The sequence below is a fragment of the Terrapene carolina genome, unplaced genomic scaffold, assembly GCF_002925995.2.
Source record: "Terrapene carolina triunguis isolate 2854851 unplaced genomic scaffold, T_m_triunguis-2.0 Scaffold17, whole genome shotgun sequence".
Taxonomy (NCBI): Eukaryota; Metazoa; Chordata; order Testudines; family Emydidae; genus Terrapene; species Terrapene triunguis.
Window position 1 is genome coordinate 1,325,404 of NW_020664368.1, and position 72,089 is coordinate 1,397,492.

The 72,089-nt window shown below is 42.4% G+C and overlaps 2 protein-coding genes across 3 annotated transcripts in view; both read left to right on the forward strand.

The window, feature by feature from the left end:
- Positions 1–2,566: 2,566 nt before the first annotated feature.
- Positions 2,567–39,880, forward strand: LOC112111201 (plastin-2). Of its 2 annotated transcripts, XM_029911343.1 has the most exons (17): positions 2,567–2,658; positions 18,165–18,255; positions 20,048–20,211; positions 20,756–20,885; positions 21,233–21,365; positions 23,886–23,967; positions 26,130–26,295; positions 28,060–28,202; positions 29,362–29,388; positions 29,719–29,814; positions 30,354–30,549; positions 32,680–32,758; positions 33,059–33,173; positions 34,577–34,710; positions 35,512–35,635; positions 36,500–36,624; positions 38,531–39,880. In XM_029911343.1, the coding sequence occupies exons 2-17, from the start codon at positions 18,189–18,191 to the stop codon at positions 38,661–38,663; spliced, it is 1,914 nt and encodes a 637-aa protein (XP_029767203.1). In that variant the 5' UTR covers positions 2,567–2,658; positions 18,165–18,188; the 3' UTR covers positions 38,664–39,880. The 2 variants fall into 2 exon arrangements, with proteins under 2 accessions (XP_029767203.1, XP_024062286.1); XM_024206518.3 differs by lacking the exon at positions 29,362–29,388.
- A 17,789-nt stretch (positions 39,881–57,669) lies between these two features.
- Positions 57,670–72,089, forward strand: part of LOC112111204 (carboxypeptidase B2) — a 31,578-nt gene continuing 17,158 nt past the window's right edge. Inside the window, exons 1-4 of the mRNA XM_026649191.1 lie at positions 57,670–57,801; positions 63,447–63,522; positions 70,074–70,198; positions 70,299–70,407. Of these exons, the coding sequence (XP_026504976.1) occupies positions 57,713–57,801; positions 63,447–63,522; positions 70,074–70,198; positions 70,299–70,407 (399 nt within the window). The 5' untranslated portion in view covers positions 57,670–57,712. The remainder of the gene's footprint in view (positions 57,802–63,446; positions 63,523–70,073; positions 70,199–70,298; positions 70,408–72,089) is intronic.

Consider the following 72,089-nt stretch of genomic DNA (forward strand, 5'->3'; position numbering starts at 1 on the left):
GGACATTGGACTCCCTGTTTGTGTACCAGTGCAAAGGCCCAGTACAATAAGGTTCAGTTTTGTCCCATAACTAGTACTAATAAGTAGCCTGCTGCATTCATAGCACATGAAACGAGATGGTGTTCTGAGCGTAGGGCTGGGAATTCTGCATTCTAATTCCAGCTCTAGCACTATGTGGCTTTGAATGAGTCCCTTAACTTCTCTGCTTCATGTTCCCTATTTGGAATATGGGGATAGTAATACTTATATACATCACAGGAAGACCGTGAGGATTAATTCATGTCTGTAAAACACTTTAAAAATGAAAAACACTATATAAATGCTAAGCAAAATTAGGTATTATATACAGTAAAACCTGCCTTCAGCAGCCACATCTTCTTCGGCATCTCCACTACTGCAGGTTTGCAACTAATTGTAGCCCATGGTGTATGATTCTCTGCTCATCTCTTTTTGGCTATAGCCAAGATACCACATTATCCATCCATGATCTTCTTTTTCTGTTTCGTTTTCTTCTGTCATTAACTTTCCCTTCCAGTGCTTGTAAATATGCATTGGCTGCTGAACATCGCAAAATGTGCCCTGCAAATTGAATCTTTCTTTTTCATAAGATCTCTGATGAGTGTTTGCTGAGTTCCAGTCATTTCTAATACTTTTTTTGATGATTACACAACCACATTAGGGACCAGCAGAAATCTGTTGCTTATAAGAGGTAATCTACTCATAACAGTTGAGCAGAATTCATAGAATCATAGGACTGGAAGGGACCTCGAGAGCTCATCTAGTCCAGTCCCCTGCACTCATGGCAGGACTAAGTATTATCTAGACCATTCCTGACAGGGGTTTGTCTAACCTGCTCTTAAAAATCTCCAATGATGGCGATTCCACAACCTCCCTAGGCAATTTATTTTCAGTGTTTAACCACCCTGACAGCTAGGAAGTTTTTCCTAATGTCCAACCTAAACCTCCCTTGCTGCAATTTAAACCCATTGCTTCTTGTCCTATCCTCAGAGGTTAAGAAGAACAATTTTTCTCCCTCCTCCTTGTAAAAACCTTTTATGTACTTGAAAACTGTTATCATGTCCCCTCTCTGTCTTCTTTTCCAGACTAAACAAACTCTGTTTTTTCAATCTTCCCTCATAGGTCATGTTTTCTAGACCTTTAATCATTTTTGTTGTTCTTCTCTGGACTTTCTCCAGTTTACAATATTCCAGTTGAGGCCTAATCAGCGTGGAGTAGAGCGGAAGAATTACTTGTCATGTCTTGCTTACAACACTCCTGCTAATACATCCCAGAATGATGTTCGCTTTTTTTTCAACAGTGTACACTGTTGATTCATATGTAGCATATGGTCCACTATGACCCCTAGATCCCTTTCTGCTGTACTCCAACCTAGGCAATCATTTCCCATTAATTGGGGTGGTCTCCTAAAACAGGAGGTTGCCTACTGTGGAGAGAACGCCTGTGCAAGTTTCACTGTAATACCATACCGTCATATGATAATATCCACCCCCAGATCGCTGTATTTGCATCAGTGATGGGATCTTAAGCAGGGGGTTATAATTCATATGTGGGGGGTTCCAAAGCACTCTACATCTTCAGGTGTAGAGTGGTCCAGTTAGTCAGTTTGTCCGATTAATGGTGCTCTATTTGTTTTTGATGAAGGGTCTTTTTTCCTCCCCAGCAGTAACCTTACTGAACTTAAAACAGCAAGAAAAACTGCTCAAAAGAGTCAAAAGAGAAAGGGTGAAATCCCACCCCCCATGGAAATTAATGGGAGTTTTGCCATTGACTTCCATGGGGTCAGGATTTCACCCCAAGTTCCCATAGTACTGAAGAGTCATTTTTACATACCAAGATCCTGATTTTCAGTTACTTTAAGCCCCCTATACAGTACTCTGGCAGTGTAGAGGTGGGTTAAAGTAGGTGTAAATTATATTCACAGCCACTTTAAAGCACCTTTTACTCTGAGCCTGAGGCCTTGGCTACACTGGCGCTGCACAGCGCTGCAACTTGCTGCCCTCAGGGGTGTGAAAAAACACCCTCCTGAGCACAGCGAGAACAGCGCTGTAAAGTGCCAGTGTAATCAGAGCCTGCAGCGCTGCAAGCTATTCCCCTCGGAGAGGTGGAGTACATACCGCGCTGCAAGAACTCTCTCGCAGCGCTGGCGGCGCAACTACACTCGCGCTTCACAGCGCTGCCGCGGCAGTGCTGGGAAGTCCCGAGTGTAGCCAAGGCCTCAGTGTGACTGTGAACTGTGACCTGAAACTGTAATTGTTCAATTTTGAAAGAGAAGAGGCATAAATAGTGTGTGTATGTGTGTGTGTATATATAGATAGATAGGAGAGAGAAAAAGAGAGAGAGAGAGAGAGATGCTTTTAAGAGATATAAAGAGGAAGCGGAAAGAACTCTACATTTCAATGTGACCTGCTCTGTGTGAGTAATCAGGTGATTGGGGGGGGGGGTTGCCCAAAGTAAGTAATATTTCCTTATAAAGACAAAATCTATCTCACTGCCAGATGACGTTTGATCACTCTAGTCACTTCCTTCGTTGGGGTCACATACTGAAGGTTGACAAGTTGCACTTCGGATCAGAAAGGAGGGTTTTCCTAGGCACACTCCAAGCTGCTTCTACTTATTTTTTTACAGCTTTCAAACAAGGTAATTTTACAAAAAATCTTTCCTTTCAGTTTGAGTTGGATCTCACACTGCCTGGTAATTTGGACCACAGCATTAGATTTCTGGTATGCTTACAGCACCTGTTATTTTTCTGTGCACCCACCCTCAATGTGCACTCTAGCAGTTTAACTGCACAGGAAACCTGTGGTCACCAGAAGCAAGAGCATAGGATCAGTAACAGCATGAATCATTTTCCAGTCTAGTGCAGATTATTTCTATAAACCTTTGGGAGTATATGTAGTGTGTTATTTTGATATATTGCCGTTCGTTCGATTTGTATCAGAGTTATCGGCTGTATTTGATCCATTTGAAAATGTTGTGAGAATGAGTGGATTGATGTGGTGGTGTAGTTTAATTTTAGTTCCAGTGGTCTGAAAAAGGCTGATATTTTCTAGATGATTTACTTTTTCTGATACGGCTTAAAATTGTTGCTTGTTAGGAAGACATACAAGCTAACCTATTATCTGTCTAATTTCACTGTGCTGTCCCTTCCCCGATAATGGGAGCCATATTGGGTTATCAATTTTAAGGCAGAACTTATCACTGATTTCAATAGGGACTACTGCTTAAAAACATGTGGGATGGCCCCAGAATAAAACTTCGTTTTTAAAAGCCTGAGCCAATGTGCGTTTAAGTCAGTCAAAGTATTGCCATTGACTTGAATGGGCTTTGATTTAGACTCTAAATTTATTACGTGTTACAAGTCTCTGGATTCTCCGGGTGGCTTTATCTCTTCTGAGCATTCAGAGGACGTTTGCACAAACAAGGATCTTCCTGCTGATCCTTCCGTTCCATAATTTCCATAGACTTTCCTGCCTCCCTCGGCCAGGCAGGTGTGGATTCACCATGAAGTTGATTCAAGCTTCATTAAACGTTGGCTGTATAAACTGTGGAACATTATGTCTCTGGATGACTTTGATTTCCAAATCATAAATGAAATGAGATGGCAGGTTCTAAATACATGACACTAAAATTTCAGGAAAGAATAACAAATATATATTAACCAAGATACAAAATCTTCGTTAACGTGACACAAAATGTAATGGCCAAATCCTGTAGTCCTTAGTCCACTAACATCGAAGGGAGTTTGTCTCAATGCAAGATTTGTCCACTAGCTCCTGCGAACATCAAGTGAAGATAATCTTAAAAACAAATTACAAATGAGGCTACTTCTTTAGGGATGCAGATGGATTGTTGACAAATGGAGTTTTGATCATTTTGGTGAAATCTCAGGGCCACGTGTGTAGAGGGGACCCTCCATACTCATATCTCCCCCTCCTTATGCTGAAGGGGTGGGTCCAGACCTCCATGGTGTCTGAAAGTAGAGAATGAGTGGAAGGGGAGGGCAGGGAAAGACCCAGGCAGTCTCCACCTGCATCGAGTAGAAACAGAAAACCCCCTTCTTATTGGAAAATCCCATTAAGAGCTGGCACAAGCTGCATGAGCCATTTGGGAAATTCCTGATAGCACAGCTAGGTATTTCTGCATAAGAGCGTGATTTGGCTGATAGAAAGTTCTGCTCTCTCTTGATATAGTGTCAAAATGTATTTACTGTAATCCCAGAAGTTGAAGTAAATGATAATACATTCTTCCCCACCCCAGAAAAAATCATATAGTCAGTTTTTAATCAGAAGCCTCCATTGAAATACATTAAGAGTTCTGCCTAAACATGGATGATGTAATATAGCTCTAGAATTTGCAAGATACTTTTCAAAAGTAACTGACTGTAAGCGTATGCAGAATGGCATTCACTGAGTATAGTCTCCTCTCTTCTGCCCACAAAATTAGCATGAAACAGATAGTGTTATACCATGCCATTGATTTTTAAGCCCCGGTACTCGTATTAGGGAGATGAGCTTAAAATTCAGTGGCACAATATGACTCCATGGAAATGATGACCTTAATACGAAGATTTTGATGGAGATCTTACAGCAATGGTTATCACAAAGATTTTATTAAAATATGTGCTTACTTTGGAAAGTGTGTGTATATAGGAAATGGGTGGCGAAACAGGGAGATAAATTAAAATTAAACGATGACTTGCCTTCAAAATACCAGTTAATTAATTCATCTACTTATCTGTTTCGTACACAGCTGCAGAATCTAGTCAAATTCTGATGATGTTTTGCAATATGTTTAGCAAATCAAACCACATTTAGCATACTAAATCCTATCTTGTTATCATACAGTGGTAGGCTCATCATTGGTCATTCTGTACTAAACCAGGCCTTTTACAATTAACAAAAAGGAAAATGGGTGCTGAGGATACAGAATAAATTGGTGCTGAGGGAAAGAGAACGGTTTTGATGATGATTTTCATCAGTTAAATTATTGTTATTAATTATTTTTATTACTAGTAATTACCCATTACTGTGATGATGACTAGATTGTGGTAGCAACCTAAATATGCTAGGCATTTTCTGAACACGGGAAGACACTGCCCCTGATGTGGAGAGTGTGAATGCAATCTTAAAGACGAACACAGATGATTGATGGGAGGGGAAAAGGATGAAACACACAAACAGAATGATCATCAGGGTGGTAATGGGCACATGACTTCTTAGACAGGTATTTATTTGTTGTCATTTTTGTTCTCTTTTTTCAAAGTTAGACACACTAAACTCCCCTTATCCCCCCTTCCCTCCACAATTTAACCTTCCCAGCTTTCTCTCATGCTGAATCCCAGATTCAGTTCCAATGTCCTTAGGCCTCTCCTCCCCAACATTTCACCTCCCTCCCACCATGCAGAGGAGCAGTTCATTTATGAATCAAAGAAACAGAAAAGTGGATGATTTAGTCAGATAGGATTCTTGAAGGAATCACAAAAGTGAGTTTTCTTGAGGGAAGGTGCAGAGGTAGTTGTGGGAGAAGCAGACAAACAGGGCACTGGCAGAGTAGAGAGGGTGAGGTGATAAGATACAAAGGCAGGTAGGTAAGGAGAGGCAGAATTATGTACGGTCTGAACAGGTTTAGAACAGCAGGCATAAGGAAACTTTAGTTTACCTAGAAAATAGTAACTAATTGGAAGGACCTCCTAAGCAAGGTTGTTGAAGCAAAGACACAGGGACAATTAAATAGAAGTCATTCAAGAGCATATAGGAAAGCAGTACACCACAGTCAAACAACAGTAGGATACACAGAGTTTTCTTCCATTTCTAGTATTCTTGGGATAGCTGAATGAGTTTGGGCCATATCATGACCTCAATTTTAAAGCAGAATTCCCCACTGAAAGCAATAAGGAGGTCTGCATAACTGATAACACAATATGGCCCTTAGTATGCCCCAGGAAGAAATCTACCAGCAGATTTTCATACTGGGGCAAAAAGCAAAAAAGGACTGGAGAATATGAGAAAAAATCCTTCATAAATCCTGTTGGAACACCAAACTCAAATAAATATTAATAGTTTATACATAAAAATATTTTGGCAGCTCTTTGTTTTACCTTCTGAATATATTTTGAAAGTTTAGCTGGTTATGATTATTTTACATGCACCATGTTATTGGTTACATACTAATACGCTTGAAATATGTACAGTAATTTTCTTCTATGAATTTATATCAAATACATTTATTATACTGTACATATTCAGCATACTTTAATTGAGTAAACACTTTGAGGTACGTCTAACAACCCACCACCATGCATAGTGCCACCACATTTTGCAGAGCCCCTGGGACTCTACTGCGTAGGAATGGGGGATCAATTTGAGAGAGACTGTCCTCTGTTTACGTAAGATTTCTTTATGCAGTCCCTCTCTGCACTCAGTAGGTGCTGAACATGTAGATTAAGTCTGCTTGCTAATATCCGAAGTGGACTTTGCTGGGAATTCTGCTCATTGCCCTTCTCAGGTTCTAAGAAGTGTTATGTCGGCTATTTCTACAGCAGGAAAAATTTGATGGATTTATTGCACAGAAGGGCAGGGCTAGTGATTCCACAACTCTGCATAACCACTGGCCAAAAATCCCTGCAGGATTAGCAGCCACTACTACAGCCTAATAGTGGCTGGGCTGGTGTGTGGGAAGGAGGACTCCATTCCCCTACAACCTCTCTGGAACTCTCTTGCATAAACTCTGTTTACTTAAGCTAGGTCTAGGATCCAAGATTTGGCCTTAAGCACTTAATAAATTATATTGAGAAACAATGTCCTTTCTTGAAAGCTTACGAAATTAAGACTTGTGTAGCACCACCATGTTGTCTTTCAAGCAGAGATAAATATGTCGTTTTACTACAGTCTCTTCAAATTCTCTGATGCAGCGTCTTTATCATTCAGCAGCTATATTAGGGATGGTTATAGTCTTTTTGGGGACGGTATTATCATTTACTGTGGACCAATTGTGAACCCCTTATATTCACACTGGGGAGCAGTTACTCACAGAAGTAATCCCATTGACTTCATGAGGGTTGCACAATCTTGTCCTGTAGTTCTATACAATGCCTTGCACAGTGCGGTCCCAACCTAGTTGAAACTTCTAGGCGCTACCGTAATAGGAATGTTACATATTGTTAATGGAGTCAGGTACATCTTGGGCTGTTTGGGATTCAGAATTTAATTCAACACCCTTGAGAAAATTAGAATGAAACATTTAACTTTATTGTGTATTTGTAGCTATTTAAGTAGGCCGATGGACACATTACAAAGAATATACACCTAGAAAAAGAGCATTTTCTTAAATGCAGCATATTCAAAATACATTAGTCAGTCTATACCCTTCAGTGATCTTGGAAGTCATTTTATTAAGAATTACATTTTAATTTGATATTTTGTTCAGAAATTGTTGATGTTTCCTAATGTAGTTAACCACAGTGGCCTAGGAAGGAGTACTGCGGAAAGGGATCTGGAGGTCATAGTGGACCACAAGCTAAATATGAGCCAACAGTGTAACACTGTTGCAAGAAAAGCAAGCATCATTCTGGGATGTATTGGCAAGAGTGTTGTAAGCAAGACTCGAGAAGTCATTCTTCCACTCTACTCCACTCTGATCAGGCCTTAGCTGCAGTACTGTGTCCAGTTCTGGGTGGCACATTTCAGGAAAGATGTGGACAAATTGGAGAAAGTCCAGAGAAGAGCAACAAAATCGATTAAAGGTCTAGAAAACGTTACCTATGAGGGAAGATTGATAAAACAGAGTTTGTTTAGTCTGGAAAAGAAGACAGAGAGGGGACATGATAACAGTTTACAAGTACATGAAAGGTTGTTACAAGGAGGAGGGAGAAAAATTGTTCTTCTTAATCCCTGAGGATAGGACAAGAAGCAAAGGGCTTAAATTACAGCAATGGAGGTGTAGGTTGGACATTAGGAAAAACTTCCTAACTGTCAGGGTGGTTAAGCACTGGGACAAATTGCCCAGGGAATTTGTGGAATCTCCATCATTAGAGGTTTTTAAGACCAGGTTAGACAAACACATCAGGTGTTTATTATTTAGTCCCGCCTTGAGTGCAGGGGACTGGACTAGATGATCTGTTGAGGTCCCTTCCAATCTTACATTTCTATGATTCTGTGATGATAAATAACCAGTGAAGGACAAGTTGTTGCAGTGGGTCCTTTCACCTTGGGAGATGTGGGTTCAAATTTTGTCTTAGACAGCTAGTGAAAAATCATTAGACCACATAACTAAACCGCCACACAAATAGGAAGGATTGCCAATCTGGTCAAGAACCTCCAGACTGAAAAAGTAAGAGTGTTGTAGATTAGCACTGGAGCATTGATGGATCTATCTAGCTGTCTAAGGCATTGCTGTCAGCTAGATTCTTGTAGACCCCTCACCTATAAATTAATCCTGCCCCCACTCTGAGGGAAGGTTGACATGCTAACACTGCCTGTCCTCCCGGGCTGTGAATACATCCTGGGTTTCCTTCTTGGCACAGAGAGGTGCAATTTACCTCTGACAACACTAGAGAATCTAGGATTTTATGTACATTACAGCTTAAAATAACAAAAATAGAATATAAAATGTGTCCTGAGGAGTGAGAGAGAGGAAATTTTAGACTATGCTGTAACTTCATTAAATATGTTTTGCTGAGCATCAGCAACATTATTTTGCTCTCTCCATTTAGTGCCTTTATGGATGTTGATTTTAAAGAAGTTAGGGCTTTTTTCTTTCTTTTTTTTTTTTTGCCAGTGAACGGAAGACTAAAGTTGAGCAACTTTTAAGCCACAATGTTGTGGTTTATAGCATTGATTCTTCTTTTCACATGAGATCAACTGAATAATTTCTCTTTTTCTCTCTCCTTGTGTGTGAGAGCAAAAACGGAAGAAAATATTATGTGCCCTCCCTGCAAGACTATCTGCAGTTGTCAAACATTTCTAAGGCCCAAAAACATAAATGCCACCTTCCTTCCTGTACAAAATATGCTAGTTGGACACATAGTCTGACCAGGACACCTTTGCATGGGGGCTGTAGCTGGGTCAGAGGACATATGGGCAAAACCATGGAGACTATGCGTGCTAGTCCCCATTGAGAGAGAGAGAGAGAAATATTCCAGGAGAAGAATGTCCTACCAGAGACATTCTGATCACCATCAGTTACATGCACATGGATGAGGAGGGGAATTTAAGAAACATTGGTTGGAGGAAGGATTTAGTGAGGAAAATCCCCCAAAGATACCACCTATTCCCATAGGTGCTGGAAATAGGGTAGGTGGGGGTGCTGCCGCACCCCCTGGCTTGAAGTGGTTTCCATTATAGACAGGGTTTACAGTTTGGCTCAGTGGCTCTCAGCACCCCCACTATACAAATTGTTCCAGCACCCCTGCCTACTCCCGTATATCTTTGTGATATTCAAGCACACTTGGGGTACATCAGAAGATGCAGAACTCCTTTTCACTTCCCAAAAGCTCCTTTTCAGTCGCTGTTGCTTATCTCATTGCCCAGATGCTGTAGGTAAGGAGAATTTTCCTGATGCATTTTGGGTCAAAAACTCTCCTTGAAATTGATCAGAAAGAAATGCTAATTCAGAAAAGTGGAAAACTATTCTATAATCCTGATGAAAAATCCTGCAGAAAGAAATCAGGTCTCAGATAACTGACAGCCTGGATAGGGCAAGGAAGAGTAAAGAAAACAGGAGTTAAAGGGGATCCAGCTCTGCCAGAGAAAACAGTACTGTGTTGTCGGGGAGAGCTCCGTCTTGTGTTTTTCTTCTGCTGCTCTAATTGCTCTATTTCGCAGGGATGACATGCTTCTTGTTCCAGCAGCCTAAGTGAGAATAAACCATTTAGAAGAGGGTGGCTGGGGCAGGGCCGGTGCAACCATTTAGGCAAACCTAGGGCGCCTAGTGGTTGGGGGCGCCTAAAAGCCCACTCAGGCGCGGAGGTGGAGTGGAGGTGAGCTGGGGGGGGGGGGGCACGGGGAGGGCCTCCCGCAGTAACAGGGTGGGGGCACGCAGGGGAACCACTCCCCGACCCAGATCACCTCCACTCTGCCTCCTCCGCTGAGCACACAGCCCCTGCTCTAAGTCTCCTCCAATCGGCGCTGCAAGCCTGCGAGGGGAGAATTAGAGCAGTGCCGGCGTGCTCAGCGGAGGAGGCGGAGCCGAGGTGAGCTGGGGTGGGCTCCCCAGGTGGGGTTAGCTGCCGCGGTGGGGGTCTCCCCAGGCAGGGTTAGCTGCCGCAGGTGGGGGGGCTCCCTGGGCGGGGTTAGCTGCTGCAGAGGGGGGGTAGCTGCTGCCAGGGGGGGGGGGTGCCCGGGGGGGGGGGGGGGGGGGGGGCCCGGGGGGGGGGGGGGGGTGGGGGCGGCGGAGGGGGGGGCGGGGTTATCTGGGTGGGGGGCTCAAGGTGGAAGTTTCGCCTAGGGCGCGAAACTTCCTTGCACCGGCCCTGGGCTGGGGAGTTGAAAATTTATGAGACAAGGGACACACCCAATTCTCCCCTCCCTGTTCCCCACAATACTCTAGAAAAAAACATACTATTAACAAAGTAATGCCCCAGTGGGTAAAGAGTGTGTGGAAAATCTTTATTTCTTCAGCTATTCCAGCACTTTAAGTCATTGCTGAGTTGATAATGACTATTCAAATATGTGTTTATGAAATGTAATGTTGCCACATAAAATTTGCCATTTTGCTCCGGGGAAAAAATGCAACTTTACTTACGGTGCATTGATATATCTTCACGGTTTTCATTCTAGTGCCTGTGAGAAACCACAAAATGGAGGAGCTTATGAAACAAGAGCTTCTAGTAACTAATTTAGTACAAATTGTGAAAGCATTCAGTATTTAATGACTTTTTACTATTTATTATTTACATTGCACCGTGAGTGCACACTTACTTTGCCGAGTAATATGTAATAATTCATGAGATTACAGTACTTTTCAGATTTTTTTTAACTATGGCCTCATAATCAGAAGAAATGAAAGTGCATTAACGCTGAAGTGCATCAGTTTAGTGGTGACATTTCATTCCTCAGGTTTGAGACTGTTGTGTTTGTTCTTCCACTGTGTCCTAGGCAGAAAATAGTTTGTCATTAGATCTCTTAAAACATCCATGATATAGCTGTTCCTTTTGAGGATGAGGTCAACTGAAAACCAGACAAATTACACTGTTGTATTATTTTAAATATACAACAATAAGGGTAATGGCTTTACAGAAGCTATTTCAGCGTAATTTTGTCAGCATTCTCAGCACACAGGATGAGAATATATTTTTAAATAAAGGATCACACAAAACAACATTCAGATACGGTTAAGAAGATGGAGCAAGAATGCATTTGCACACTTTGCTCCTATGTTGCAACATTGGTGTGAGCGGTGCTTTGCAGGTAAATAAAAAGACAAGGCCCCAGACCTAAGTAACACACAGTCTGGATGTCCCACTACTATCTTAAATTCAATCTATCCAAAACGCAGCTTTGTACCTCTCCTTTTAATCTGTTTCCATTTACTTCTGCCTCTTTCTCGCTGTTGTCAACTCCACTTCTTCACACAGTGCACAGTCAACTGGTGGAATTCCTTGTCTGAGGAGGTTGTGAAGGCTAGGACTATAACAGGGTTTAAAAGAGAACTAGATAAATTCATGGAAGTTAAGTCCATTAATGGCTATTAGCCAGGATGGGTAAGGAATGGTGTCCCTAGCCTCTGTTTGTCAGAGGGTGGAGATGGATGGCAGGAGAGAGATCACTTGATCATTGCCTGTTAGGTTCACTCCCTCTGGGGCACCTGGCATTGGCCACTGTCGGTAGACCCGATACTGGGCTGGATGGACCTTTGGTCTGACCCAGTATGGCCGTTCTTATATTCTTATGTTCACTATTTTCCCCATCTGTCTGGCATATTGATTCTCGTCAGCTCCTTCCTTTGCATTCAAGTTCTTGCTAAGTCCAGTCTTTTCATTCTCTGCAATGGCCCCCAGTTATGCCATTTATTCTGCTATAGCCCTTGACCATACCTTGCTCATTCTTCACTTTGATTAACCTTGCCCTTCTTGGCACCCCTGCTTTCCCCTCTCCCCTCTATTCAAATCAACTGCTGCTAATGCTATTTTCTTTCCCACTACTCCAGTCACTACAACTCTTTCTTAAATCTCCATGCATGATGCATCTGAAGAAGTGGGTTTTTACCCACGAAAACGTATGCCCAAATAAATCTGTTAGTCTTTAGGGTGCCACTGGACTCCTCGTTGTCTTTTCACCTTGTTCACCTCACCAGTAATCTCCTCACACCCTCCTTTGCCTGAACTACTGTCCTGCCTTTGTTTGTTCTGTCCTGTCTTGTCTGCCATACACAGCAAACTCTTTGGAGCAGGGAACGTGTCTTACAGTAAGTTTTATAAAGTGTAGCATACATTTTTTACAGTGCATTGTGAATGACAAGTTACAAGGTTGTTCAGATTCAGATGGAGTTGGTGGATTCTCAGTAATCCCAATATCTGTGAAATAAATGCAGGCGTCTTTGCTAGAGTCCAAGCCAGTGTCACTCAGTGTACCTTAACCAATAGGTAGGGTTGCCAAAGTGTCCTAGGCCCAGGGGTGGTCACAGGGGCTCTGCACGCTGCCCCCACCCCGAGCACCAGCTCTGCAGCTCCCATTGGCCAGGAACTGCGGACTCCCAACAATCCAATTGTCGCCACTTCCGGGAGCTGCTTGGAGCCGAGTAGGGAGACCGGCCTGGTCAGTGGTGCTGAGTGTTGGTTAAGGTACACTAGGCACCTGGCCCTTGACAGCTCTCTACTTTCTCAGTGCATTTGATTTAACCACCTCAGATAATTTCAGAAAAGTGACAATAATTTTTAAGTATAAATTAATGCACAGGAAAACTCCCTTGGCATCCCCAACAAATCAGACTCTCAAGCAGCATCTTTCCAAAATAAATCACATTGACATTAACACAAAATTTGTTTCTCTTACTCTGAAAACTTTCTGGACAAGATTCTGCTCTCAGTTCTTCCAGTCTACGTTTGGGGGACCTTAACTGACTTTACTGAGCAAATCTGGCCAAATATGAGACTATAAGTATTAAAAATAAAGACTTGGTTCTTTCACCCCCTTTACTGCAATCTCTTGCCAAATTGGGGTTAAAGGTAATCTTGAAACAGTGTAGGAGCGGTGTTCCACTAGGGACTTTGCTGTTGATATTATGTGGATATTATGTACCTGCGATGAGGTACTAAGGTGCCCAACTTTACAACTTAAACAATTATGTGACTTGCAAAGTCCTGTGATAGAGTTGTGCCGATGGCAGTTTAGGGTTAACTGACAAAAATAGAATCTGGGGATCCAATTTTGATCGCACCCCAGGGTAAATAGGGAGTAACTCCATTGAAGTAACTATAACAGGACCGCTTGGAAATAGTGACCATAATACAATAGCATTCAACATCCCTGTGGTGGGAAGAACATCTCAACAGCCCAACACTGTGGCATTTAATTTCAAAAGGGGGAACTATGCAAAAATGAGGGGGTTAGTTAAACAGAAGTTAAAAAGTACAGTGACTAAAGTGAAATCCCTGCAAGCTGCATGGGCGCTTTTTAAAGACACCATAATAGAGGCCCAACTTCAATGTATACCCCAAATTAAGAAACACAGTAAAAGAACTAAAAAAGAGCCACCATGGCTTAACAACCATGTAAAAGAAGCAGTGAGAGATAAAAAGACTTCCTTTAAAAAGTGGAAGTCAAATCCTAGTGAGGCAAATAGAAAGGAGCATAAATGCTGCCAAATTAAGTGCAAGAATGTAATAAGAAAAGCCAAAGAAGAGTTTGAAGAACAGCTAGCCAAAAACTCCAAAGGTAATAACAAAATGTTTTTTAAGTATATCAGAAGCAGGAAGCCTGCTAAACAACCAGTGGGGCCCCTTGATGATCGAGATACAAAAGGAGCGCTTAAAGACGATAAAGTCATTGAGGAGAAACTAAATGGATTCTTTGCTTCAGTCTTCACAGCTGAGGATGTTAGGGAGATTCCCAAACCTGAGCCAGCTTTTGTAGGTGACAAATCTGAGGAACTGTCACAGATTGAAGTGTCACTAGAGGAGGTTTTGGAATTAATTGATAAACTTAACATTAACAAGTCACCGGGACCAGATGGCATTCACCCAAGAGTTCTGAAAGAACTCAAATGTGAAGTTGCGGAACTATTAACTAAGGTTTGTAACCTGTCCTTTAAATCGGCTTCTGTACCCAATGACTGGAAGTTAGCTAATGTAACGCCAATATTTAAAAAGGGCTCTAGAGGTGATCCCGGCAATTACAGACCGGTAAGTCTAACGTCGGTACCGGGCAAATTAGTCGAATAAATAGTTAAGAATAAAATTGTCAGACACATAGAAAAACATAAACTGTTGAGCAATAGTCAATATGGTTTCTGTAAAGGGAAATCGTGTCTTACTAATCTATTGGAGTTCTTTGAAGGGGTCAACAAACATGTGGACAAGGGGGATCCAGTGGACATAGTGTACTTAGATTTCCAGAAACCCTTTGACAAGGTCCCTCACCAAAGGCTCTTACGTAAATTATGTTGTCATGGGATAAAAGGGAAGGTCCTTTCGTGGATTGAGAACTGGTTAAAAGACCAGGAACAAAGGGTAGGAATTAATGGTAAATTCTCAGAATGGAGAGGGGTAACTAGTGGTGTTCCCCAAGGGTCAGTCCTCGGACCAATCCTATTTAACTTATTTATAAATGATCTGGAGAAAGGGGTAAACAGTGAGGTGGCAAAGTTTACAGATGATACTAAACTGCTCAAGATAGTTAAGACCAAAGCAGACTGTGATGAACTTCAAAAAGATCTCACAAAATTAAGTGATTGGGCAACAAAATGGCAAATGAAATTTAATGTGGATAAATGTAAAGTAATACACATTGGAAAAAATAACCCCAACTATACATACAATATGATGGGGGCTAATTTAGCTACAACAAGTCAGGAAAAAGATCTTGGAGTCATCGTGGATAGTTCTCTGAAGATGTCCGCGCAGTATGCAGAGACGGTCAAAAAAGCAAACAGGATGTTAGGGATCATTAAAAAGGGGACAGAGAATAAGACTGAGAATATATTATTGCCCTTATATAAATCGATGGTATGCCCACATCTCGAATACTGCGTACAGATGTGGTCTCCTCATCTCAAAAAAGATATACCGGCACTAGAAAAGGTTCAGAAAAGGGCAACTAAAATGATTAGGGGTTTGGAACGGGTCCCATATGAGGAGAGATTAAAGAGGCTAGGACTCTTCAGCTTGGAAAAGAGGAGACTAAGGGAGGATATGATAGAGGTATATAAAATCATGAGTGATGTGGAGAAAGTGGATAAGGAAAAGTTATTTACTTATTCCCATAATACAAGAAGTAGGCGTCACCAAATGAAATTAATAGGCAGCAGGTTTAAAACAAATACAAGGAAGTTCTTCTTCACAGGGCACACAGTCAACTTGTGGAACTCCTTACCTGAGGAAGTTGTGAAGGCTAGGACTATAACAGCGTTGAAAAGAGAACTGGATAAATTCATGGTGGTTAAGTCCATTAATGGCTATTAGCCAGGATGGGTAAGGAATGGTGTCCCTAGCCTCTGTTTGTCAGAGGATGGAGATGGATGGCAGGAGAGAGATCACTTGATCATTGCCTGTTGGTACTCTCCCTCTGGGGCACCTGGCATTGGGCACTGTCGGTAGACAGGATACTGGGCTAGATGGACCTTTGGTCTGACCCGGTACGGCCGTTCTTATGTTCTTATGTAAGTTGGTGGCACAAGAGCCTATTAGGTACTAGGATTAATTGGGTGAAATTAAAAGGTACAGTTAGACTGGGAATATAGAAAAATTCCAACTAACGTGTGTGTGCTGGAGGGGAGGAGACATCAGGTTACTTTAGTGGTATGAATACAGCAGCATGCTGGCAGTTCCAATCTCAGCTCTGACACTGACTCTGTAGCCTTGGGTAAAACATTTAACTTTTCTGCTCAGTTTCCCCATCCGTAAAATGTGGCTGATAATATTGACCTCACAGGGGTATGTAAGGATTAATAACAGTGAAACCTGTGCCTTTGGTGGCCATTATTATCAGGTTGCATTGTACTTCATGGACCAAATTCTCCACCAGCATATGTGGGCACAACTCCATTGGTTTCAATGGGACCATTTATGCAGATGGTGAACTTGACCCAATATTTGTAACTGAATTGTGTGATAGTATGTATGTGCTATTATTGTTATTTACATTATCTATTGTACTGTGGAATAATCTTCCTGGAGCAGTGTTAGACATCATATTGCTTGATAACGAATCTAGACTGGACAGTATAAACCTGCATTGGAAAATGGATTAATGAGATGCCCTAATAAGTCTTTTCCATGAATTCCTGTCCAGTAGGTCCCTAATAGTAATACTTCTCAATACTATTAATAAGAGTGGCCCAATTGTACAAAGCACTATACAAACACAAAAACACAGTCCCTGCCTTTACAATCTTATTTGTGTATTGTGTTATTCTTCTCTATAGGCAATGCTTCAAAAAAGTCTGAGCAAGATGAACCAGCTTTCTCTCCTGATGAAGAAGTCTTTTAGTTCTGATCCAGAACTTGCAGAGATTAGGCAGCTAAACTGTGCTACTGTAGGGTCAGACAGGATGAAAGAACCAACCACATTTTATTGCCTTTGGCTTATTTTTAATCCATTTCCATAAAGAGTTCTCCTTCTACGCCACACTTACTGACATTATAAATCAATGCATAAATTCAGGAAGGCATTAAACCTGAAATCCAGATAAATGGTGCCTAACTGTTATACTCAAATTATTGTAGCAAATGTGTCAAGTATCATCTTCCATTTTTCATATCTACCCTGAATATCTTTTACAAAACAATACAAATGTTTGCAATCTGGGCCTTCTCAATGAAGTTATGGGGTTGGGTTTTTTTTTAGGTCTGAAGTGGTTTTAGTGCATTCTCTTTTGATTCTTTCCTAAATAAGGGCACTGCAACTGCAGCAGCCACCCTCAAATCCTCTAACTAGGGCCCATATAGTATTCTAGTCTAATACAGTCCTTATATTATTTTGTAAATCGTATTTTATTTATTACACTAGTGCCTAAGGACCAACCAAAAGTGGGGCCCCATTGTGCTAGGTCCCGTACGAACCCAGAACTGTAGACAGTCTGTGCCCCAAAGAGCTTATACTATAAACAGACAAGACGGGCAGGGCAGGACAATCCCAGTCCTATTACCATGGTATGGGAGCACCCTTCAGCAGTGCATGAAACAATGTGACAAGCATCTGTCACAAGTGGAACTGAATCTTCCACCTCTGTGCAGCATTCTCAATGATATCAGAATGAAGGCACAATTGTGTTTAGAACCTAATCCTTCTTTGTGTTGCATTGGTGTACTGAGAGGGAGAGGGCACAAAATGCCTCTTTCTCCCACAGTGTGCCGATTAAAACAATAGAGCTACAGTTTCAACCTCGAGCTGAGGAGAGCACTAAAATGAAGGCCCTGTTACAACACTTGCCAGTGTATCCCACTCCAAGGGATACATGTTCTGCTAGCTGGAAGACCCAAGTAGGCCCTTAGCATGTATGCTGCAATGTGAAGCATTTGCTAATTGGTGATCCAAGCTGCCTCCCATGGCAACAGTAGCAAAGTGCTCCCAATCATGTGTTTTCCCCCAAACATCCTGAGCCATCCTGACCCACACTTGCAGGATGGCTTTGGGAATTCCTGAGTGTCCAGCATAATTCTGTTCTGTCCCTCCACTGAGTAATTAAGGCAAGTGAGGATGGGATTTAGGTATCAAAAGTATTCACCAGCCTTGACAAGAATTTTGGGCAGGACTTGGCAAAACAGCGCAGTTTGGTAACAAATCAATGTGGATTTACATCTATAGGATCAAAAAAGGTCACCTCTTAGTTACACTACTGGATACAGATGGAAACTGTGTTGTAAATTATGAAGAATGATGCAGTGACTTCGTGTCATGCTGTTAATTCTAACTTCTAAGTGAAATTGCTTTGAACTTCTGACTCTTAAAAATAAAAGGCACAAACTAATAACATGCATTTTCCTGCAGACTTGTCATTCAAAGAAGTAAAAAATGGCATCAACAGCACACATCTCAGAGGAAGAGATGACAGACTTAAGAGAAGCTTTCAATAAAGTCGGTGAGTACAGTTAGCATGTAACATACAACACTAGGTGAAGTTGTATTGTATCCCTCTGTACTGACCAGCTTCAGTTAAATGAGCCATGCTTCAGTACTGTCATACTGTGAAATGGAAACTATATGAAGTAATGTTCATACAACTGCAGTCCTTTTCAAAGAAAACCACTTTAGCCTGCTGTAGCTTTCTGGAAGTACAGTATTGGCATTCCTTTGCTGAATGAAGACGGCAGAAAGTTGTGAAACCGGTTTTATGAAATAAATTTGAAAACCTTTTTGAAAATGATACATGAAGTATTTTAAAGTATTTTCACCCAAACATTTATTTGAGGCAAATTACTGAGAAGACAAAACAAGGATTTTTGATATAACATAATACACTGGTTCACATCCCCTAGGGAAACTGAAACAAAGGCAAATTAAAAAAACCTCAAATGTACAGCCCCTTTTCCTTGATCCTTTTGTGCTCTATGTGTGTTTTTAAATTCATATCCCTTTTTCTACTTTTAAGCCCCATTCTGTTTTTCTCTGCTTACACTGGCCCATCTTTCTCCCCTGATTCTAAGGATATGCATTTCTGTCTCTCACAGCTCACTTATTCTCAGCCATTAAGTCCTTTCATTGCTACCAAGCATTTTTCCTCTCCCAGTCCTGATCCTCTCTCTAAGTCCTCTTCTCTCTACTAGTTTCTGTTTCCACTGTGAGACAGACATTGAAAGGACACTCTTCACAATCCCATATTAATCCATACTTCTGTTGCTAAGAAGCAGCCTCAAATGTAGATCCTATGTGGCTTTGCTGCAAATGGCATGGATAATTTCCAGCTCAACTCAGGAAATCACAATATATACTTCTTTGAAATCTCTCTCTGGGCAAATGAAGACTACAAAACAAAATTTGGGACAATATATATATATATACTGAGAGTATAGGAGAGTTTATTACAAATAACAAGTTGCTAACATTTTCATATGTCAAAGAAAAAATCTGTCTACATGACATCTAAATAGTTTCAACATATAAATCCCCTCATTAAAAATTCCTTACAAATCACAATAGGCTGTGGTACAACTGAATGTTTCATTTTTAAATTCCATAGAATTCTGCATTTTGATGCCATGGGTTGCTGATGGCTAAACATTTGCACGTACAAGACCCTCACCAATATCCAAAGCAAAATGAGAAGCAATGAAAGAATGGGACAATATTGGAATAATCATACTTCTGTTATTATTTGCCTGCTACTGTTCCACATAACATGCAAGGTTACTGTCATAGGAAGAGATTAGAGAAATAAAATTATTTTACTAATTTTTCTCATTTGCGTAATTTGTGCATTCGAGAGCAATTTGTGGATAGTCATTTTGCATATTTTCAGAAATGCTCCTAAAGACAGGGTAATCTCTGCCTAACTCACACTCTCATTTTGGGCTTTAATAAAAGAATGTAGTAGGAGAAAACTAATAACTTTTGGTTTTGAGTTTGTTTTTGTTTATTTTGTAAAAACCATTAATTCAGTGTAAATTTAATAAATTCAAACTATAAATACATCCACATATCATGCTGCTACTGTAACATATATCCAACTATCATGCAAATTATTCCTTCTTTTTTTGTTTGATGGTCATTATAAACTTTCCCTGGGGTTGAAAAGGTCACTGCAATTGTTAAAAATAATTTACTATATTTTTGTTATAAGATTAAAAAATCATTACAAATAATTCACATTTCCTGAAAAAAAAAAAAACTTTTCTGTGCAGACAGGTTCATTAAGCTGTTTTTTTCCTTTACAGACATTGATGGAAATGGTTTCATAAGCAGTTCTGAATTAACAGAGCTGTTCAAAGCAGCCAATCTGCCTCTGCCAGGATATAAAGTCAGAGAAATCACTCAGAATTTGATGGCCACGGGAGATCAAAACAATGATGGCAAAATCAGCTTTGATGAATTTATTGCAGTGAGTAAAATGTTATTTTGGAGAATATCCTCTAAAAAGGGAATTCAGAAAAAAACAGTTTAACTTTCAAAACTAGCTGGTCAGGAATTGTTTGTCAAAATGATTTTTCAGTGGTAAATGCAGTTTCCACAAACTGGGACAAAACAAATGTCAAAGTATTGGAATTTCCTGCAGGATGGAAATTTCAGAATTTCACTTACCTCTGTTCAAAACTTAAACTTCTAAGTGCTTGTCTCCAAAATACAAAGATTGTAGATTTCTAATACTCTTTATCTTCCTATTAATTAGTTAAAATATAAAAAAATTAAAAGGTGCCAATTCTGCAAAGGGAGCCACAAGTGTGAACTCTTGCTTCTGTGCAGAGTGCCCATTCAAGTAATTGTTATTATTACAGATTATTTATTATTCGATGCCCACGTTGTTTTCAGCTCTGAAAAAAACATAGAGGACAGCATGGTCCCAAGAAACTTACAACCTAAAAGCTCATAGTTTTACTCTAGTTTTATAACTTGCAATTTTAAAATCACTCTATGTATTTTGAAAGGTTTTCCAGGGCCTGAAGAGCACAGATGTCGCTAAAACCTTTCGAAAAGCAATCAATAAAAAGGAGGGGATTTGTGCTATCGGTGGAACTTCAGAACAGTCCAGTGTTGGAACCCAACATTCTTATTCGGGTACGTAGAGTCAATTGATATAGGTAGTAACTGCAACTAAATGGTTCCTTGGAGATCATTTCGTAACTGTCTGTGTGAAAAGCCTTAGGGAATTGCAGTATCGGTAAGGGTGACTTAGAATAGGCATATTTTGGACAAACTGTAATAAAGCTGAGGAGAAGTAAGAGCAGTATTTTGGCCGAAAATGCAACCTCCCTTTTTTAAAATAATTGTTCGGTTCCCAGGTAGAATAGATAAGTAACAGAAAAGGTGCCAAATCACTTTTAATAAGAACTGAGATTTTCATGTCAAGAGAATTGGTAAAAGTTTTAGGCTCCAAATTGATAGATCTGACCTTTTGCTTGCAGAAGAAGAAAAGTACGCCTTTGTGAACTGGGTTAACAAAGCCCTAGAGAATGATCCTGATTGCCAACACGTGCTCCCAATGAATCCAGACACTGATGACCTCTTCCAGGCGGTTGGTGATGGCATCGTGCTGTGGTAAATACCACCTATGTTTCCCTACACAGTTAGGCCTTGACCCTGTGAAAACTGATGCATGTGCTTACCTTGAAGTACACAAGCAGTTGCATTGCTTTTAGAGTTAGGCATGTGTGTAATTCTTGCAGGATCAGGGCCCTAGTGATTCTCTTTCTCACACATCTTTTCTCTTAAGAGATTATAAGCTTTTTTTAAACTATTGTTTATAATTGAAAAATAGATATTTTATATGTTAAAAGTACTGTCTCTGTCCATTAGAATCAGGGGAGAAATAACGGAGCCAACAGGAGTGAGCCTGAGTAGAGAATGAGTAAAAACTGGGTAAGGACCTCAGAATATAGAACCCAGTGAGTTTTATATACTTATTTGCATAGCTGAAATGTCCTGCATTACACAACATAAGCCAAATCCTGAAGTTCTCACTCAGTCCTTACTCATATACAATTCTTATGTTGGATTAGTTGGAGATTTAGATTAATAAGGACTTCAAGACTTGGCACAATGGAAATTTTGCTTAAGATAAGAATGGAATAACTTAGTAAGGGCTTCAGGAGTTGGTTCCACCTTTTCCATTAAATGATACTGAAACACAACCAACCTGCTTAAATGTGAAGAGCTCTGAGCAGCCCAAGGTTTTATAACTTACTATTAAAGAACTATATTGTTAGATGCAAAGGGAAAATTCCATGTCAATCATGCCCAGTAAACACATGAATGTGTAGTTCTTTTTCTTCTGTATTAACTATGTTTTGTAATAGTAATAAGAAACTTGAGACAGGGAATTTCTAGGGGGCTCCTATCTAGAGGCAGGGCCGGCTCTGGCTTTTTTGTGCCCCCCCCCCCCCCCCCGCGCCGGGGGGAGGGCGGCTAGCCTGCCGTGGCTCTCCTGGCAGCCGGAGCCCTGGGAGGAGGGCGGAGAGCCCGGCCGGGGCTCCGCTCTCCCCGGCGGCCAGAGCGCCGGGAGGAGGGCGGAGAGCCCGGCCGGGGCTCCGCTCTCCCCGGCGGCCAGAGCGCCGGGGGGAGGGCGGCGAGCCCGCCGCGGCTCCGCTCTCCCCGGCGGCCAGAGCGCCGGGAGGAGGGCGGCGAGCCCGCCGCGGCTCCGCTCTCCCCGGCGGCCAGAGCCGGAGCGCCGTGCCGCCCCCCTCCAGGTGCCACCCCAAGCACAAGCTTGGTGGGCTGGTGCCTGGAGCCGGCCCTGTCTAGAGGCATGCAAAATATTTGTGATGCAAAAATTATGGTTTTCACATTTTATTGTGAACGTTAAATTCTGCTGAAGTCTGCCTATTTTTTGAGCAAAATTGAGGCCATTTTTGTACAGACTGGTCCATTTTTGAGTGAACATGGCTTTGTGTCAAAAATGTGTGTAAATTTGAGGATTTGGTTGCAGTTGTGGACAATGAAAATAGCTTTTTTTTTTTCAAATTTTGCATAAAATCTTTGGAGGTAGAGGGTGAAAAGCAACATGAAACTGAATATTTTGACATGAATTTTCACAAAATGAACATTTTGAATTTCACTCAGGTTTACTTTATTGCCCTTTTTGGCCACTATTCAATATATCTGCTTGTCACCTTCCCTGCCTCCACTGGTTAGGAAAAAGCTGTGCTAAATATTGCAGTACGTGTGTATATGAGTGTGTGTGTGTGTGTGTCTGTCTGTCTCTCTCTCTCTCTCTCTCTCTCTCCAGCGTTCCTGGACTTTCTAATGCACTAAGCAAGTTCTTGTGTCAATTCAGTCTCTGGATATCTGATCAACATGTCACACTCTGCACTGATTAGGTCTCAACTGGCGTATTGTGTCCAGTTCTGGGTGGCACATTTCAGGAAAGATGTGGACAAATTGGAGAAAGTCCAGAGAAGAGCAACAAAAATGATTAAAGGTCTTGAAAACATGAACTATGAAGGAAGATTGAAAAATTGGGTTTGTTTAGTCTGGAGAAGAGGAGACTGAGAGGAGACATAAGAGTTTTCAAGTACATAAAAAGTTGTTACAAGGAAGAGGGAGAAAAATTGTTCTCCTTAATCTCTGAGGATAGGACAAGAAGCAATGGGTTTAAATTGCAGCAAGGGAGGTTTAGGTTGGACATCAGGAAAAATGTCCTAGCTGTCAGGATAGTTAAGCACTGGAATAAATTGCCTAGGAAGGTTGTGAAACCTCCATCGTTGGAGATTTTTAAGAGCAGGTTGGATAAACACCTGTCAGGGATGGTCTAGATCAGTGGTTCCCAAACTTGTTCTGCTGCTTGTGCAGGGAAAGCCCCTAGAGGGCCGGGCTGGTTTGTGTACCTGCCGCGTCCGCAGGTTCGGCCGATCGCGGTGCCCACTGGCCGCAGTTCGCTGCTCTGTGCCAATGGGAGCTGCTGGAAGTGGCGCGGGCCATTAGTGCAGGGGACTGGACTAGATGAGCTCTTCAGGTACCTTTCACTCCTATGATTCTATGATTTTATGATGAAGGTTCAAAATGACTTTGGTGTAGGCAAAGTGACATATTTCTCACTTGCGTTTATTCTTTAATTTACAGTAAAATGATCAACTTTTCAGTGCCAGATACAATTGATGAAAGAACAATCAACAAAAAGAAGCTCACTCCATTCACTATACAGGTACTGAAACATCTCTGTTATGTAATTAATTAGGTGTAATGCTATAAATTTCATGGCTCTGCACAATGCAGCCAGACACAGTTTGTGGCAAAGTAGGGTACTTGAGCTGCAATTCTGCAAAGATTTATATCCATGCTTAATTTTGAACTTGAGAATGATCCCATTGAAGTCAATGGGACTACTCATGTGCTTATAATTAAGCAAGGTATAAATCTTAGGAGGATCTAAGTGATAGGTGCCTAATGAATACTACAGATGAGATGAGATGAAGACAATGACAAATTCAAATATGGGTTAACCGCTAGAATACTAAATGCAGGGGTGGAAGTAACATTAAACACTTACTGGTACAGGGGCCTGGAAGGGACAAGGCCTTGGGCGGAAGGGGCGGGGCTGGGGTCAGCTTCCCCCAGCCAGCCCATCCGCGCTGCTTGGCCCGCATCGCCCCGGGCTCTGGTGGCGATTTAAAGCATCCGGGGCTCTGGTTGCTGCCGCGGTAGCAGCGGCGGTGGCCAGGAGACCCGGGCCCTTTTAAATCGCTGGCCCTGGGGTAGGTGCCTCTTTTGCCCCCCCCGTCATCAGCCTGGAGGGGGGCAAAAGGGGCAACGATGTTAAAGTGCTGCCACAGCAGCACTTTAAACAGAGTCCTTAAAGTGCTGCCGTGGCAGCGCTTTAATGTAGGCTGCGTACAGGCCAGTACTGGTGGCCACTTTTTACCGGTACGCCGTACCGGCCTGTACTGGCCCACTTTCACCCCTGAGTAAATGACACCTGAGTACTGTGATTAAGTGACTTGCCCATGGTCACACAGGAATTCTGTGGCAGAGCCAGAAACTGAACCCACATCTCCTGAGTTCCAGTCTAGTGCCTTAATCAAAAGGTCATCCTTGCTCTAGAAAATACCACATATGTGAAAGATGGCTGAGTTAACGTTGTTGGGCCCTTAGCATTTGCATTTTCTTTTGTGATTTTTATCTGTTCAACCAGCGTGTTGGATTCATTTTGTAACATACATTGCGTGCATGTGTGCACACCTTCATTTTTTAAAGATGAAATTCTGGAAAATAAAATTCTACCTGCCAAGATCTAAATTCAGGTTTATTCTATTTCCTTTACAATAATATGTAGAGATATATCATTCTATATACAGTATATATGTACCTCTGTACCAGGATATAAATAAATATCTACTATATATGTACACATAACCCACTGTAGCCTTCAATTACTCTGATTAAATGGAACATTAGCCAGGCTCAAGTGAGCTTAGAAGCCATTAAATTTGGTTTCTGTGCTGCAGTCCACATTTTTTCCAGTTTTAATCCTCTTGGTTTTATTGATGCAGCACAGATCAATCCCTGTCAGATTTAGACATGATTTAATCAATATAGCTTATGCTTTAACTTAACCCTTTTACAACTGTCAAATAAAGAGAGGGTGATTATTTTTCAATGCTATAAATTTTTCATTTTATGACAATTTACGCTTTGTGTCCCTGTGTATTTTCTACCTAATCGAATGTACCTCTCACACTCACGGTGGTGAAATCCATGTGATAAATTACAGAGCCAGGAAACAAATGGCATTTGTCATGCACCTTTGCCTGCCTCACCTGCCCTCTGCCCACTAATCCATCTCCCCAGGGGCTTATTCGAACAACCCAAGCCTTTGAGCAGATTCAAACTGCCCTTTTGAAAAAAGAAAAGAAAAAAAAAAGCCACCTGCCCGAAATGTTTCTTCTTTCCATCCCACCACCTTGATATATTGAAGCTCCTTCTTTCCACCCCACACTCCTCAAAATATGGATTTTCTCTCTCATCCCATATTCCACCAGTGTAAAAACCAGAATGAGCAATATCCAGACAAGGACAAGTGAGGGGCTTAAGGTCCAATGTCTTGTAACACTTCAGGACAAGAAATAGAAGCTTTTTAATTTTGCAAAGGAGAGGTTCCCTGTGCTGCAGAAGGGCACAAGATTTGCTTTTACTCCTGGGAGTTCTAAGCTATCACACCCTAGGCCCTGATCTGAAAAGGGTTATACCTAATTTTGCTCACTATATTTCCACTGAGTTCCCCACCCCCTCTTTAGTTCTCCTCCTCCCTCCCGTCCACTATTTAGTTATTGCATAATAAGAAACCTCTTTCTCTCTCTCTCTCTTCAGGAAAATTTGAACCTTGCTTTGAACTCTGCCTCAGCCATCGGGTGCCATGTTGTTAACATTGGGGCTGAAGACTTAAAAGAAGGGAAACCTTACCTGGTCTTGGGCCTCTTATGGCAAGTTATCAAAATTGGCTTGTTTGCCGACATTGAGCTCAGCAGAAATGAAGGTACATGCGGTACACTTTCTCAAACCAGTGCTCTCATCTTTAGAAGTGTTATTTCAATGAGTCCTGTGGACGCTTAGGGCTTGTCTCCACTTACTGGAGGAATTGACGCACGGCGATCGATCCACTGGGGGTTGATTTAGTGGGTCTAGTGAAGACCCGCTAAATTGATCGCTGATCACTCTCCCGTCGACTCTGGTACACCACCGGAACGAGAAGCATAAGGTAAGTCGACGGGAGAGTTTCTCCCGTGGATCCAGCGCAGTGTAGACACTGCAATAACTCAACCTAAGGTACGTTGACTCCAGCTACATTATTCACGTAGCTGAAATTGTGTAACTTTGGTCGACTTAGCCCCATTGTGTAGACCTGCCCTTAGTCAAGTCTTCATTGCCTCTCTTCTTCACTACTCTGATTCACCCAGTTCTAGTCTCCATAAGCCCAGAGGCCCCAAACTTTCAGTCCAACCAAAATGTGTATCCTTGTCTCCTTACCTAAACCTGGGATCAGGAGCACATCATGCTACAGTCAGGAAGCCCTGCTGGTTTCCTGTTCTTCATAGAATCCAGTGCCAAATCTCCCTTCTCTTAAAAATGACACACGCACACTGCTCTCCAACCATATATTTTCCTGCTGCTTCTTTCCCTTCTCCCCTGGATTTGATACCCAGTCACCAGCACTTCTTATAACCTGTACCACCACCGCCTCTGCCGTCTCCCCTGAACATATTGCTTGGCTTCTTCATTCTCCCCTCCACACTGCTGTCCTGCTGAGGGCTGGCAGTCCCACTGGTATCTCCAGTTGCAGAGAATGGCTCCATTTTCCTCTCTTTCACTTATTATATAGTGATGGTATCTAGAAGAGGCAGCAAAGCTCACTCTTCTTCCTTGTTCCCAGCTGTTTTTAAAGGCCTCCAGGCTCTCCTTGCAATGAAGAACCTGGCCACTTGTAGAAACAGCTGGAAACAAAGGAGGGAGCCAGCCCCAGGTGACCAGCCAGCTCTGTAAATCACCAGCCATTGCTCCAGAGACTACCAGTGATCCATAAACCACAGCTGGGAATTTCTGGACTATTCATACCTTACTTTCTAAACTGCCTTGCTCTCCATACTGATGCTCTTCGTTCTTCCTGAAACTTAGCCTTTGTACCCTGCTTCACTGCTGCCCGGCGACATCTGTAGATGTTACATGCATGAGACAGTATACTGTAAGCTACAGATGTTACTTTTCTTTGTGTGTTTAGTGTGCAAAAAGCTGGAAAGCATTCTGTATCACTTGTGAATGAACAATGCTCTAATACATTGTGTTGTATTTTTTGTCTATGTAAAATGTAGCTCCTTAACATAAAATGAAAACCAAACACATTTGAGAATGTATGGCATGTGAAATATAAAAACAAAATTAAAAAGCCAAAATGTAAATCTGCCAGTAGAATAACATTTTTTTATTTGAGCACGGAAGGAGGAAGTGGGGTTTACAATTCTGTGATGCTACAGTTATACAAAACACTGCCCAGAAGAGAGCAAAATGGCTGTAACATCTCTAACAACAAATTACTTCCTTAATAATAAAATAACTGTAGGTTCAAGGGACACCTTTCGCTTTACTTGAGCCTCTCAAATATATAAACACACTGATCTCCCCCATTTTCTTCGGTGGGAGAAGGATCAGGCCCCTGCTCAGTAAAGGAAGTTAAGAAGGATAAATTAAGAGCACAAATATTCCTGTGCATGGTGTTTATTTTTCTTTCAATTTTGTGCTTGCTCAGCTCTGATTGCCCTTCTGCGTGAAGGAGAGAGTCTAGAGGATCTGATGAAATTATCCCCAGAGGAACTGCTGCTGAGGTGGGCTAACTATCACCTGGAGAACGCTGGATGCAACAAAATCAATAACTTCAGCTCAGACATCAAGGTATGAGAAACACTGATCAGCTACAGCAAAAATAACAACCCCAAGCTTCAGCTTTCTCCTCTGGACTGAGCTTGTTCACCTGGAGGTGATGGCTTAGGCCACAATCCTGAAAACACGCATGTGTGCGCTTAACTTTAAGCTTGTAAATAGTCCCGTTCAATTCAATACGACTACTCACTTGATTAAAGTTAACCACGTGGGTAGAGTGTTTCCAGGGTTAGGGCTTTAGGGTATGTCTACACTGCAGCTGGAGGTGAGCCTCCCAGTCTGGGGTAGACAGAGTTGTGTTGGCAGCGCTTGCATTAGCATGCGAAAAATAGCAGTCTGGATATTGCAACACAAACCGAGGCTTGGGCTAGCCACCCAATAACAAATAAGAGTAGGAAGAAAATATGAAAGATTTTGAGCCCAATTCTACAGTCACCTCATGCATAAAATTTCCACTGAACTCAATAGATATTTTTTAACTCAATAGATATTTTTCCTGGAGAAGGGCTGTGGGACCCTCACCCTTACATAGGCAGGCTGGAGAGTTATCTAATGTAGCTAATTAAATCTAAACTATGATTTATGTCACATCAATGTTGGAAAATATAAAGTAGACATTGACTTCAACAGGGCCAGGATTTCAGCCTATGTAACTATTTACTACTTCTAATCAGCTTTGCCTCTTTTATAAATACATATGTTATACAATGAATGTATGCTTACAAGGAAGCATTTGGGTAGAAATCTGGAAACTTCAGTGGAATTACTTGTGCAAATGAAGACAAATCTCAGCAGTAAAGGTTTGCAGGATATCACCTGGAGCCTTTTTCCATGTATCTAAATAGTAACAATTTCTTGGTCTTTTTTTCTTTTTTAAATCTGAATCTTTATTTGAAGGGCTGTATTTATGTTTAAGATGATTTCTGACGTGAGATTAATTTTTTGTACACATGGAACCAACACTATGCTTTATAAAGATGAAAGTAAACAGCATGTGAAATCTTTGTCTTGTTCTAGCCTTTTCCTGAAAAAATGCTTGTTAACTTGTGTCAGCTTTAATGTCTGTCCTTGAAAACTTTACTTTGTACTTTGTGACCATTTCAGCGTTTCTTTAAACTCTGCTTTAAACTTCTGCTTCCTCCTTCTGTCTGTTCTTTTACTAAACTTTTAGCTGACTGACTTCTACAGCCTTATAAAGGTATATTTTTCACATCTCTAATTTAATATGTTCATATTAAATCAATTCTATCCTTTTTTCCTAAATGCAACATGCAGTATTGTGTCTAATGCTTCCAGCTTTTCCATATTTAACGTTTTAATTACTTTATAAAACAAACAGATATGCAAACCAGAAGGCATACAATGGAAACTGTTAAATGCTTTCAGCTTGATTAATTTAATTATGTTGTCAAATGGTTGCTGTAATAAAAACAAAGCATGCTTGCTCATTGTTCATCGGAAGTATTGGCATGCAAAACCTGGCTTTAGATGTGACTTTTCCCCCCTTTAATTTCTTGGTCTGTTGCAGGACTCCAAAGCTTATTACCATTTGCTGGACCAAGTTGCCCCAAAGGGAAATGAAGAAGGTATTCCAGCTATTGCTATTGACATGACAGGATTGAGGGTAAGATGATACACACTTATACACTAACATTCCTAGAACCTAGGATGCACTGTAATACCTAAACAAGCAAACTAGATTTACCATTGGAGTGTAATCCTGCATTCAAAAACCAAAAATGCAGAATTAAATTGATATGTGATAACAAACTGTCTTCCAGCATGAGTTATCACAGAAGCTTTAAAAGCCAATGAACCAGCTAGGCACATTAGCAATACTTTGCCAATATATGTTTACGGACATTTTTCTGGGTTATTTCTCAAGCTTATCCTGTGTGTTAAGATTTATCTTAAACATTCGTTTTAATGTCGCATGGTGTAGCACATTGATTTTAGTGAAAAGCAATTTGCAGATATTGACGTGATTTGTAATGTGGAAAAGGAAAATGTTATGGATTTAAACAAGAATGTGTTGTAGTTTTTACAGCATCAGTATGAAAAGAGACAGCACGTTCGTATGTATTATGAGTATGATATTTCAGTGCTATTGGATGTCAACATATTTGCATGTTTTTGCTGACTGACGCGTTTGATATCTCTTAGGAGAAGGATGACATCCAGAGGGCAGAGTGCATGCTGCAGCAAGCAGAGAGATTGGGCTGCCGGCAGTTTGTTACTGCCACAGATGTAGTCCGTGGCAACCCCAAGTTAAACTTGGCTTTCATTGCCAACCTATTTAACAGATATCCTGCCCTCCAAAAACCAGAGAACCAGGACATTGACTGGAGTTCTATTGAAGGTAAGGAAAATACAAATAAGAATTGGCATCCAACTGAGGCCTCTGACTTTTAACATGTAACTGAGACCTGGTTGGGTAATTCAGCTGTTAGCTCAACTTTCTCCTGCCATGTACTTACTGCAACATTAGCCAAGGCAGGTTTGAGGATGGGATATTGCTGTGTGTTACTTGCATGTGGCTTCAGATATAGTTGGCTCCCTTCATTGTAGGTGTATTTGTTTGAATGCACTGTGGCTTTATGCCTCCTTGGTTTGTCTAGACTAGAATTCGTGGTCCTGTTTAAATTAGAGTTAATGACTAGGGAGGTTGTGGAATCTCCATCATTGGAGATTTCTAAAAGCAGGGTTAGACAAACACCTGTCAGGGATGGTCTAGATAATACTTAGTCCTGCCATGAGTGCAGGGGACTGGACTAGATGACCACTTGAGGTCCCTTCCAGTCCTACAATTCTATGACTCCACAAATGGTAGTTCCAGTTTTGTGTCCTGGAACAAACATTTATGGGATGTCTGAACTAGCATTTATAATTGTATTTGTCAATTAACTTGATTTAACTAACAGTTAAGTTAAAACAAGAGCAAAAACTCTAGTCTAGACAAATCTCTTATGGAGTTATTATGAGAAAGGCACAGTTTGCTTTGTTGCACATCAGATCTCCTTTCTGAGCAAAGTGAGTTCTTGTCTTCTGTGGCACTAGAGCCACCTAAGCTTATTGACTTTAATGACTTCAATATCTGTGTGGCTTACAGTTATTGTGAGCTGACCTTAGTTCTTTTATCCAGTATGACAACTTGGAAATGTCCATTATAAACTTATTTCCTTTGTATGTAAACCTCCTAAAAAATTTTTGTTTGGACTGAAATTTCCTGCTTGGTCTCAGCCCAAAGTTGAATTTTTCTGGGAGGAGGTTCTGCTTGGAGATCTTTAAGTTAAATGAGCAGAAAAAAAGTATAATTTTCCCTCTTTGCTAATATTTTAGAGATTTTTTTCTGTGCACAAATAACTCACAAACATCTGAATGCAAAACTTTAAACTTTGCATGTGTCTAGACATCAATCAGCAACAGTCACTGATAGCTTTTTGAAGAATTCTAAAATATAGGTAAATTATAATCAATGAAAAGCAGGTTTTTGCACATGCTCAGTGTGACACTTCTATTAAATATTGTTGTGTGGCTGACAACAACAACAACAACTAAGGAGTTCTTTAAATGCAATTTCACCAGTCTGCAGTAGCAGCGCAGTTTTGCAAAGTGCTGATCTTTCTAGCCCAATGCAGCAAAAAACCTAAATTGTGTGCTCAAAACTAAGCATAAGCATATGAATTTCTTCACACACTGCACAGTCAATCTGTGGTACTCTTTGCCAGAGGATGCTGTGAAGGCCAAGACTATAACAGGGTTCAAAAAAGAACTAGATAAGTTCATGGAGGATAGGTCCAACAATGGCTATTTACCAGGATGGGCAGGGATGCAAAACCATGCTCTGAAGTGTCCCTAACCTCTGTTTGCCAGAAGATGGGAATGGGCAACATGGGATGGATCACTTGATGATTACCTGTTCTGTTCATTCCCTCTGGGGCACCTAGCATTGGCCACTGTCAGAAGACAGGACACTGAGCTAGATGGACCATTGGTCTGACCCAGTATGGCCGTTCTTATGTTCTTATATGTTCTTATGAGTAGTCCTATTGAAGTCAATGAGATTTTTGTGTGTGCTTAAAGTTAAGTAAGTGCTTTGCTGGATTGAGGAAGAATGCTCAGCTCCATACAAGATCAATCTCTTATGTGGTGTGACTGCAGACGGCAACTCATCATAAATCTGTATTTTCAATTGCTTCTAACTTTCTCACAAAGCTCATGCTGAAATGTCTCATGATTCGACACAGACTAAAGTTGAATTTCTTAAGTAAGTTTGAGAACAATCTGCTCAAATATGACAGTCCATATGGTATGTACAGAACATTACCTACTGTTTTGTACTCTCGTATTTCACTGTCTGTTGATATTTCATTCTACATGTCATTTTAGTATACAGTAAAATCTGCATTTATATTTTCCTTGTTGTAAAATGTTTATTTCACTGAAGTGTTGTCTTGAGGATCTGCTGATTGATATTCTGTTATTTTAGGTGAAACAAGGGAAGAGAGGACATTTAGGAACTGGATGAACTCCTTGGGTGTTAGTCCCCGTGTCAATCATTTATATAGGTAAGGAAAGTTATCCTTCCTTTAGATGACTAATGTGATCTACATCTTAAGAAAAAAATATTTCTAGAAAACATGAACACATTGCTAGTCCTTATGAAAACAGATGCCTCTGTTTCATTCTTTAGGAAAATGTGATTCATTCTACTAATGCTTAAATTAGAATCATAGAATATCAGGGTTGGAAGGGACCTCAGGAGGTCATCTAGTCCAACCCCCTGCTCAAAGCAGGACCAATCCCCAACTAAATCAACTGGATTCCTTGCTCACATTATAAGTCACAATATGTTTCCATTGTTTCAGTGACCTGTCAGATGCCATGGTTATCTTCCAGCTTTATGAAAAGATTAAAGTGCCGGTAGACTGGAGCAGAGTGAACAAACCACCATACCCTAAGCTGGGTGGTAACATGAAGAAGGTAAAAAAAAATTGGCATGGTTCTTATGAGGATATCTATTCCATTTCATCTACACTACTGCTTAAGTCGATGTAAGTTACATCGCTCGGGGGGATGAAAAAAGCTTACATCAACCTAACTCTTCTGCCTCTCAGGGAGAGCGATCTCCCATTGACTTATTGTGTCTTCACCAGACCCACTAAATTGACACCGCTGCATTGACTGCAGTGGCGCTGATTTAGCGGGCCAGTGTAGACAAGCCCATAGAGAGCAATAGACCCATACATAGCCCCATGCATTACAGATTGACTATGCACATGTTTGAAAATGGAACTGAGTCCTTAATCAACAAATTACAAAGTGTAAAGTCTGATTTGCCTTTGTTACTGTGGGTTACATTTTCAAAGAATTCTCAATCTGGCCTCCTTTTGTGTGTATGTAATTTTGCACCTGCAGACACTTGCATCTGTATTCTTTCGAGTGCAAACAATAGCATGTAGCATCTGCATGTGGCAGATGATTGTGCTTAAAAATGTCTGTGTAGGGACTTGCATGTGCCAGCAGACATTGTTCTCAAGTCATAAGTAGATCCAACCAAATTATATTTTTATAGTCTAATCAGTGTCTACTTTCCATGAGTTTCCTAATAAATTCAACAATGTTTCACAAGCTGGATGGATGGTCAAACATTATTTGTGATATCAAGAAACTTGACATTTTTCTATCAATCTTTAAAAATGTATTAGTGAATAATTTTTCCCACTATCCAATTCGCTCTAATCACAAGTCCCGATATATGTCCATGATGAGTCATGTGACACCCACATTAATTCCAGCCCTCCAGATCACCTCCACCACATGAAAGAAATAAGCAGATTTTAAACATTCCTGACACAGATACCTGACAAGCTGGTTAACAGTTCCCCTCTGAATCTCCACTAACTACCCAGCTTTCTCCCAGCTCTACCACAGTGAGGAATTTTGGTCCGGAACATTCCCATACTATTTGTGTGAAGCAGAACAAGATGACTAAAGGACCTAAAACATTAATACTTACGGACTGAAAACCTCAGTTATTGTCCCACACAATCACTCTGCGCTGCTGGAGGTGGGCATGATTGCACGATGCTGTACACTGTGTCTCCATATGTCCTGGTCTGTGTGATGGCATTTAGGCTCTGATGATATACAATAGCATTTCTATGTTAGATTTGTCTAAGCTGCCTATCCTCATAGTATCTAAGGGCCAGATCCTAAAACAGCCAAACCCCTGTGCACACATTGACCCCCATTGGATGGAGCTGCCTGGATCCATTGGCAGGATCTGGCCTAAGTTCCCTGTAACAATTAAAGATAGCATGAATGCCCTGAACAGCAACTGTTTCACATTTACGAAGCACACTAACTGACTCTGTCATTAACAGCTTGAAAACTGCAACTACGCAGTGGATCTGGGAAAGAATCAAGCCAAGTTTTCCCTCGTTGGAATTGCTGGGCAGGATCTCAATGAAGGAAATCGCACACTAACCCTGGCCTTGATCTGGCAGTTAATGAGAAGGTACGCTAGTTGAACATATACATACTGCTGTTCTGGTATGGAGAGATTCCATGGAAATGGGGTGCCAGCACTCACCACTGCACAGGAGGATCAATACCATTATTATTATTCCTATTGTCTGTATTGCACCATAAGTGTTCCTGGCCCTCCACGGACAATAATTAAAAGGCAGGTCTTTGCACCAAGAAAGGAGAGAGAGAGAAAACATTGGAAGGTCAAGGGCTGAAACAGTGGTTAGAAGTCCTGATCTTTGCTTTCTGTTATGGAAACACCTTGTTAGATCCTTTAGGGATGTCATGGATTTTCCATCCCTTACAGTCTGTAAGTCAAGACTGAGTGTTTTTCTGAAAGCTAGGCTCTAGCTCAAACTGAAGTGTTTGGCTTGAAGCTAAGGGTGAGGTTCTACGGCCCATGTTACGTAGCAAGTCAGACTAGATGATCACAATGGTCCTTTCTTGCCCTAAAATCGACACATCTATTATTATTTTTAGATACTGTGGTCCTGAGTCTCCTTTGCACCACTCAAGCCATATAAAAGGGCCTTAGCACATGGGAGTAAATGTAATTTGTACCTATTCTGAAGCCCCTTGATGCTGCCAGAGCAGTGTTAAGGGGCCATACTGTAAATGAGAATCAGCCCTGTACTTTGTATTGGTTAACTTAACATGAGGGAACAGAATCAGGTGTGAGTGAAGACTGCAGCATTTGGCCCTTGTCAGGTTTCACAGATACACTATGCTACAATGCCAAGCTTTTTATAAAGCATGAAGTAGTAGACAGCATTTTGTCCTCTGTGTTAAGGTACACTCTGAGTATCCTGGAAGATATTGGTGGTGGACAGAAGGTCAATGACGACCTCATTGTCAACTGGGTAAATGAAACACTGACTGAAGCTGGAAAAAGTTCAGTCATCAGTAGTTTCAAGGTACAGTATTTCATGATAAGTCTCTGTTTTGGGACCCCGGGTGGGTACATGTGTGTACTGTTGTTTATTTTTCACTGCATTTTCAAGGGATGTTCAGATCTGGGGGTTCGGTTCAGGCTCATCTCTAATTCAAGCAGTAAAAGCTTTTTTTAAAATTACTGCATTTATGACATTCAAAAGCTGAAGCGTTGTACCATGCTTGGATCCATCCCAAAGGCACCTTTATGCTAAGTGAGGTGATAATGAGAGTTTTAATCTCTGCCAGTCGTGGTCAGCCTCACACAGCTGGAAAGTCACTTCATCAGTGAATGGGGTTGTAGTGAGCCAGTGAATGGGTAATGTCTTGTGCAGACCTTCCATCTGCCCTGTGTGGACATGGGCTGGGGGCTGCTCTCAGGCCACCCAATCCCAGGCAGGTGGAGGGTCCCTGGCTCCCCCCACAGCTGCCCGGACTCTCTGGGCCACTCTTACCCTGGCTGGGGGCGGGGTCTCAGGGGGAAGAAGAAGGGCAGAGGGCTTGCCTCCCTGTTCTGGCACCCTTGCTATAGATATAATAACATTGTGACACATATATTGCAATGCAGCAGCAAGATAACCATGCCAGGGTTATTGTGTGGCCATTGCAGCTCCTTTTGACTCCATGTCACCTTTCTCTTCTTCTGCCCACCTCCTGGCTGGTTGGAGGGACAAGGTGGAATCCTGGTGACTCATTCCATGTCTCACCACCCGCTGTGCTGCTTGTTGCAAAGTTCTAAACAGTATGTCATTTGAATGACCCATCCACTGTCCTTGAGCCATGATTATGGCTTTGTAGGACATCTGTCAATCTGTGTTTATATCGAACTGTATTTTCCCTCTGTGCAGGACAGCAAAATCAGCACAAGCATGCCAGTCCTGGATCTCATTGATGCCATTCAGCCAGGTTCCATCAAATACGACCTTCTGAAAACAGAGGACTTGAATGAGGAAGAGAAACTTAATAATGCTAAGTATGTGCATGCCATGGGACACTAGGGTTACATTACACTGTTTGTTCTTTTTGAAAAAAAAGCTAATCACACTGTCTGCTTTTAATGTATATTTCATCTCCCCCTCCCAACTGTTCTGTTCCTTTCACTGCTTCCTGCACTTGTCTTTCTTCAAATGGCCCCTTTCTCCCCCTCTCCTCATGCTCATGTTTCCCTGTTACCTACTTCTCTTCTCCTTCACATGCGTCCTGGCTGTTTAGTTCCTTTCTCCTCTGCTGCCCTCAACATATTGCCCCAGCCCTTTCTCACTCTGGTGGCTGGCAGCTCCAGTCCCACTGGTGAATCCAGGCCGTGAGGGCAGCTCCTGTTTGCTATCCCCCTCCTCTGTAGCAGCACCCCGGTAAAGGCAGCTAGGTTGGCTCTTCCTTCTTGCTTCCGGCTGATTTGTAGGTTTATATTCTTTGTGGTGAAGTGCCTAGACACCAGTAGCAGTGACTGGAAAGACAGGTGAGAGCCAGCACCATCTGACCAGCCTCTTCTCTGCAGGTCACCAGTGCTCCTATGGGCCTCAGGATGGGAACTGCTATACTACAGGAGTGGACTTAATCACAGATATATTTCCATTTTAAAACAAAATACCTGAAATTCAGCACTTCCTTTCCTGATCTGTCAAGTCTCTTCACCAAAGGAAAACTCCAGCTGGCAATAAAGGACCTATGCAGCCTCACTGAAGTCAAAGTGATTGCAGCAGGCATAAATCAGGGAAGGGACTGGCTGAGAGTTTTTCTCTTTATGTAGCATTAATAAACTTTACTTATTTAAAACAGGAACCAAAAAGTATTCTAGGAATATCACCCTCACCTCTGACTCCTTCCTCTCACAATAGATGTGTGCTTTGCTATCTCCTGTCCTTTAACCCCACCTATAACTACTGCCTAATGGATTCACTTCTTCCCTAGTGTTTGGAGGCACTCAGATATGGTAGTGATGGGGGGCCATAATAGTCCGTAGATAGAGAGAAGCTTATTGAATACCCTGTCTTCAATTGTTGCCTCACGTACCTCTAACTCCATCTTCAGTCCTTTCTGGTTTGGCTTCCAGCCTCTCTGCTCCACTGAAACGGCTCATACCTCGGTCTCTAACCTGTTCCTTGCCAAATCTCAGGGTCCCAAGGCCATTCTCATCTTCTTTGACCTGTCCTGCTGCTTTTGACACTGCAGATCATTCTCTCCTGCTTCCCAGCTTATCCTCCCTTGACTTTTCCAACACTTGTTCTCCCTGGCCATTCTTTTTGCATTTCTTCTCGTGTATCATCTTCCTCCCTTCTGCTACATCCCATGTGAGTCCCACAGGTCTCTGTTCCCTCCTCTTCTCACTCTACCTTCTATATCTGGGTGAACTCATCAACTCATAACACTTTACTACTATCCATATGCCAACACCTCACAAATCTACCTTTCTACTTCTGGTCTGTCTCCATCCGTCTAATCTTGAATCTTGGCTTCACTCTCCAACATCTGGATCTGGACATCTTGCCACCACCTTAAATTTAATTATCAGAGGGGTAGCCATGTTAGTCTGGATCTGTAAAAAGCGACAACAAGTCCTGTGGCACCTTATAGACTAACAGATGTATTGGAACATAAGCTTTCGTGGGTGAATACCCACTTCGTCAGATGCATGCTTATGCTTCAATACGTCTGTTAGTCTATAAGGTGCCACAGGACTCTTTGTCGCTTAAATTTAATATAGTTCAAACCAAACTCATGAGCTTTCATCTGAAACCTTGTGTACTCCCCCATTCTCTGTCACTGTTGAACTCACCTCCAATCTACTGTTTATCTGTATGAAGCACAAGAAGTTGTTAAACAAATTGATTACTAAGGTTGCTTCTTACATTTTTTTTTCATTTTTCCCCCCAATGTAGATATGCCATCTCCATGGCAAGAAAAATTGGAGCAAGAGTCTATGCCCTTCCAGAAGACCTGGTTGAAGTAAAACCCAAAATGGTCATGACTGTGTTTGCTTGCCTTATGGGAAAAGGAATGAAGAAAGTTTAAGCCATAAAAGACTGATACTCATGACTGGTATATGCCCCCTGACTCCCTCAGACCGGATGTTCCTCAGACTCAGATATCAAGGAAATATGCAGTCTTGGTACTTTCCAAAGCATGGATGCTAGACAAGGTTCCAAATCTTACAAAAGATGACATGCATATCCAGCAAAACAATCTACCATGTTCTGTATGGAACAGCAATGTGCTTGATTTCTTTGCCACATTATCCCCTTTGCTAGATGTAGCCTTTTCTGCTTCCTGAATATGTTTCCAAACAACACGAGCTTTACATGTGCTGATATTAATGGCTGTCCAGGTCATTGTCTGGAGATCACCTGGCATTTTTGTTTTGGGAGCAGGATTAGGTTATACACCTTTTTCAGGATTGTGAAATGTTACATTAACTCTCTTATAGGTGTTCATGCTTGTGACATTTACGCTATGCTTTCCTTCAGCTTGTACCTGGAACTACAAAAGAGATTTCCTTAAGCCAATGCAGGTACTGCATAGTGTCCTTATCAGTGTTTATTTTTCTGTGATAGTAAAATCCACTCTGTTGGGAAACTCTTGTGGCAACAAAAGTGCTAATTAAGGACCCTATTGTGGCACCCTTATTCAGACTAAGTAGTACTTTACACCGGGAGTAGTCCCAGTGCTATCAGTGGCATTACTTGCAGAATATGACATTAATCATTGAATAAAAGTCTGGCCCTCAGAGCATCCTAATTCTGTGAGACCTTCACAGCCCATGTTGTGCAAGATGATCATTCATTTTTATTTCATGACATGCTTTAAAACAAAGCAAGAACATCCTTAAAATGAAATCTATGCTAAAGAACTTAAGGAGAGGTCTACTCACGTAGTAGCAACAATACAGCTGGGACCAGAGTGAAGTGAACATAAGGCCACATAGTGACAGATTTATTTATCAAACAATAATTCAGCCCTGCTAACAACTTTGAACAGGCTTGCAGACAATACAAGGTATGCTACTGAACACACAAGGGGCCAGGGCCCTGATTAAGCAAGGCAATTCAGCATGTACTTATCTTAATTAGGCACATGCTTAAGTGCTTTACGGAATTGGGGCCCATTTCCTCAACTGGGGTAAAAAAGCATAGCTCACATTGACTTCAACATAGCTCTGTCAGTTTACTCTAGCTGAGGATCTAGCCCTATCTGTTTAGAATAAATGAAATACATTGCACTGAATCTATTCTTTGGCATGTGGCATTCATTGTTATGCTCATTAAGCGCATTCTACTGTAGTTCAAATGCAAAAGAAGTGAGTTTTGCCTTAATGCACATTCTTTCCTCCTGCAAAATTGCCTTAATGAAGAATAAATATACAGTGATGAGAAAAGCCTCTCTAAATAAAACATTCTATAAGTCAAAATTTAAGACTTTTCCTTTCAGTGATATATGTGCTAATGATGTGATAAGTACTGTATGCTTGTACAACTGACACATACAGATTTTAAAACAAACTCATGGGACTCAATATATGTAGACTTGTATGCTGGACTTGTACATTATATAATCCACCACTCCGTATCACCGCACTTTATGGACACTAGCCATCAACATTAACTTTACTGCTTTATTTGTTTTGTAATGGAAATATGCTGTTGGGTGTACAATATTGATTAGAAAGGCTAGATTCTGCCACCCATATTCATCTTGAGTAGTAACTTGCTCCTGACCAGCTTCTGCTCCCTTACTTGTATTGAGTAATACCTTACTCTCTGAGTGGTCCCAGTGACTTCAGTGAGACGGTTTGCATGGAAAGGCATGGAGTAAGGATAGCAGAATCTGGCCCTTTGTGTTTAGTTCTTTTGATTGAAAAGGGAATGCTGATGGAATCAAGTGCAACTCAATGTGAGTAGGGGTTGCAGAATCTGGCCCTAACTGTGTACTAAAGATTTTGAAAGGAATATAATCCCATGGTACATTTAATTATGTCATTATATATCCCATCGTGTGATGTGTTGGTAGAGCAGAAGAACTTTTTTTATGATTGATTGGCATTATAAAAAATCACTGATTCTCGAACCCAGGTCCACAGGCAACCCTGATAGCCCAGCTGTGATCCAGCAGCATGCTAGTAGCTGCTAGGCTGAGTGGTTAATGGAGCCTAGACCCACCAGAGGCACCACCCCCAGGAGTCCTGACTGGAGGAGTGCGTGCTTCCACGGATGGGTCTGGCTCTGCTATGTAAGCCAGAAAGAGGCACAGGAAGTTGTCTGGGCAACTGGGTGAGTTCCTGGCTGGCTGCTACACTGGACCCTGCCTTCTCACCTGACTCCTGAGCCCTGATTCCCTGACTGGTTCTTGCCTTCTTGCTGTGTTCCTGATCCCTGCCCCTGTTCTTACACTCCAGCTCTGACCCTAGGCCCTGGTATTCAGCCTCTGACTCCAGTTCTGACCTTTGGCTCTGATTCCTGGCTCTGATTCCAGCTTGATCCTTGACTCTGGTCTCTGGTGTCTGCCTCTGGTTCTGACTCTAGGCTCTGTTTTCTGGCTCCTGACTCCTGCTCTGACCACTAGGTCAGACTGTCCACATTCCGATCCCTAACAGTTTGCATGGACCTGTAGCCTCCCAGGGTTGACTCTTCTGGGAAAGATGCAAGCAGAAGAGCTCTCCCACTACATGCGTGCCAGAATCACCAAAGCAGGAAGCCTGCCAGCAGGCAGACAACCAAGCGATGCAGACCCAAATTACACAGCTGCCAACCGAGAACCAGATGTTACAGGAACAAGTACTTCAGCTTTGCACTGAGAAATTTGCACTTTGGACCTGGCCTGCAGCATTGCCCTTTGATCCAAGACCTGTGATTCCGCTGCCAGAACCATCAGAGAGTCCAAGGTTTCATGAACCACTGCTGCTTCCTGTTCCTACTTCACCTGCAAGTTTACTTTTCCAATGAGGCCAAGGTAGGCCTGGTAATTAGCCTGTTGACTGGGGAAGCATTGGCCTAGGCCTTCCATTTACTAGAGATGACAGTCTAGTACAAGCCAACTGGAATGCCTTCCTAGGGTCGAGCTTGACTATCTTTGACAACCCCTATCGTGGCTCCTCGGCCAAGTCTTCCCTATGAAAACTCCAGTGAGGGCAAGGCACAGCTGCCTCCCCCTACGTGGTGCATTTCTGTCAACTCATATCAGACACTGGGTGGAACAAAGTGGCCCAGCTGTAACAAATCCGATGAGGCCTAAAGAGGAGGTTAAGGACAAGCTGGCTCAAGTAGAAACCCAACAGGTGTGGATGCCTTCATTGACCTCGCTATTTAGATCGACAATTGTTTATGTGAGCGGCAGGAAAAGAGGGTTGTCACAGCCACCTAGCCAATGGCCCCTGCTGTTAAACCCTGCTCAGCACACTGCGCTGATGCCAGTAGACCAGGCTTGTCGATAACTTAACCTTGAGGGAAAGGAACAATGATGACACCTCAACCTTTGCTTCTAGGCCACCCCATCTCAGAAACTCATAGACTTTTAGGCCAGAAGGGACCATCATGATCATCTAGTCTAACCTCCTGCACATTGCAGGCTGCAGAACCTCACCCATCCACTCCTCCAATAGGCCCATAATCTCTGGCTGAGTTACTTGAAGTCTTCAAAACTTGATTTAAAGATTTCATGTTACAGAGAATACACCATTTACTCTAGTTCAAAGCATGGCCCATGCAGCAGAGTACAGTGACCCTCTTCCTCCCTTTCCAGGTCTCTCCATCTGCCTTATTCAGAACCCAGCCCAAAAGGAGACAGGAAACAAGCTGGCCAAGGCTTGGTAAGTGGGGGCTGGCTTGGGCATCACAACAGCGTATACCATCAAGTCTCCAGCCCCAGTCTTGATCAGAACATGTACTGGGTCCTGCCAGTTGACTCCAGGCCTTCAAGTACTGACCTGATTACATATTTCTGGACAGTCCAGATGTCTTCCTGTGCAGTGGGCCCTCATTGACACACGTGCAGCTGATAACTTTATGGATATGTTGATAGCCCCAGTCTGCCCTGGACCTGGGAGACATAACTGATGGGTGCCACCTATCCTCAGGGCTGCTGAGCATAGAAACTGTATCTTTCGAGGTTCAGCACTGGGAAATGCTGCAATTTCATGTGATCCACTCACAGTACTTTCTCCTGAGCCTAGGCATCTTCTGGCCGACCCTCCACAACCCTCTTGTCCATTGGCAGGAGCAAAGGGTCAGTTTTCTCTCAGAACTTTGCCAACAGCATTGCCTTGTTAAAAAAGGTGTGGGGTCATGTACCTCTCCTTGGTGGGACTCCAATGGAGGTGACTGCCCTGCCAGGTCTGTCGCTGATTCTGCACCCTAACTCCCTTTTAAATATAGTGACTTTGCTGATGTATTCAAAAAGAAAAACGCTGATTCCCTGTCTCCACAAGTGCCTTATAGACTTGCAACCAGGGGTGAAGATTCTGTTTGACCACGTTTTTGCCATGTCAGAGCCTGAGTTGGTCATTCTATGCAGGTATCTCCAGGAGAACTTGTTTGTCTGTCCACCTTGCTCACCAGGGCACCTGTCCTCTTTTTAAAAAAAACAAAAGCAAACATAAAGATGGCCATCTCTGCCTCTGTTTTGAACCAGATAACTATAAGGAATAGATACCCTTCTACTCCTGCACCCCAAACTGTTGGGTCATGTGGGGACCACTTGAATATTCATGGAACTGGACCTCCAGAGAGCATATAACCTCATATGTATCAGAGTGGGAGATGGGTGGAAGCAGGGGCGGCTCTATGTATTTTGCCGCCCCAAGCACGGCAGTCAGGCGGCTTTCGGCGGCATGCCTGCGGGAGGTCCGCCAGTCTCGCGGTTTCGGCGGCAATTCGGCGGTGGGTATGCCGAAGGCGCGGGACCGGCGGACCTCCCACAGGCATGCTGCCAAAGGCAGCCTGACTGCTGCCCTCACGGCGACCGGCAGGCCGCCCCCCGCAGCTTGCCACCCCTGGGTGGAAGACCTCTTTTTGGAACCGCTACAGCCATTTCAAGTACCTCACAATGCCATTCAGTCTAATGAACTCCCCTGCCACATTCCAAAATCTCATCAATTATGTATTTCTGGACATCCTGGACCAGTATGTGGTAGTATGTTATGATGATATACTTGTTTTCTTGGACTGTCCTGAGCAATATACCATACATGTCTGAACCCTTCTGGAGAGACTTTGCCAACATGTCTTTTATGCCTCTTTAGAGAAGTTTGCTTTTGACCGTACCTCCGTAGAATTTCTGGGGATTAGTCTGTCTCCAGAGAGTTTCAAAATTGACCTGTAAAAAGGAAGAACTGGTTCGCAATTGTGCAACACCAACGGTTCTTGAGCTTTGTGAACTTTTGCCATAGTTTATTCCAAGGTTCACTGAGCAAGTCTCACCCCTTCTCAATCTGCTCCATAAGAACACCAAGTTCCTTTGGTCTCTGGAGGCCCAGCATGCCTTTGAGCAACTAAAGCTCACATTCACTACCACTCCCGTATTGGCCAACCCTGATACCACATAAGCTTATGCCTCTAATGTGACCATCAGAGTGGTGCTCTCCCACTGGCACAGTCCCCAGAAGGTGCTACATCCATGCACCTTCTATTCTTGGAAGCTTACTCCTGGGGAGCAAAATATTAGACAAGGAACTTCTGGCGATTAAAGTAATCTTTGAGGAGTGGTACCACTACCTTGAAGGAGTTTGCTATCTAGTTCAGGTTTATGCCAATGATAACAACTTGGAGTACTTACACAGGGCCAAAACTCTCAACCAGTGGCAGCTTCAGTGGGTTCTATACTTTCCCCATTTTGACTTTATCTCCTACTGGCTGGGATCCTGGAATGGCAAGGCTGACATTCTGTCCTGTAAAGGGGAGTACTGTGTTGATCCAAAGAGGCCTAATCAGGAAACCTCCTGCATCCTTAAGCCCCATAAATTTCTTGGTGCAATGGTCAGCCATGATCTGCTTGTCCTAATCACAGGGACTCCCACTGACAAACATGAAGCTATAAACTAGGAATCACACGACACCCGGAATGGACTAACTTTCACAAAGGAATACATATACCGATCGCCATATTTGGGGTCGGGATGGAATTTTCCTCCAGGGCAGATTGGCAGAGGCCCTGGAGGTTTTTCGCCTTCCTCTACAGCGTGGGGCATGGGCACGGGTCACTTGCTGGAGGATTCTCTGCACCTTGAGGTCTTTAAACCACGATTTGAAGACTGCAATAACTCAGACATAGGTTAGGGGTTTGTTACAGGAGTGGGTGGGTGAGATTCTGTGGCCTGCATTGTGCAGGAGGTCAGACTAGATGATCATAATGGTCCCTTCTGACCTTAAAGTCTATGAGTCTATATACGTTTCCGCTGGACTTCCACAAGTTGCAAGTGTGCCACAATTCTCCCTGGATGGGGCATTTCCACTCGCTGTAAGACCCAGTATTTAGCATCTTGTTCCTTTTGATGGCCCTGAATGAGAGCAGTGACAACGGAATGTGTTGCCTCCTGCAATGTATGCACCCACACCAAGATGTTGCGCAGTAAACCCCTCAGACTATTTCAACCCTCTAGAGACTCCCCCTAGATTCTGCAGGGCTATTGCTCTATACTTCATCATGGAGCTACTTGAGTATATGACAATTTTGACAGTTGTGGATCATTTCACAAAGACGGCTCACTTTATTCCCTGCACCCACCTGTCCTCTCTTCCAAGGAAACCACCCAGCTATGGGTTAACCAGGTTGTCCACTTTCATGGGCTCCTGGATCACATCCCTTCAAATCACAGTCCACAATTGATCTACTGTTTCTGGCATCAAGCCCTCCAAATATTAGGGGCTCACTCTTGCTCCTCTTTTGCCTACCACTCCCAAGTGAACGGCCAGCTGGAGAGAGTAAATCAAATACTAGAGTAGTACCTATGGTGTTACATCAATCATCAACAGAATGACTGGTCCTCACAGTTACCCTAATGTGGAGTTCACACATAACAATGCAGAACATGCCTCTACTGGGAAAAGCTTTTTCTGTAAGAGTCCAGGGTGTAGGTGGTCTGGCCTAGCAGCCACAGCTGAGCTGGGGGCAACACATCAAGGGTGGTAGTCAGTGAACAGGAGTCAAAGGAATTGCTAGAGCCAAGTTCAGTAAGCAAGAGTCAGGGATCAGAGTCAGGCCAGAGTTGGAGACCAGAGATCAGGGTAGTAGCAGGCCAGAGTCATGAGGCAAGAGTCAGCATCAGAGTCAGGTTGGGATCAGAGACCAGAAGATGAGGTTAAGTCTGGCATCACAGCAGGCCAAAGTCTGTGCAGTTGCCCAGACAACTTCCTGGGGCACCCTCCAGAGTTAAATAGGGTGCTCAGCCAATCAGAGAACTGAAGGGTACTGTCACTCTGGGTCCCTTGGGTGGTACTTCCTGTGGCGTCTGCTCTCCAAAGTGCTCCCTGACTGCAGCTCTGCATGGCTTCTTTGTGGCACTGTGGGAATGTCAATTGGTCCAGGCTCTGCAGACTTGGGTTCTAATCCATGGATCTTTACACTTCCTTTGCAAATTATGGGGTCCATCCCCTATTCCACCCAGAGTTCCCCATGTCCTCCTCCACCCCAGTAGTCTCAGATTGGATATAATAGATCCATTAGACCCAAGAAATGTTAAAGAACTACCCTGAAGAAGCAAAAACATGTTACAGGCAATATGTGAATCCATAAGGGCAGAAGATGTGTCTCTCAGCTAAACATTACACATGGACAGACCCACAAACAGCATCATCTGTTCGTCAGCCCCCGTTGGATCCATAGACAAATCAACCCTCTCAGTTTTGAGCTCCACCTGCCTCGATCCCTCAGAATAGACACTTTTTCATACGTCGCTCCTAAAGCTGTGTATAAAGGACTTATTTTCCCATAAAACCCAACCGCCTTCCCATTGCTACACATCTAGGATCATGACAAGTATATTGTGCATGATGTCCTCAATTGTAAGTCAAGCGGGGCAAGTGTTGGTACTTGGACTATTGGGAGGGCTACGGGCTTGAACAATGCTCCTAAGAGCCTGCAGAGAATGTCCCTGCCTAAGAACTTGTGAAAACCTGCCATGAAAGCCACCCTGAGAAGCCTGGTCCAGTGGCACCTTGAAGGTGCCCTAGGGAAAGGGTGATGTGAGGATCCATGGGTCTTGAACCTGGGTCTCCAGGCAGCCCTTGTATCCCAGCTACCCTCTGGCAGCTTGCTAGTAACTGCTGAGCTGAGTGACTATTGGAAAACCTAGCCCCATCAGAGGCACCGCTCACAGAAATCCTGATTGGAGGAGTGCCCAACCCCACTGACTGGTCTGGCTGTGCTATTTAAGCCAGAAAGAGGCACAGGAAGTTGTCTGTGCAACTGGGTGAATTCCTGGCTGGCTGCTACATCAGACCCTGCCTTCTCACCCTGAGTCCTAGTTTCTGTCTTCCTGATCTGATGCTGATCCCTGCCCCTGCTCTCTGACTTTAATTCTGGCTCTGACCATTGGCTCAACTTTCTGACTCTAATTCTGATCCTGGTATTTGGCCTTTGGCTCTGATTCCTGGCTTGACCCTTGGCTCTGGTATCCAGCTTTTGACTCTGGTTCTGACCATCAGCTCCACTTCCCGGCTCCTGACTCCTCCTCCAACCACTAGATCAGCCCATCCACGTCTGAGTCCTTAACATGTAGATCTGACTCACAGTCCAGCCCATAATGAACAGGAAGTGGATCCATTGATGGGAAATGTGATTTTAGCATCTCCTAGTTATGTATTTTGACCTTTGCATATATTTTGCACATTCTAGGGGCATTTAGGCTGAGTGATTAATGGAAGTCAGAGAGTGGGGTGAGGCAATAGTGCGTGACTAAGGATAATGTGGCAAGGGGGAACTGGCAGTTCTTTTGCACACTTTCTACTATTTGTTGTTTTTTAAAAGAATCATAGAATCACAGGACTGGAAGGGACCTTGAGAGGTCATCTAGTCCAGTCACCTGCATGCATGGCAGGACTAAGTATTATCTAGACCATCCCTGACAGGTGTTTGTCCAACCTGCTCTTAAAAACCTCCAATGATGGAGATTCCACAACCTCCCTGGGCAATTTATTCCAGTGCTTAACCACTCTGACAGTTTTTCCTAATATCCATCTTAAACCTCCCTTGCTGCAGTTTAAGCCCATTGCTTCTTGTCCTATCCTCAGAGGTTAAGAAGAACAATTTTTCTCCCTCCTCTTTGTAACAACCTTTTATGTACTTGAAAACTGTTATGTCTCCTCTCAGTCTTCTGTTCTCCAGATTAAACAAACCCAATTTTTTCAATCTTCCCTCATAGGTCATGTTTTCTAGACCTTTAATCATTTTTGCTGCTCTTCTCTGGACTTTCTCCAATTTGTCCACATCTTTCCTGAAATGTGGCGCCCAGAACTGGACACAATACTCCAGCTGAGGCCTAATCAGTGTGGAGTAGAGTGGAAGAATTACTTCTCGTGACTTGCTTACAACACTCCTGCTAATACATCCCCAAATGATGTTCATGTGAGTTCTCTGCTTAAACAAACCTATTTAAACCTTATTTTACAAACCTACTAAAAAATCAGGGCAAGTTCCAAATAAAAGCTTCCTTTGAAAAAGAGATAAGTTTGCATATGTGTTTCAGCAGGTCCAGTGAAGAGCCCAGAACATTACTCCTTTACTCTCTAGCTCGAACAGCATGCCAAGGCCACTCACGGACTCCACTGTGATACTCCAATGCTTTGCTATCAGCTCTCTAATGCTCCCAATACTAACAATGCAGTAGAGCAAACTAACCACCAGATGGCAATACATCTAGCTGGAGTTTTAACACAAATATGTGTGTATGTAACCATACAACTGTGGAACCGTCTCCCATGGGGAGCAGTGGAAGCCCTTCACTTGGGATATTTAAACCTGGACAAAAAATTAGCACCTATCCGTGTGCAATCGGCTACAATACTGCATTGTCAGGGCAATATAGTTAGATGACCCAGCAGATCTTTCATCTCTAACATTTTATAATCTTATGTGAAAAATAAACCTGGAATAGCTACATTCTTGTAGAATTTTATAAATATTTTCACTTTCACATACAGAAAATGGGACCTCGCTAGCTTTTTGCTGATGGACTCAGGTGGTGTTTGAGGTTTTGCTTTGATGGACTGGTAAATGTGGCACGGAATGAAGCTCTTAGTGGTTACTGAAAGGTATCATTCCACGGCATTTTGATCATGGCACAGAAATTCTGAACTTTTCATTGTCTCTTTCTCCCTACTTTTCTATCTCCCCAAAAGGCACCAGATGTCTTTTAGTCTTCACTTCCAAAGCAAGCTGGCTTTGTAAACTGTTTCATGATTGATTTTCAGTGCACAAGTCATCATAATTTAGAAAGATTCAAAAAGGCTTAGACGTTTATATGAATAAGAATAGAGCATCAGCAGTTGCACTAGCTAGGATGAAAATTACAAGGGCTCAATCAGCATGCTCCAGGGCATAATCTGATCACCAGATGGAGTCAGAAATAAATGTTCCCCCATGGTATAGTAGAGCATAATTAGGTGCATTATGAGGATTTTACACCTTGCTTTAAATCATGTGGTCCTGGCTTTTTTCAGAAACAGAATACCAAATTGGATGGATGCTTGCTATGTTTTACTGTGGCTGTACCAAGGTGTATATCTACATTATAATGACGTCAAACCAGAACTCTAGTTCTGCAACATTTTGTTCCCCCTCTGAAGTTTGGTAAAGTTTGGATCCAGATATTAACTTTACAACTGGCCCATACCTATGGCAGGGCCAAATCAGAACATTAGATTCTGGTTTCTAATGTGTTCAAACTTCGGGGTAATTCAGATCTGAATCCAGATCTGAGCTTGGGCCCATCTCTAAGAGATGCTGCAATAATCAAAGTAAAGGTGACTCTATTGCTGACTATGACAATTTGTACAACATGGGCTATATCTTGCTTTCATTCCATGTGTGGAACCCACAGGATGTAGCCCGTAACTTTCAAAAATGTGTTCAAAAGTCCCAGAATTCTGCATCAGTAGCTTATGTGACTTTGCTAGGTATGACGCTTCCCAGGGGTACCCAGGGTTGTGAGCCACCTCGCAACCACCTGCCCTGAACATGAGGAAGTCTTGTCTGTGCCTGCTGTGGGTCAGGTCCCTGACTCCAGCAGCCACGGGCAACACAAGCTCTCTCTTCTAGGCCTACAGAGGCCCCACACTCTCTCTCTACAGGTTAGCGGTAGGCACACACCAAGCACGGAGCCCGCTGAGCATCTCCCTGGAGCGTCTATCCCCTGGTCCACTGGACACATGCGGTATTCACAGATTACCTCTTCCAAAGAAGCAGTGCACCCCAGCTTACCAGTTCTACCTCAGATCATCGCTCCATTTGACACATAGCACTTAGATATGTTTTTAGGGAAAACAAGTAAAAGATTATTTAACAAAGGACTGTGTAGAGATTCAAGTGACAGAAGGTAGAAGTATTGGAAACAAATGGTTACATATAAAATAAAATCATAAGTTGCATTCTAGACTTACCTAACTAGATACTTTCATGTCTTATAGAGCAATGCTCAACCAAGGTGCTTCCAGCGATTTACAGCCAGGCTTGATATGATCTTCCATTCATGAGACAAGGCATAATGTCAGCTTGCCTCCTTGATGAAAGACGCCAGGAGTCTATTGGGCCTTAGATATAGCAGGACAGTCCTTTATTCTTTTTCATAAACAGGACCCCCTCATCCTCCCTTCCCCCTGCCCCTCCCACTGATTGGGTTTTCCTGTGGCTTCCTTTGTTGTCCATTTAGCAATCTTTTGATTAGCATCAGGCTCAGTTTGCAGCTAAACCACACAATGGACAATACATAATGACCAGATAGGGAGATAAGCATCTGCTGCACACTGCCTAGAAGGAACCTGTCCAAGGCATGCCACCTTCTGGTGACCTGCCTTACCTTAAGAACGTAATTTTCAGTATCAATACACAATTTCTTCAATACACCTCTACCCCGATATAACGCGACCCGATATAACACGAATTTGGATATAACGCAGTAAAGCAATACTCCGGGGGGGAGGGGGGCGGGACTACGCTCCTGAGGACAGCGTTATATTGAGGTAGAGGTGTATTATCTTTACATACATTTCACAATGATTATGATGACCTGGAGGCTACTGGCTCTTGGTAGAGACCTCACATGCCACCCTTTGGTGAACTAACATGTATATATATACACCTGACTTAGGGGATCTCTGTTCACCCCATGTGTCCTCAACCAGTTGGCATCAAGAGGTTCCCTGGGTCACATTAGGATATACAGAAGGTTTGTGTGGGTCTGTTGCAAAAGTGTGAACTTTGTAACTCTGTGATCCTATATGTGAGATGATATTATTATTAAATACTTAGATTGTGGTTGTGACTAAAGTGTGCCCTGAAGAATGTCCAATCTAAACAAACTTTAAAAAAAAAGCAGTGCAGGGAGAAATTTTAAACATTTAAAAACCTTTCTGAAGATACCTTTAAATGTTATCATCCTAGAGGGCAAGACTGTCTTGCTAACACAGAGCCACACTTTTGAAAGGGGCCCCAACCTCCCCTCCAAATATGTACCTTCAACAGATATAAACAGGTGCAGGTGCAATTGATGGCAGTTAGATAGCTAACCATCTGAACAATGGATGTGGTCACGTACTTATGCAAATACTCATTTGCATCTCCACCATTCATCCATCCACCTGTCTATTGCATATCTATGCAGTGTTGTTGTAGCTGTGTTGACTCCAGGATATTAGAGAGACAAGGTGGGTGAGGTAATACCTTTTATTGGACCTACTTCTGTTGGTGAAAGAGACAAGCTTTCGAGCTACACAGAGCTCTTCTTCAGGTCTGGGGAAGGTACTAAGAGTGTCACAGCAAAATAAAAGATCAGACAGATAGACAATGCATATCTATGGCAGTTCTAATATGCCTGTTGCTGAAGCAGCTGGGCATCAGTCTACTAACAGCAGCAGGCACAAAACTGCAGTCAAAAATTGGAGACTGTTTTTAAAAAATTAGTCCATGATGTCTATTTCCTTCTGAGGAACTCTCCAGCTATGATTCAGCATCAACAATGACGTTGCCTCCTTTCTTAGGGTACGTCTTCACTACCCATCGTATCGGTGGGTAGCAATCGATTTATCTGGGATCGATATATTGTGTCTCGTTAAGATGCAATATATCGATCCCCGAACGCGCTCACCGTCGACTCCGGAACTCCACCAGAGCGAGCGGCGGTAGCATAGTCGACGGGGGAGCCGCGGCCGTCGATCCCGCGCCGTGTGGACCCCAGGTAATTCGATCCAAGATACTTCGACTTCAGCTACGCTATTTGCGTAGCTGAAGTTGCATATCTTGGATCGATCCCCCCACCAGTGTAGACCAGCCCTTAGCTAGTCTCAACTCAAATTACAGCTTTCTAGAAAGAAGAAACACTGAGGTGAATCCTAAGGATTTCGTCAGGAATCAGGGCCTACAGCAGAGCCAGTCTCCGGGTAACCTGACAAGTGCCTGATCAGTTGGAAGAGTCAGCAGACCGGCTCTTAAGCCCAGCAGCAGCAGTTCAGTGGCTGTTCAAAGCATTTGCCCACAGTTGTGACTGCTCCTGAGCCTGCTTGTTTCTCGTCCTGCATGGACCCAGCCGTGTCCCTGCCTTGACTCACTCCAGGTAACCCGGTTCTGATCCTCGGCTCTGATTCCTGATCTCTGACTTTGACTATGGGCTCTGAAACCGGTTCTGATCTGGGGCCTCACTCCTGGCTCTTGACTCCGGCTTTAACCTTTGGCTCTGTCCTCTGACCCTGGCACTGACATTGGGCTCTGATTCCTAGCTACAGACTCCTGCTCCAACCACTAAGAATGACTGCCCGAGTCCCAGTCACGTGACAGATCTTTCCTTTCTTAAAATGATCTTTTCTGTTTGTGGCTGATTCCATTATTTATGATTATTCTATTTATTTTTTCAACTAAAAAAATACAGCATGTCAAAAATTAAGAAAAAAGCAAGAATTAAGGAAAATATAAAAGTGCATCTGCGAGGGCTGTTTCCGAGGACACGTTGCTAATGACTGACTACTGCTCTTGGTACTGGGAGCAGACAACCCAATGTAAAAGCTAATTCCTGGTCCAATTGACTTCAGTAGGACCAAGATTTAGCCAGAAGTGAATTACAGAATCGTATTGATTCAGACATACTCAAGAGTTTCTTATTTCACTGGTTTGATAGGCTGCAAATTGTTTCCTCAACAAGATGACAGAAGTTGGTGACATTGCCCATGTATGTAAATGATCACAGTATCCTGTGGAGATGAACTGATCATGAATAAAGATGAGGAGCAGAGGTGTGGAGGGAGAAATAATTTATCAATTATATGCCATGGAAAAACTGAAAGATGGTGTGGCCTTAATGGCTGAATGAATTTGAGAGGGAGACTTTTAAATTGAGTTCTAATTCTGTTCTGCTGCACTCATAATAAAAAGCTGTTAAACTAATTGCATCTTTCCGTGGTTCATGAACAACAGCATTATGCTGCATAGTATGGAGGAGAGTGGAGATCAGAGTTTAATTAGACTTTAGTCATTGTCCTGTCCATCATATAAAATGGAGAGCAGCTAGTTATTTTTCCCCACTGATAATAATAATAATAATTAATAATTAATAATACCAGAGGTGGGAAAGGGGACAACTTTTTGTTTCAGAAAATGGAGGAAGTAACCAGGGGGACAGCCATTTTAGACTTGATTCTGACCAACAGAGAAAAATTGGTTGCTAATGTGAAGGTGGAAGGCAATTTGGGTGAAAGTGATCATGAAATGACAGATGTCATGGTTATAAGGAAAGGAAGAAGTGAGAGTAGCAGAATAAGGACAATGGAGTTCAAAAAAGCAGTCTTTAACAAACTCAGAGTGAGAGAGGTCCCATGGGAAGAAAAGCTAAGGGATAAACGGGTTCAGAAGAGCTGGCAGTTCCTCAAGGACACAATATTAAAGGTACAAACTCAAATTATGCTAATGTGAAGGAAAGACAGAAAGGATAGTAAGAGATCAATATGGCTCCATGAGGAGCTCTTTAATGATCTGAAAATAATAAAGGAATCCAACAAAGAATGGAAACAGACAAATTACTAAGGTGTACAAAAGAATTGCACAAGTATGTAGGGATAAAATCAGAAAGGCTAAGACACAAAATTAGTTACACCTAGCAAGGAACATAAAAGGCAATAAGAAGAGGTTCTATAAATACACTGGGAGAAAGGGACAGATGAAGAAAAGTATAGGTCTTCTACATAGAGGGGGAAAAGGCAAATATCATTGTTAGGGGTATTAACAGGAGGTAAGACATAGGAGGCAATTGTCCCATTTTACTCGGTGCTGGTGAGGCCTCAACTGGAATACTGTGTCCGGATCTGGGCACCATACTTTAGGAAAGATGTGGATAAATTGGAGAGTCCAGAGGAGAGCAACATAAATGATAAAAGATTTAGAAAACATGACCTATGAGGAAAGGTTAAAAAAACTGGGCATATTTAGTCCTGAGAAAAGAAAAGGGAGAGGGGACCTGATAACAGTCTTCAAATATGTTAAAGGCTGTTATAAAAGAGGATGTGATCAATTATTCTTTGTGTCAACTAGAAGTAGGATAAGAAGTAATGAACTTAATCTGCAGCAGGGGAGATTTACCTTAAACTTTAGGAAAAACTTTCTAACTATAACGATAGTTAAGTACTGGAATTGACTTCGAAGGGAGGTTTTGGAATCCCCATCTCTGGAGGTTTTTAAAAACAGGTTGGACAAACACCTATCAGGGATAGTCTAGGTTTACTTGGTCCTGCCACAGTGCAGGGTGCTGGGCTTGATGACTTCTCAAGATCCCTTCCAGCCCCACGTTTTTTATGATTCTATGCTAATGAGCATGAAGCCACAGCCTCTCACAGATTCATCTAATTCAGTGTTTCTCAAACTGGGGTTGCCACTTGTGTAGGGAAAGCCCCTGGTGGGCCGGGCCGGTTTATTTACCTGCCCCGTCCGCAGGTCCGGCCGATTGCTGCTCCCACTGGCCGCGGTTTGCCGCTGCAGGCCAATGGGAGCTGCTGGAAGCGGCGGCCAGTAAGTCCCTCGGCCCGCGCCACTTCCAGCAGCTCCCATTGGCCTGGAGCAGTAAACTGCGGCCAGTGGGAGCTGTGATCAGCCGGACCTGCAGACGGGGCAGGTCAACAAACTGGCCCGGCCCGCCAGGGCTTTCCCTACACAAGTGGCGACCCCAGTTTGAGAAACACTGATCTAATTAATCTAGGAATAGTGTAATAATATTATGAAAGTGGTATATATGGCCTTGTTATTGAGGCAGACTGTAAAACTAGATGAGGCTAGTGAAATGTTTATTATATGCCTATATCGATTTAACTCTATGAGAGTTGTTGGATGAGTAAGCAGGAAAGAACCGCAATAGATCTAGCTAAGCAATCTCCAACACACCTTCAAAGATAATGGGGAAAGCTATTCGCTCTGGGGATCCTATATTGTGTCTCCAATGCAGATGCAAGCCTGGTTTTGCCAGACTGGGAGCTGAGAGAGCAAAAGGACACAAAACAATTAAAAAGCCCTTCTCAGGAAAGAAAGGGAGAGGTCAGTTGTCAGAGACTGACAGAGGCTCTAAAGAAGCTGGGCTTTCCCAGATCCAGGGGACGGCAAGGCTTAGGGAGAGGCAGGCATGCCAATAGACTGGTTTATTATTTTAATATCTATTTGCTTCTTAAATGCTTTGTTTCTAAATAAATAATACTCTGCTTTAAGAAGGCTGTTTGGTGACTGGTTATCACTGTCATTGCTCTCAGTGGGACCAGAAATGCACACATTGAAAATAAATCAGGCCTGATGACATAGTTGTGGTTGAGAACAGGGGACTGCAGCCCAGGGCAGATTCTGAGAGTGAGAGAATCACCTGATTCCATCCCAAGAGAGAGGAGACATCTTAAGGCCTGAGACCTGAGGAGGGTGCACTCAAAAAGACCAGGAGAGCTCAGAAGTACAGTTAGTCTAGTAACCATTGACAGAGAGCAACAAGACTTTCTAGTGTCAAGTGAATCTTGTGAAACAAATTATTTTTTTGCCTACCTAGGAGTGACTTCGGAGTGATGTTTGTGTGTGTAGGTAAGAGGCTCTGGTTTCACAGTGGAATAAGACTCTTTAGTGTTATTGTCCAGTAAGTTGTTGTTTCTATAACTAATACAATGACTAGAGACTGTGGTGATGGGTACTTTTATCAATTAATCAATCAGCTAACTACATAAATTAATAGTCTGGATGACTATAATACATTATTTCCTAGGGTCCCTGCTACATTGTCATGTGCTTTGAAGCTCAGTCTTCAGATTGCACAATCCTCCAATATTCTACTTTGCTACGCATTTCAAAATGAAGAGAGACCATTATTTCTACAGAGAAATTGTTGATTTATCCAGAGCCCTCTGGAAACCTGGTCTCAATGCAGCAGGCGGCTTTTCTTATGACAGAGGAACACTTGAACCATTGGTTTAAACATCAACCACTATGGCAGAGTGCTCACTGCTTCCTTATCTGAGAACTGTTTGCGTAACTTACTAGAAGCTGATATTTATTTGTACAAAGTTTAGAAAAGATAAAAAAGGGACTTCGAAATCTAGGCAGTAATGGGTGGCATTGTAGTGATTCTTTTTATTAGTAGTAATTATTTTTCATTTCCTATGTCCTGCTCAACCAGTCTTGCCCTTCTTTTGTAATTCAGGGTCTTTTTTATGATTCATGTATTTTTACTGACATATTAGAGGTATTTTCCTTTGGCTTATTTTCATTTTTGGCTGTGTTGGGATCCATCATTTGTCTTATGATACATTCAAGAAATGTCCTTAGTTTAAAAGACTCAACTGTTTTTGTTAAATAATACTGTGCATGTCTATACAGCTTTCATCTGAGGATCTTCAAGCACTTTGGAAACATTAATGAATTAAGGTTCACACCATTCCTTTGAGGGAGGTACATATTATTACATGTATTTATATAGGTAAACTTAGGCACAGACCACTACCAAAGCTGAGAATATAACTCAGAAGTCTATCCCCTGCTGCTCCCCATTGATCCTCGGGTTCTTCACCCCTGTATCATCACCTATCTTACTTCAAGTATTACATGAAGCAACTAACAAAGATACAGGAAAAGTTTTGGGCCTTTACTTTTCATGTGAAGCACTATTGTTTCTATATTTCCCCCTCTCAGTCTCACTGGGCCTAAAAGCAGAAAGCACCAGTGCTCCTCTCTGGATTGTAAGACAGGAGGAATCCTATGCAAAACAGTTAGTACTTCCATCACAAAGCTAAACCTCCAGGGCCTGATTCACGACCCGGCTTCCACCAGGCTTTGGGGATCAGCGAAGGAAGATCTCCCAAGAGAGGGGGTGCAGCAATGCACGTAGCCCACGGTCCCCGCTCTGCTGGAGTTGGCCAATGCAGCACCAAAAGTGGGCAAGGTCAGCTGTGGTGGAAGCAGGACTAGGAGATGTGTTCCAATCCTGATCTGGGAGTAGTGAGAGAATAACATGGATATCTATCTGCTTCTGTTGGGACTGAGAGCACCATCCCTGTTTCACATTAGACCATGATTTCCTGTATGCTGTATAGAATGATAACATTAACAAACTTAGGCATCAATGTGGCTTTTTTGTTTAGGCCCGAGTTTTGTAGCCACAATAAAATGATTTAAAAGCTCAGAAGACAAAGTGACTTGTCAATATGAAAATGATTAAAATGTACCATGTCCCTTCTAGTATTTGCTTCATCAGTATGAACAGAATCTCCCACAGGAATTAAGTCACATTTACTCAACCACAGGAAGCGGGCGACAGAGAAGAGTGACAGTATTAAATTTTAACCACTCTTCAAATAATGGTTTTAGAAATCAATGGTGTAGGTCCTGAACCCTTGGCTCCTCTAACTGCACTTGATTTCATGGCAGATGCTGTTGAGATGAAGTTTTACCTTCTATTTGTCACCCTAGCTATCTGCATTCAACAGAAGCATGTCTTCACTTTTCAAAGGTAACAAACTCCTGGTGCTATCTGTATTTTAGTGGGTGTGGGTATGGAAGGCTGTCTGGCTGAACCATAATATCTCCTACTGGTATAAACAAACATTTTACAAAGATCTAAGGTTATTTATTGTATTTGTAATTGGATGTATAGATCAATATAATATATAGATGACGTAGGCAATGAAATTAATATATGTCTCCTTTGCAACCATAAATCCTATGTTTTTAATCATATTAAAACTATTCTTTTTGGTCTAAGTGCAAATCAATTCTGTTCAGTCAGTGCTCTGGAATGCAGTTAAATGGCACACTTAAGCTTAATGGGAAAAAATAATTTGCTTCATTTGCCTTAAAACAAGGCTTTAAATGAATTACTTCTTGAAGTGGAAATAGAAACCATTTCTGAAAGTGCTAACAATCTGTTTTCTTTCTAAAAGAGTTTTTATGATTGTTTTTTCCTGCCATGATTCATTTTCGAATAACCATTTCATCCTTGTATGACATCTGAGAAGCAGCTTTATTGCTACCTATTGATAAACCTCAGAAATGGCCTGAAACCAAAAAGCTCTAGTAAAAACATGAAAACAGATGCCAGAAACAAAAACAGCCAAAAAGATTATATTTTCTAATATTCAGATGGTTTTAAAACCTGAAACACTGTGCTATGTGGAGATAAAAAGATAATGCAGCTTGTAACTATATTGAGCAAACCCAGTAACAAAAATAATCATGATTAAATAGCACCCACCATCAGAAGATATCAAACCGCTACACAAATATTAATGAATTAAACCTCACAACACTCTTATGTGACTTACTCAGGTTCACACTAAAAGTCTGTGGCAGAACTGGGAATAGAAGCTAGATCCAGGTCTTCTGGCTCCTAGTCTTGTGCCCTAAACACAAGATTGTTTTTATTACTTTGTGTTGTAATCACATTTTCCAATGGTTACCTAAATACAGGTTACAACTGGTTATACACAATGGGATAAATAGGGAAGGAAGTGGACAGGCTCATTAAAATAACCTTTGGGTGAAGTCAATGGAGCTACACCAATTTACACCAGTGGAAGCTTTTTTTAAATGTTTAAACAGAATAGTTAAGATTTGACGTAGTCAGAAGAAATGCAGTATTTCCAACCCCAAGTGTTCAAAAATCATGAGTCAGGTCCCCTAAAAACATTGAAATTGGCTGAAAAGTTGTGAGATTTCAAAACTAATACATTTTATTTGACTACTGGTGTCAGAGCATTTAGGGATCACATTTCCAGGCTTTTCTCTGTAACCACAAAGCCTGTAGCATGATTCCAGAAGGTAGACCTTTAAGAAAAATGCCAAATACTGCAAGACTAGTGATAAGATCATGAAAGTTGTCAACACTGGAATGTGTCCATCTCACTGAACTGTTTTAGGGAGGGGATAAAGGTGGAGACTGTTTTACAGCACCTAAAAGGTGTGTGGAAGGGAACAGACTCCATTGTTCATAACTCTGTTCTCCATTGTCATGAAATATCTTAATTCCTAGTCATGAGGGACAATTTTATGTGTGAAATATACAAGCCATGAGTAGTGGAGGAAAGCAAGACACATATTTGGTGAGATTAAGGACACTCATGGCTGCCAGAAAGAAGCTGTAACAAATCCCTGGCCACCTGTTATTCTTATTTACTATTTGTATTATGGTGCCCAAGAGACCTAGTTGTACACCAGGATTCCTTTATGCTAGGCAATGTACAAACAGAACAAAAAGAGAGCTTGCAATCTATGTAGAAGATAAATGACAACACATGGATACAGACTGACTGATGAGGGAGTACAAGCAGGGCTGGCTTTAGGAACTGTGGGGCCCGATTGGAATACCCGGCGGCAGTCCGGGTCTTCGGCGGCACTTCAGCGGTGGGGCGTCCTTCACTTGCTCCAGACCCCCCGCCACCTAAATGCCGCTGAAGACCCAGAGCGAGTGAAGGACCCCCCAGCTGCCGAAGTGCTGCCGAAGACCCGGACCGCCACCGGGTATGTAAAAAAAAATTAAAAATTAAAAAGGTGCCTAAGGCGCGGGGCCCTCTTAGGCGTGGGGCCCGATTCCGCGGAATCGGGGGAATCGGCCTAAAGCTGGCCCTGAGTACAAGAACATAATGAGACAATAGTGGGCAGCATGACTGACAGTGGTCTCTCAGCACATCAGAGTCTGGCCGTTGCCAAGTTTTTTGTAGTCATCACTGGAAAGATGAGATTTAAAGAGGGATGTGAAGGTGGATAATAAAGTAGCTTTGCTGATGTTTAGAAGGAGCAGCTCCCAAGCATGAAGGACAACATGAGAGAAATACTGAAGGTGTTTGAAAATTTAACAAGTGGGTGATGGCCGATCAGAGGAGAAATGATAGGTAGGCATAGGCATGAAGGGCCTTGAAACTAAAGACAAGTAGTTCATGTTTCAAGAGATAGAGAAGGCAAACTCCATGGAGGGATGCAAAGAGAAGATTGACATAGTCAATGCAATTGATTAGCAGAATGATCTTTGTAGCAGCATTCTGAATAAATATGTGTGGGGCAATACTGCATTTATCAAGACCAGAGAAAAGGATGTTGCCATAATTGAGACATGAGATGATGAAAACATTGGATGAGAGCTTTAGCTGTGTAGATTGATAGGAAAGGCCATATCATAGATATGCTATCCAGAAAGAATCTGCATGATTTATACATAGACTTGATGATCTAGAGAGAGGTCTGAGTCAAAGATGACACCCAGGTTACAGGCCTGAATGACAGGCAGGATGGTGGTGGTGTCCACAATTATTGAGAAAGGAGATAGTGGGGAAAGGTTGCGGGGAAGATTAAGAGCTCTGTTTTGAGTTTGAATTGGCAACTAGACATCCACGAGAAGATGTCAAAGAAACAGTCTGAAATTTTAGTTTGGACAGAAGGAGACAGGTCTGGAGTAGAGAGGGATCTGTGAGTTGTCAGCATGGAAATGGTAGTTGAATTTGTCTTTGCACATAAGATTACCCAGAGCGAAGGTACAGAGAAAGATGAAAAAGGGACCAAGGACAGAGCCCTATGGAATACCCATAGGAAGTTGGAGGGGGGATGAGGAGGATCCCTTGATAGACACACTGAAAAGCAACTAGAGATATAGGAGGAAAGCCAGGAGAGAACAAAGTCATGGAAGCCCAGGGAGGACTGAGTTTCAAGAAGAAAAGCATGTTCAATGATGTAAAAGGTAGCTGACACGTCAAGGAGGATGAGGATGGAGTACTAGTTCTAGATTTGGCTAGGAAGAGGTCATTAGAGACTTTGGCGAGAGTGGTTTCAGTTATGGGAAAGTGACAGAAGCCAGATTGGAGAGGGTCTAGGATAAGAATTCTCAGTTCCTGTCCTCCAAATCTATCAGTAGGATTTTACAATTGTCTCCAGGGTGCACACCATAGTATCTCAAATTTCACAACAGCAGTAAGGACAGAACTCAGATCCTTATGCTCCAAAAGCACAGGCCCCTCCAACATAAGCTATAGGAGAATCTCCATTAACTATTGACTAATTTAATGCCTATAACAGTCAGCTGAGCAGTTCTGATTCCATCCAACAGAAGATAGTGGTATGAATACACAACAGTCACCTCATTGTAATACTTTGCACTATAGTGAGCAATGGAAACTACATGAAGAAGTCACATGCAGGCAGCCCAGTTCAGGCACCCTTTGTAAAATTAACTCCCATGGTAGATAGCAGCACCAGGAGACAAGCTCCTTTTCAAAACAACCCCAGTCACAAGTTATGTAGTGCACTTGCCCTGAGAAGTGGGCAAGTAGCCAGCGCTTCATAACTCTGATTGCTGTTTGATTCTCTCTCGTATGATTGGGTGGGGGGAGGGGAAAAGGCTGGCACATTGTTGGTTCTGCCTGAGAAACAACAGTGATTGTGTGGAGCACAGCTAAAAGCAGAAATGATAAATCACTTGGTTGCTAGCCTCAGTCAGGTCACAGCTAGAAATAAATCATAACAGTGGGTTGTGACAATCATGATCCACAGATTAAAACTACATGTTTTGAGAGCCCTGTCTGTTTTGTTTTAAGGGCAATTTTCTGAAATGGTGTGGTCAGTCATCCTTCAAGAGCTTGCTTCATGCACTGTCACCAACTCCATGGGGTTTCTGGGTCAACCACTTCTACTCCAAGAAAATGGAAATGGGGCTCAGACCTGCACTGGCTCCTCTCCCCGCTCCCCGTACCTACTTATACACCAGACATGTCAAGTCTTTTTCATTGGGTGTGAGACTCATTCATTAGCAAGCTATCTCACTCTCACACAGATTCCTAAGCTTATCCCATTCATTTTGAGTAAATATATAAAGATTTAAAATAGTTTTACTCAGGCACTGTAAGAGACAACAATATATCTAGGGCCACAGGCACAGGGCTTAGAGCTTGGAAAGCCACTTTCCAAACTTGTGTACTGTGGTAATCATAGAAACTACAGGCCCGCGTTCTATACGTGCGCAAGAGGAGAGAAGAAGTTACGTGGATGGGGTGGGGAGGTTGTTTTTGTGTGTGAATACTTGGTTTTTGTGTGTGAATGACCTAACAGACCACCTGACTCTTTGGGGCTGTAAATCTCACTGTTAAGGACAGCCAACTCTTGGCATCACTGATACACACATGTTATTTCAAACTTCTCCTAACTCCCTGATAAGGGTGCATTCAAACCACCACTGTTCTGCACTTACATAGGGGTTGAAAGTTATTTCTTAACTCCCAGTCAGCAGCGTGTGTACATCTCTGGTCTGCTTCCCGTCTCAGTCCCTCCCTACAGTGGTGAACAGGCACTGATTTGGGTGAGGGATACAGTCAGAGGAAGGACACCTAGCCCTGGACTGAACAACTGGGGCACTAATCGGCACAACAGGTAGCTAGCCACTCTGGCTATGGGTTACAAGCAGGATGATGAGTATCAGTATCTGTAAAGAATGAGAGAGAGGAGCAGGTCAGTAGTATATAGGGTTCCAAACCACCCGCAGGCAGGTAGAGTAGGGGAGGGGAGGGGAGGGGAGCAAAGGAAGGGGAAGATGGACAGGATTGGGCACTGGGAAGAAAAGAGAGCTGAGGCATCTTTAATATGTGTAAGGAAGAGCATATTCATATTTTGTGGCAATCCAAGACATGCCATCAGGAGCTCACAGTATGACCTCAACAAGTAAAGAGAGAGGGCCAGTTTCTCTGCTGCACTCAGCATCCTCTGGGGACTGCAGCATAAGAGCTAGTTGCAGCTTCCTAATCCTGGGACCAATTATACACCAGCCCTGATGTCCTTTACAGGCTCAGGCTGCTCTAAAATAGGTCAGGCTGGTTCCAGACACACCCTAGGGCTATGGGAGAGCAGTGTAAGAACTGTCTACTTCAGCTTTTTATCAGCTGGGGGCTGCTCTGTTTTTGGGAGATCCAGGGGCTTTTCAGCTATGTAAAGGGACCCCAAGTAGGGGATAGAATCTGGCCCAGCATTTTCATTGCTTGAACCTCCTTCGGCTCCACTAGCACCCAAGTCAGAGAAGCCAATTGAGACTGAGACGGACTGTTCAGACTTGTACATCAATACAGAATGTTTCCATGCACACACTCAAGCCTTTGCTTTTTCTGAATGTCTTTTTCTTTCCAGTGATCAAGTATTATGGGCTCTCCCACGATCAGACAGACAAGCTGAATTCCTTCAGAATTTAACCACCAACTTTGAGGTAATTTGTTCTCTATAAACTCTAGGCCAAATTCTGCTCTCAGGCATGCCAATGCCATTCCACTGGGAGGAAGATTTAGCTCCCCCTTTCATTCTCTTATGTTATATATTTTTTTAGTTTGTAGAAGCACAATGGATGCTTTATTTCCATCATTTTAATGTCTACTGATTGAGATGAGCAGATTCTGCTGACTGATAACATTTTATCACATTATATCAAGCACCCGATTTCAGAATTATGTAATTGATTTTGTATAGTAGCAGCAACAAAACAAAGATGATGAAGTACTGACATGTGATGGTTGGTAAAATCATTTGTCAGGAAGTCCCAGGAGTATAAGCTAATGCAATTTCTAATTGTATGACTTCTAGGACCCCGACACGCAGGATTGGATATTACAGTACTTGGTGGTGTTTCGCTAAAGACAGAGTTTAGATGATAAGACTCTCTTCATCTAGAACTAATAATCTCATAGAACACCGGCAGGATTTTGTGATTTCCATCTGCTATTACAGGGAAGAGCATTTAATTAAAATAAGGCATCCAAATTTCTTCTAAAGCACTTCCCCCATTATTTTATCATATTTTCGTTTGAAGTCAGCACCTCGTAATGAAAAGCATAACCATTTCCCTATTCAGTGTCGTTACCAGGATCCCTGATGTGTCCCTGATCACAAGAGCCTTTAACAGCCCCTGTGCCCATAGCCTGTCTCTGGCCAATTTGCTCCCCTGATACCTGTCGCCCTCCCGCCCTTCCCCTATCCTATCCCTCCGTCCTGCTTCTTATTTCCATCACCAACTGCTCCTATCCACCTCTCTCACACCAGCTCCGGTCTTCCTCCCCTTCTGCTGCCTCCCACCTTCTAGCGCTGGATCACCCTCTCCCCTCCTCTCTCTCTGGCTATTGTAATCCCCTCTTCCTTCACTCTGCATTCCAGTGTGGCTGGACACCAGCAGAGGGAGGCACTGAAAGCAGAGGAGAGACAATCTCCCTGCATGCAGTTCCAGTTCATGGTGCCACACCTCCCAGAAGCCAGGAAGAGTAAGTAAAGGGTTTCATGCTGTCTGGACTGGCTCACAACTGAGAGTGCCAACCTCAGAGCAGACTGTCCAAAACATGGCAGACACCCCAAACTGGTGGTATGTTCTGTAATTAGATTTCACCTACCTGGTAATAAGTTTGAATTCCTGGATCACTATAACAGTCTTACCATGTTTCAAAGTAGCAGCCGTGTTAGTCTGTATCCGCAAAAAGAACAGGAGTACTTGTGGCACCTTAGAGACTAACAAATTTATTAGAGCATAAGCTTTAGTGGGCTACAGCTCACTTACCATGGAGTCACAGACAGATCCCTTAGGCTCTCCAGTCTATCTTGACACTCAGACAAACTGGCTTAGTGATAAATGGTCACTTACACCAAAAACGACAAAATAATCAGCTTGCTTTCAATCCCAAAAGACCAGTCACTTACCCCAGATCAGTTGGTACCCTAGCTCCTACACCAAAGACAACACCTGAAGCTAATCTTGTAATAAACCGTCTAAAGGTTTAATAGCTAGGAAGAAAATTGAGAGAGTAATTTACAGGTTAAAGCAAGCAAACATACCCACAAATGAGTTACCGCTACAGTTCCTAAAGATGACAGAGATGTAGTTATCTGTCAATTCAAAATGTCTTTCAGGGCAGACCTGGGGTAACTCCTAGGGATTTCTGCCTTAGTTTAGTGTCTCTGGCCCTGTGAAAATTCAAACAACAAAGAGATCACCATTTCGTCTTGTGAGCATCTCTATATGACCTTCCCCCAGAGTTCAAACCAATGGGACGAGGGCTCCTGCACGTAACGTCTTCCTGGGTGGCTGGGGCAATCAACAAAGCTTTTTTTCCTAGATGACCCTTTAAATCTTCATAGTCCTTCTTGATGGGCAGAGGAACTACTCTTCCCATCTGAGCTCACAAGGTGAGCAGGCATTTTACAATTATAAAACAAATTTATATTTTACCTTTTAGCATGGAATGCAGATGTTACAAATGAGATTAATGCATGCAGCAACTTACAAGCATTTCATAGAGTCTAAACACTAAATACATTCTTCTAGGACTAATACCTATTTTGAACAAAATTAACATACAGGTGAGCTGGTTTGGTTTCCAGCTATGAGTTTGTCAGTTCTTAGCTAATGCCTATGACCTTGGCCAAAGCTGGCATTTGATTTCCAGCATCACAAAGGGAAGGTCTTGCTCAGCTCCTGCAGTACTGGGTTGAAGCATGCTCAGTGAAGGTAGAGCATTCAGTGAATTTTCCTGCCAAATTCTAACTAGTCTCTACAGATCATGTGTGAACTGAGAATGTTCAGAGGGTTATAACTTGGCCACATTTGGGTGGATTTTCATGGGGATGCCAAAAGGCACATCCTTGACACAAAGGCCAACCCCATTCCAAATTTCAAGTCCCTGCTCCAAAGCATGAGGGCACTAAAGCTTCTTAATTAAACAGCTGTAAGAACTTTTTTAACATGGGCAAAACAATGAATTCTTATTCTCAGAAACAGCTGAGCTATTTTAGCTGAAACTTAAAAAATAAAAATTAGCCTGAGGCTGTCATGTGGCAAGGAAAATGTCACCTCAATTTAGCAGACCAGTTTGGCAAAATTAAAAGCAAATGCATTTGAAAACAGGGTCTTATAATGGGAAATATCAGACAACCTTAAATATAGGCAGTACTGCCTTTAGTAATTAATGGTATATAGAAGATAGACTGACCACTCCTAATATAAGAACAAAAAATGTCTATTGAAACTGAAAGCTTTCAGAATATGTAACGTTTAAGGATAACTGACAAAGGAAATAGTTTTTCACACAATACATAGTTAGCCTGTGGAATTTATTGCCAGAAGATATCACTGGGGTCAAGAGGTTGGCAGGATTCAGCAAAGCATTGTACACTGACAGAGTTATACTAATAAATATCTGAAAATTAACAAGAGTTTTGGAAGGGATATAAACTGTCATGCTTGTGGGCATAAGCTAACCCCCCTCTGAGGGAAAGTTAGCCCATCACTGCCTCCTATAGAGTTTCTTGTGTCTACCTCTGATGTCCTTAGTACTGGCCACTTTTGGTGACAGGATACTGGACAATGGTCTGAGCCATTCTGACAATTCCTATGTTACCTGTATTACTTCATTCACCTGCTAGACTCTCTGCTAACTTAGTTATGCCAACTTAGACTTCATTGTACTTCCTTATACTCAGACTTAGTAGGCCACATTTAGAGATATATGTACTGGAAGGGGTAAATGTTGCATGTTCTTAAAGTAGTTATTGAACAAATAAGTAAGTTGCTGCAATATATATTTTAGGGGGGCTGGAAAGAAAGTGTAAGTTACACCAGTTTATACTCCCTCCAGATTTAGATTCACCTTTGAATATGGCCTTCATAATGGGTATTCAAGACCTAGCAGCTTAATTGATTGCATTCAGATTGTATGATACGTCTCCTTAAAACTAATGTAAACTGCCTATACTATACATTGAGAGCTAGATTCACAAAGGTACTTAGGCATTGCAGGCCAGAGGTGCCGATTTTCTAATGTGCCGGGGGGGAGGGGGGTGCTTGACCCCCCACTCCTCCCCAGACCCCACCCCCATTCCACCCCTTCCCCCAAGGCCCTGCCCTCATGCACCCTGACTCTTCCCAGCCCTCGCTCCTCCCCCTTCTCCCCAAGTGCCTCCTGCACACCATGGTACAGCTGATCACGGCAGGTGGGAGCCACTGTGAGGAAGGGGAGGAGCCAATTGGTGGGGCCGCTGGCAGGCCGGAGGCACTGGGGGTAAAGAGAGAGATGCTGACCTGCGGGGCTGCCAGTGGATTCTGAGCACGCTCTATTTTTTCCCTGTGGGTGCTCCAACCCCAGGAGCCTATGTTGCAGGCCTTACCCCTAGTCTGCCCCTGAGATAGGCACCCCAGGCTAGATTTATATAGGGGACGTAGGCATTGCAACTCTCAATGTTTTGTGCCTTGACCTGGGTCCACACCCCTGTGTGGTGTAGTTAAACTGATCTAAGTCCCTATGTAGACAGTGCTATGTCAGACGGAAGAATTCTTCTGTCGACCCTAGCTACCATGGGCAGAGATAGTGTCTACACTGAAGTGCTACAGCAGCACAGCTGAGCCACTGTCACATTTTAAGTGTAGACAAACCCTAAGAAAGAAGAGTGAGAAGCAGCCTAAGCCAGCCAGAAGGGAGGAAAAGTGAAAGGTTTCAGAACATGTAACATTTAAGGATAACCGATAAAGGAAATAGTTTTTCACACAATACACAGTTAGCCTGTGGAATTCATTGCCGGAAGATAGCAGAGGAAAAGTGTGGGGCTTAGAGCCCAGGTTTTCAAATGTATTTAGGTACCTACCTCCCATTGATCTGGCCTTAGATGCCTCCCACTGCCTGGAACTCTGCACCAGGGCAGCACTTTCTCACAGAAAAATAGAACGACCCCCTTATTATTATTTTTTTTAAAAGTGTGTGTGCCCAGAATGCCCAATAGTTAGGACACTTCTGTGGGATGTAAGAAAGCTTTGAGTTCCCACTCAGCCTGATTTAGAGCAGGGACTATAACCCAGGTCTCCTGAATCCTAGGTGAGTGCTCGCATCACCATACTATGAGGTATTCTGGGGTAGGTCTTGTGCGCTCTCTCTCTCTGTTGCCCGCTGAAGCTGTTCCAATTTATATGAATAATTAACTATTCACTGAGTCAGCAGGAGACTAACTTTATAGGTCAAAAGTCAGGGCACTTAGCTGGGAGGTGGGAGACTCCGGTTCAAGTCCCTGTTACAATAAATATTTAATTATTTTATACAAAGTGGAACAGCTCCAGCAGGAGAGGTTGAGAAAAACCCAGCTCAGTATACCTAGTAGCCCGATGATTAGGGCACTCACCTGAGATGTAAGCAGAACTGGGTTCAAGTCCCTACTCCAAATTAGGCAGAGTGGGGATTTAAATGTGGTGAGTGCCCTAACTACTAGGTATTCTGAACATGTAGTGTGTGTGTGTGTGTGTGTGTGTGTGTGTGTACGTGCATGCAGGCCTAAGCCTGAAGGTGTGCTGTGCACATGACCATGGGATCAGGACCTGCTGGCAAGATAGGCAAGGAAACACACAGTTTGAGAATCCCGCTTGGGGACTGCTAGGGCTTTGGCTTGCGCTAGGTCTCCAAGTAGCTCATTAGCTATGAGGTGGCATCAGGACAAAGGCAGTTTTGTGCATGCCCACCAGCAGCAATTTAGGTGCCTATTGGGTTAGACAGAAGCTAAGCACTAGTTTTGAGAATGTCACCAGCCTCTAATGGTGGACATAAGCACCTAAAGAGGCAACTAGGTACCCAAGTACCTTTGGGAATCTGGCCCTTAATTTTGTTTAAAATTTAGAATATATTCTCCAGAGGCTTTCTCTACGTTGGTTGTTCCAAAGGCTCTAGCTACATTGCACTGCAGTGCAGACTATGGGGTATGAATTGCAGAGCACACCAAAATGTTGGGTGCTAACTGCCCCATGTGGATGCTGCTGGTGTGAACTAAAAAGTACCTAGTTTGCATTAACGTCATAGGTGCCGACTCCATGGGTGCTCTGGGGCTGGAGTCTTTTCCCCCCAGTGCCTCCTTTCCATCCGTGGGCCCCGCTGATCAGCACTTCCCCCTCTCTCCCCTGGGTCAAGCACCCCCCAGCACATTGGAAAGTTGGCGCCTGTAATTAACATAGTCCTATATGGTGCACCAAAATGAATACAATATTCAGAGTATAGTTGCACCAGATCCAAGGAGAGCATGACATGTTGATTTTGAATATGCAGCAAAAAAATTGCATTGGCCTTTTTTCGCATTATAAATTCATGTCTAATTTGCTGTCCACTACCACTCCTAAGTCTTTTCAACATTATTGCTTCCCAGTTTTCAATCTCCCACTGAATAGCTGAGTTTCAGATTATTTTATTTCATTAACTTTCATTTTACTAACTTTCATTTTACTAAAATTAATTTCATTTTATTTTCTGCCCAATTTTAATCTCTCTAGACCCCTTTATATTGCTGCTTCATCTGAATTTATTTTGAAATCCCTTCTGGCATTTGGTTCATCTATAATCAAAGTAATCACTGAATACAATAACTGCAATGACTAGTCTGAGCTGCATTAATTTCCCAAATACCCTCAGGAAAAATAACCCTCCACTGATTTGAGGATTTGTATTGTAATAATCAGCTAAACAGATATATTAAACTAGTAATATTATCTCATGAAACGTGATGTTCCTGCCTTTGTTCTTGATTTATGAATTTATATTCAGCTGTTATTATAAATTTTTCTTACCCACACACTTTTCATTTTTAGCAATAGCATGATGGAACAGCACAACACGTGAAACATAAAACTGCTTCCCACACATGACCTAGTAGATTGAAGACATGTATTGTGTTTTGATCATGTTCAGAATGTTTACTAAATGGTAAAGTATTTTTTCTTTCCTTGTGAAAAAAATGTTCTTGGAAACTTTGTAGGTTGTTCTCTGGCAACCTGTTTCGGCTGAAAACATTATGAAGAACAAAGAAGTCCATTTCTATGTTAATGTGTCCGATATAGATGATGTGAAAGCTGAGCTAAACCGATCCACCATCCGATACAAGTATGATTCTTATTTCTTGCTGTGAAGATATTAAATCAGAAATTCAAGCCAATTGGCGACACTGCTTAAGAATGGTTTATGCTCTTTGTTTGTTGTTCAGAGTTTTGATGGACGATATTCAAGGAGTTATCAAAAAACAAACTGTCAATGACACAGTCAGCCCCCGCAGTTCTGCATCCTATTATGAACAATATCACTCTCTGAATGAAGTAAGATATGTTATATTTTTCTTGTGATCCTTTATGCATTTATTGTTATTACATTAACAGGGGCTTAAATTTAATTTGATGATGATGGTGATATGGACTGTCTGATGGTGATATGGACTGATACATTACAGACCAATAGGGGAAACAATTACATTTGTATTGATTAGCTAATAATAGTTCATATTAGTACAGTACCTTTAATAAAGAAGGATCCCAGCACCTTACAAAACACACTACATAAGAACCACTTTACCCACCAACTGAAACCACATGAGAAATGTAATGTAGGTGCAATTACCTAAAATGAAATTTGGTCAAGATATTTTAGATTTCATGTAAATGCTCACCCTAAGTTTACAATCATAACTTCAGTTGCTTCTGAAAATTTAATTCTAATGGATCATTCTGCAATTCACCTAAAAAGGCACCTTGCACGGTGCAATTGTGTATTTCTGCCAAAATTGCCTTAACATGGATTGAATGTTCACTCCAAAGAAGTCTTTAGTGAGAATAATGTGGAAAGCTCATTGAAAGCAAGGTTAGGGAAAATGCAAAGAAAGGAATATGTTTTTCTTTCTTGATTGATATCTTTTCTTCCTTGCTGCTGCAAAAAGATATGCTAGATGGTCTGCTGCGTGTTTTACATCTCTAATCTTCTACCTGTGATTGCTGTAATTCTTTTATAGAGTTCTAATCATTTTCACTTAGGACTCATGAGAAGCAGGACAATGTGCTTGTAAACTCAACACTCTACAGATGATTCTGTTTTTCTGAATCCTAAATGGATATGAGCCAGCAAGGAAGAAATATTAACAGGCTCTCCTGTCAACCTGTTTAAAGCAGGGCTGTCAAGCGATTAAAAAAATTAATTGTGATTAATTGTGCGATTAATCGCGCTGTTAAACAATAATAGAATACCATTTATTTAAATATTTTTGGATGTTTTCTACATTTTCAAATATATTGATTTCAATTACAACATGGAATGCAAAGTGTACAATGCTCACTTTATATTTATTTTTGATTACAAATATTTGCAGTGAAAAAACAAAAGAAATAGTATTTTTCAATTTACCTAATACAAGTACTGTAGAGTTAATCATATTAAAACACATATTGTTTGCTTGCATCCAGTTTACCAAGTAATCCAGATCACACTGAATCAGTGACCTGTCCTCTTCATTATTTACCACTCCCCCAGTTGTTGTGTCATCTGCAAACTTAATCAGTGATGATTTTACCTTTTCTTTCAGGTCACTGATAAAACTGTTGGATAGTGTAGGGCCAAGAACCAATCTCTGTGGGTCCCTACTAGAAACACACCTGCTTGATGATGATTCCCCATTTATAATTACATTTTGAGACATATCAACTAGCCAGTTTTTAATCCATTTAATATGTGCCATGTTAACTTTATATCACTCTAGTTCAGGGATCAGCAACCTTTGGCACGTGGCCCGTCAGTGAAATCCGCTGGAGGGACGGGACAGTTTGTTTACCTGCAGCGTCCGCAGGTTTGGCCGATCGCAGCTCCCACTGGCCGCAGTTTGCCATTCCAGGCCAATGGGGGCTGCGGGAAGCCGCGCAGGCCGAGAGATGTGCTGGCCACTATTGGCCTGGAACGGCGAACTGCGGCCAGTGGGAGCTGTGATCGCCCGTACCTGTGGATGCTGCAGGCAGGG

What these genes read in the sequence shown, in the direction of transcription:
- LOC112111201 (XM_029911343.1), top strand. Translation starts at nt 18,189, where the DNA reads ATGGCATCAACAGCACACATCTCAGAGGAAGAGATGACAGACTTAAGA. An exon ending in AGAAGCTTTCAATAAAGTCG is followed by an intron (nt 18,256 to 20,047) that starts GTGAGTACAGTT and finishes TTTCCTTTACAG; the next exon opens with ACATTGATGGAAATGGTTTC. An exon ending in TGAGCTCAGCAGAAATGAAG is followed by an intron (nt 26,296 to 28,059) that starts GTACATGCGGTA and finishes GTGCTTGCTCAG; the next exon opens with CTCTGATTGCCCTTCTGCGT.